A 70,034-nucleotide genomic window follows, 5' to 3' on the forward strand; every position below is an offset into this window, starting at 1 on the left:
ATAACCAAAGCACTGGGGGGGCACCGGCCCAATTCTCACTTGGGCGACGGAAAGCCACCGTGTAAGGGTGGGGGCGGAGGTTCGGGGGTTTTCTCGGCCGGGTGAGAAGGTCTTTCTTCTTATTTGTAATGCTGCGGGGGCAGTCTTAACCCCCCGGTCGAGTTTTTTTTTTGAATTGATACAACACATAAATAAACAAATAAAATCAACAAAGGAAATTGATCAGTGAATATTCAAAATTATTGCCTGCACGCCACACTGGCAAGATTATGAAACTTGTATGTTTTTTCCAAGAGAATATTTCAGTTCACTTGGTCCCAATTCTGTCTAATTAAATGGTACTACCACCGGTGTATAATAGATGATTGACGTAGAGCATAAGTTTGACCAGTAATACCTTACTATACATAGTTACTTAGATACGTTACAAAAAAAGATTGTAACAGAAAGTACCAAGAAACTGCAATGACACCGTAATTTATCTTTAATCTTCCGTATTCTAAACAATAAGTAAACTACACCAGAGGTATAATAGAAAAGTGACTTTGCAACAGGGTGCCAGACAGGCTTTTGTTTATTTGTGCAAAGCTATGGGAAATTTCATGCAGAAAAGTGTTAAAGCACCGGGACATTCTCTTTGACTTTGTGTTCAAACAGAGTAGGTCAAAATCTCTTCTTTGGCAAACTGTTTAAGATCACCTTTAACCATTCACATTTCTTCAGGAAATCAACCACAAAAGATATTTCAATGCAGAAGGGTGGGTCATGCATGAGCACTCAACTTGATCTGGGATGCAACTTTTACTGTTCTTGGCTGTTTGGAATTCTCCAAATTTCCAAGCTACGAGTTAGCATAATAACTGCTAACAGTGTGACCAGAAAAGATGAAGGTGTTCCTGTAACAAAAGAGGTTAAACTTGCCAAAGACAGTGCAAATCATTCATACACGATCAAGAACACTTCAGAGTTCAGATATATCTCCCCCCAATGTTACAAGTCCTAGTAACAATGGAACTGAACAAGGGGCTACAAGCGCTCAAACCAATCAGTCTAGATTCAGAATTGGAGGACCAAAGTTGACATATTGACTTTGTTTGATTACCATTGAAAGAAGCTAAATTTTTAAGAGTAAATTGTACGGAGTAGAATAACATTCATAGAGAAAAACAAAAGATAACATGAAACTTGCACAATGAGTTAACTACACACCTCACCCCCACAATTACTTGCATACTATATTATGATTATGACAGGATGCTAACCAGCACTGTGTATCTGAACCACTATACAGATGCTAGTTTTAGTGACCGTTAGACCTCTAGGAACAGAACCAATGAATTACCAAACTGATAAAGTGGAGATGTTCACAGAAAACTGATTAGGGCAATAGGCAACGGGAATACTACGAGTCTTCTGAAATATTCAACCTATATATGTTTAGCAAATCGTATCATACGAGCCTATCAGGATTGACTGTCTTAGATGAAATCTCATTTAGCCACATCGTCAAGTGATATTTTAGGCTATAGCAATGGATAATATGACGGGCAGTAATTCTACAAAAAAAAAGTACAACTCACCGGTGCATGCCTTTTGTGACAACCAACTTGTAGTTGTAGGCAAAAGCAACCAAAGCAAGCACGCAGGTGAACATCGTCGTGCCACCTCAAATCCCAACTCCTCCACTCGCTTGACAGCTTCCTCGAGAATGTCCGGCTTCAAGTTCAAGGTGAATCGGCCGATTGGAGTACACAGTATGGCTGTATGGGTGCCAACAATCTCAGAAATGCTCACGTTGCATCGCCGGAGCAAGGGCAGTTGGGCATGTCAACCTTGTCGAGACTCGAGACCCAGGTTGAGAAGGCCGAAGGAGCACGACCTAAGAACCAAACATGCCGAGGGTGCTCTCGGTGAAGGCGAGCACGGCGTCGGGCTTGGAGCGGGCCCGGAGGTCGGGAGGTGGGAGAGATTCGCGGCGGCGTTGGGCGGCGCCAGCGCCTGGGTTCGGCGGCGAGCCAGAACCCAGAAGAGGACGCGGCGGAGGCATAAGAGGTGAGGAGGCGGTGGAGGGAGACGAGGGGAGGGGCGTGCGAGGCAGCGCGGGAGCGGAGACCGCAGCCGCATAGCTTTCCGGCGGCGGCGGAACCACCGAAGGGTAAACGGCGGAGGAAGCGGAAGGCCCGCTCATGCAAAATGACGGACCTGACTAGTGCAAATTCGAAGGCCCAGAAGAATACGGCCCAAGTATATAAAAAAGGAAGAATACGGCCCATACCAGGCTCAATTAGGATCCAGTTTTTTTTTTGACATATTTTTATTTATTTTCAAATTTATCCAGGGATTCCGGATTTAAATTAAGGAAAGTAGAATAAATAAACTACATTAAATATTATTATATCTACAACCTAGGACTAGAAAAACTACATTAAATTAAATGTTATATGTCACCCAAGGTGCAAAATCTCGCGAATTTCGGTAATTTTGAGGGTGTTGAAAGAAAAATTCAAAATTTTATATTACACTAATACATGTGTTTTATTGTAAATATATACATCTATGCCCATATTTTTTCTATTGCTTATGTTGTATATTCTTTTACTCAACAGACCTATAGTCATAAAATACGTTAATATTTTGTTTAGATCTATTTTTTTCAAAAATTATACTTAATTTTTAAGTCTCTAAAAAAATTTCGATGAAATTTCATGTGGATTTTGATAATTTCAGGTGTCCGAAAAAATTCTAATACCGAAATTGAAAACGCTTGGTTTAGCCTGAGTAGGTTGTGACATTTTAGGTCTGCCGTGACAAAGTAACTTGCACCAAGTCATCAAAAGTGGCAAAAGGTAACTTGAATGGAAATTCGAAGATCATGACCGGTTCCCGCTAACATGCCGGCTAATGGTTTGCCATCCAATGATTGAAAACGTGGTTCACAACACTTGAGTGTTTGGTTGAGGAAGGAAGGGATGGAGCGGTTCTATTCTTACGGGTGCTTGGTTTAGGAATGAGTGCAGGTACTTGATGCGAATTTTTGTTCCTGGGCCTATTTTTGGTTGATGACATACATGAGCCAAATGAAAATTTGGCAATGCCAAATCCAAGCAAGCCCCAATAAAGGGCAAAATTAGGAGCTGTGCCAAAATCTAGAGAGCAAAAATACATTTGGACTGCTACCATAAGAAATCTCATGAAAAATGTGAGTATGACATGTAGGTACAAATGTCACAATTATTTCGTATCAAAATATATCCAATATGGATCTTTGTTTTGTTGAAAAAAAACATGATAAATATTACGGTACAAATTATTTGGAAATCGGATAAACAACTTAAGAGATATTTTTGTTTAGAGTTGGTGAATCAAGAAACGCTGAGGTGCGTGCAACGAATACCCTCCTACAGTCCTACGGTCCTATCACATCATCTATATCACTGCATTCGGCCATGACAAATAGCTCTGCCACAGCTTCGCTGTTTGTTGTAGTTTGGCATGCCAAAATGTGTTTGGTCATGCCAATTTCTAGCCTTCAACCATATGGATGCAAAATGTGTTTGGAGGCATGTTGTCTATTACCATGCACGTGGAGTATTTCAATTGACAATATGCATAAATAAAGGCAGGATGTTACATATGTCAGGCTGAGATGCTGGTGATGGACATTGCCGTTGCAGCATTGGATCGAGGCAATGGAATGAATGCCAGCGTGGCATGGCATGTTAGTGTTATGAGGAGGGGATGACAAAGGCAACACCTGCTGGTGAATAGCAGGAAGGAGGAGGCCCGGTGTGGCCACCAGCGAGGTCACCAATAGTGAGGTGCTCAAATTGCTCAAAGAACAACAGTGAGGAGGCCAAACTGTGGAGGCAGCGCAGCTGGAAGAAACCTTCTTGCTAGGATTAAATCCCTCACTTTAAGAGACCTAGGTAGACTAGGGCGCACTCACACAGCACTATCCCTCTTCTCGGTCCGCATTAAATTATCGATTAAATTCTCTGATAAATTAGGGGAGGGAAAATTGTGCAGATGGATGAATATGGCAATGGCGGCAACATTGGTCGTGTTGTCGTATTGGATTTTCTCTTGGTGAGTAGCTTGGGTTGCCATCGGTGAATTCAGCGGCTGTGCAGCGAGAGGGGACACAGAAAGAGTGTCGCATATCATTCTTCTTATCCTCTAAAACCATCTTTTTTGGCGCTGTGTGAACCACTAGAAAGTTCCACCATATTCTGATTTGTAACAACATCATGCACTAAATGGGATGTGCATGGAAGTGTGTCAGGAAAGATTTAGTCTATGTATGCCATGCCATTTCACCTGGCCTGGACGTCACGTAGGTATGGACTCTACTCATCTGTATGCATGCACAATGTGTGATGAAAACATATGGATCAGAACGCAGCTTTACTCAATTATAGTTCCTTAGAAATTAAGGAATTGAAAAGGAAAATATCCCCTACATGCATGCATAAATCAAGCGGTCGCCACCGCCTGTCCCTTGGCTGCCTCAGTAACAGGCTAACTGACCATGGTTTCTAAGGATAGCATGCTCGGACACACACTTGTCTGTTTGGCACCGATCTATGCATGTTTTTTGCGTGATAATGGGCACAGGCTATACACATCATATCGTCAAGCAGATACATCAAGGTGTCTACATACATACACAGCCACAGATAGCACACCGCGTCGGCACAACGCAGGGCGCGTGCTTTTTTCCATGCACCTAAAACTAATCGAGCTGTGAACAACACGACGCTCCAGCGCCGCAATGATCGGCACTAGATCACGACGACCCGTCACTTGCCTGCCTGTCCCAGATGGATGCCTACGGCTACAGCAGGCCCTGCACTGCATTCGAGGCAATGTGGACCCCGCGCCGATCAGCCTGTCCAAACTTTCTATCACGAAGGCCTTGCGGTAGACCTCGGCCACTGACGCGCGTGCATCTCGACGAGGGCGCCGCCAGCCGCGGCAGCCCTCTTCTTCATGCAGATGAGGCATCGCCGGCCGGTGTAGGCCTGCATGCATGAACGGCCACCGTTACAGAACAGACTTTAGAACGATGTTTCAATTTAGCATTAGTCTCGGTATTTTTTGTCCTCAGGACTAAAGGTTCCTTTAGGTTCCTGTCTAATGGTCGTCCGCGGGGCAGGGATCTTTAGTCCCGGTTGGTATTACCAACCGGGACTAAAGCTTTTAGTCCCGGTTTGAATGATGCCCCGGGAATAAAGATTAATCTTTAGTCCCGGTTTGACTCCCTAACCGGAACTAATTATCCCGGCCTATAGACCAGCTCATTTTTTCCTCCCGAGCCCGAGCCATTCCATTCAAACTCACTGCCACTACTACAGGATGTCCTTGTTGTCCCGGGCGGTAACGGCCTTTAGTCCCGGTTACCGCGCCGGGACAACGATCCCGGGACTCAAGGTGGAACCTTCAGTCCCGGGTCATCGAGCCGGGACTAAAGAGGGACCTTTAGTTCCGGTTGGTGTTACCAATCGGGACTAAAGGCCCTCCAGCCGAGCAAACGTGGCCGCACCCTTTAGTCCCGGTTGGTAATCCCAACCGAGACTAAAGGTTCCTTTTCTTTTTCTTTTTTTTTTGTTTAATTTGTTTTCAGTTCAGTTACACATATTTGTTTAATATATAATATGTTTTTATATACGTATTCTACGCTGCTAATAAAAATACACGCACGCATATAATTACATCTAATTCTCATCTCGAGCATTATTATATTCGAATAAAGTATGAAACTATATATATCATAGATATATATGTATATATACAACACTTTCATAATCTTGTTCTCGAAAATAACGATATCAATAAACATTTAATTTACATCATTTATTCCTTAGGATCAAAGTAGAACTCGCCGTTGGGATTTAGCACTTTTTTTAGAAGAAATCCTGCTATTGACTCTTGAACTGCTTTCAGATGGTCTTTTTGCATGACCCTTTGTTTCAACCATTCAGTCTTGCATTTGAAATAAAACAAAAAGTATTAATATATATATATATATATATATTCATTTAAAAATAAATAAAAAATTAATATATACGTACTCTGAGGACATCTTTAGGAGTTCTTCTTATGTGCGTAGTGATAAATTCACAAACGTAGTATCCATACAAGTTATTACCTGGTTGCTGCCGCAAACACCACTGTACGAGAAGAAGATTATTCTCATCATCTCACACGTAAATTGAAGTACGATATAGTAATTAAACACGTTGGGAAGTATATATAGTACAACTTACTGGTATTTCAACTACATTAAGTGGTGCCTTGCAATCCTTACGGTGTTGCCGAATAAACTATTTCCAAACCCTGTGCGACCAATAATGTACGATCGTTAATAAATTATGGCAAAGTCTATTCAATAATAGTTGTGCGCGAGAGATCGAAATTATCCCTGGATAATGTCTATCATATCTTGGTATAGTGTCCGCTCTTTTCTCAACGAGTCCAAGATTACTAACCGACTTGAGTTTAACTCAATGACAATGAGTATCTAGTGAAACATGCATTGGTTTATACACACACATACATGCATATAAGTTGTATTGATATTACATAAAATGTGTAGACTACATTATTATTAACACTTACTCAAAGTTGTACGGGAAAAGTATTGTTGTCTTGTCGTGCTGCTTCACGAAGAACATCATGATATTCTCATGTGCTTCAGATACCCACCGCTCCTTGACAATAATACCGGTTTTGAATACGATATAAGGATCAATGAAGCCAACACTGGTGTCTTGTATTCTTTGGAGCTCTGACATCTGAAATCTGTATATAAATATAAGTTATATGTGAGGATAATTATATACACGTACGTATGGAAGTGAGTTTATTAAATAAAAGTAAGAATCACTTACAAACAAAAGGAGCTAATGATTGATTTGTCCAGAGCGTCCATGTGGTATAGTTGATGCAATTCTTCGAAACTAATATGTAAGATGTCATCGCCACGGAAGTAATGATGGTCTCTAAATCTGACAAAGATCCACTCCTCACCCCTGCCACATGCCTGCATGTACCACTTGTTGAGCAAGTACATTTGCGTACCCAATTCATTCAGAGCCGCAGGGTTGTACAGACTTTTGCCAAATTTATAAGTCTTCCAGGTATCAACTTCTAGGTTATGGATTGGAGCTTTGCCCGTCAATTGATCTAAGGTTAAACCAGTATCTTTAAAAAAAGCATTAAGGTCTTGAACCGATACTTCTCCAGAGTTGTCTAGTCGATAGACTTCTATGTTGGAACCATATTCATTAGCAACAACAAGATTTTGCATTGGTTGCTTCTGTTGTCCGAGCTGTGGGACATCCTTCCCTGATGCTCTTTTCCTTTTCTTATCTGCATCATGTGACTTCACGAGGGAGCGGTCATAGTCTGATAGTGGCGGAGGCTTACGAAGTTCAAGCATCTTTTTCTTGTGATCTTCGACCTTCTGCCTCAGCAGATCTCGTGGTATGTAAAAGTACGGCTTCTCCTTAAGCTTCGCTTGTCTCTGCTTTTTTATATCTATAAAAAAATCTTTCACTTTTTTGTCTTCTTCAGCTGCTATTTGCTCATCAGTCTTTTCAGGAAGTATTTCTTGAGAAATAACTCTTTTTTTCGGGGTCTTCTTTGCCGCCGGGACCTTAGACGTCTCTGTAGTGCGTCGCTGTGGAGGGGGTGGGGGCGGTGTTGGAGACCGGCGTGGAGGCGATGAGGCCGGTGTTGGAGACCAGCGTGGAGGCATTGGAGATCGTTGTGGAGGCGATGGGGCCGGTGTAGGAGTTAGAGATCATTGTGGAGGCGATGGGGCCAGTGTAGGAGTTGGAGATCACCTTGGGGATGAAGTCGTCTCGCCCCCCGCGACGCTGTGATGAGTTGGGGAATGAATGATTAAGCTAGGCTAGGGGGAGACCCTGCTACAAAAACAAGTTGTGAGTTAATTATTTTTGAAGCCAATAGAAAATTAATGGAAAATAATATTTCATTCACTTTCATTCGTACCTAGGGTGAGGTAGGGGAAGCAGTGGCGCCCCAGGAATGATGATGAAGCGTTTGCGCCATTGAATAAATGTCTTCTCTGCTTCTCCTAGTGTCTTCTCCCCATCACCGCCTTCAATGTCAAGAGGAACATTGCTGTAACCTTTGAGCACTCTATCGACCGAGACGCTAGCATATCCAGGTTGAATAACTGACCCATGGATTCTTGGTGTCTTCGTTCGGTCTATTGGAGATACAACCCCGACAGCCACCATGATTGATGCATTATTACCATCTGGAATGTGCAGCTCACATGTTGTTAGAGGCTCGGTAATGTCATCAACAGGGAAGCGCAACCCAGCATCATCTTGAATAACTGGCAGCTCTGTGGAAGCACAACTGCTTTCATCTGACCAACGGGGCTAATGGTGACTCCCGGCGTTGATTGTGATTGCATTTGACTCATTGCTAGCTGCACTTGCCTCTTGATCTCCTCCTGCATTCTTGCCTCAAGAGATTTTTCTCGTTCACGTGATTCAAGCAATGCTTGTCGTGACTCATTAACAAATTGCTCCAATACACGAATTCGGTCTGCCTCCTCATCCTTCTTTCTCTGGCGGCTTCTGTAGGTATCCTTGTCTGCTGGGAATGCTTGTAGCCACGAAACCGCCCCATAGCCTCTTGTTCGACCACCGTGTTCGGGATTCTCTAGGGCATATGTCAATTCATCCTTCTCTCTGTTGGGCTTGAAAACACCACTATCAGCTTCTTCCCTAGCACGAGCTAGTCTCTGTGTTGCTCTCTCAATTCCACGGAGCTGCCAGTTATTCAAGATGACGTTGGGTTGTGCTTCCCTATTGATGACATTACCGAGCCTCTAACAACATGTGAGTTGCACATTCCAGATGGTAATAATGCATCAATCATGGTGGATGTCGGGGTTGTATCTCCAATAGATCGAACGAAGACACCAAGAATCCATAGGTCAGTTATTCAACCTGGATATGCTAGCGTCTCGATCGATAGAGTGCTCAAAGGTTACAACAATGTTCCTCTTGACATTGAAGGCGGTGATGGGGAGAAGACACTAGGAGAAGCAGAGAAGACATTTATTCAATGGCGCAAACGCTTCATCATCATTCCTGGGGCACCACCGCTTCCCCTACCTCACCCTAGGTACGAATGAAAGTGAATGAAATATTATTTTCCATTAATTTTCTATTGGCTTCAAAAATAATTGACACACAACTTGTTTTTGTAGCAGGGTCTCCCCCCAGCCTAGCCCAATCATTCATTCCCCATCTCATCACAGCGTCGCAGGGGGCGAGACTACTTCATCCCCACGGCGATCGCCAACTCCTACACTGGCCCCATCGCCTCCACAACGATCTCCAACTCCTACACCGGCCCCACCGCCTCCACAACGATCTCCAACGCCTCCACGCCGGTCTCCACCAACACCGGCCTCATCGCCTCCACGCCGGTCTCCAACACCGCCCCCACCCCCTCCACAGCGACGCACTACAAAGACGTCTAAGGTCCCGGCGGCAAAGAAGACTCCGAGAAAAAGAGTTATTTCTCAAGAAATACTTCCTGAAAAGACTGATGAGCAAATAGCAGCTGAAGAAGACAAAAAAGTAAAAGATTTTTTTATAGATATCAAAAACAAGAGTCAAGCGAAGCTTAAGGAGAAGCCGTACTTTTACATACCACGAGATGTGCTGAGGCAGAAGGTCGATGCTCACAAGAAAAAGATGATTGAACTTCGTAAGCCTTCGCCACTATCAGACTATGACCGCTCCCTCATGAAGTCACATGATGCAGATAAGAAAAGGAAAAGAGCATCAGGGAAGGATGTCCCACAGCTCGGACAACAGAAGCAACCAATGCAAAATCTTGTTGTTGCTAATGAATATGGTTCCAACATAGAAGTCTATCGACCAGACAACTCTGGAGAAGTGTCGGTTCAAGCCCTTAATGCTTTTTTTGAAGATACTGGTTTAACCTTAGATCAATCGACGGGCAAAGCTCCAATCTAGAACCTGGAAGTTGATACCTGGAAGACTTATAAATATGGCAAAAGTCTGTGCAACCCTGCGGCTCCGAATGAATTGGGTACGCAAATGTACTTGCTCAACAAGTGGTACATGCAGGTATGTGGCAGGGGTGAGCAGTGGATCTTTGTCAGATTTAGAGACCATCATTACTTCCGTGGCGATGACATCTTACATATTAGTTTCGAAGAATTGCATCAACTATACCACATGGACGCTCTGGACAAATCAATCATTAGCTCCTTTTGTTTGTAAGTGATTCTTACTTTTATTTAATAAACTCACTTCCATGCGTACGTGTATATAATTATCCTCACATGTAACTTATATTTATATACAGATTTCAGATGTCAGAGCTCCAAAGAATACAAGACACCAGTGTTGGCTTCATTGATCCTTATATCGTATTCAAAACCGGTATTATTGTCAAAGAGCGGTGGGTATCTGAAGCACATGAGAATATCATGATGTTCTTCGTGAAGCAGCACGACAAGACAACAATACTTTTCCCGTACAACTTTGAGTAAGTGTTAATAATAATGTAGTCTACACATTTTATGTAATATCAATACAACTTATATGCATGTACGTGTGTGTATAAACCAATGCAGGTTTCACTGGATACTCATTGTCATTGAGTTAAACTCAAGTCGGTTAGTAATCTTTGACTCATTGAGAAAAGAGCGGGCACTATACCAAGATATGATAGACATTATCCAGGGGTAATTTCGATCTCTCGCGCACAACTATTATTGAATAGACTTTGCCATAATTTATTAACGATCGTACATTATTGGTCGCACAGGGTTTGGAAGGAGTTTATTCGGCAACATCGCAAGGATTGCAAGGCACCACTTAATGTAGTTGAAATACCAGTAAGTTGTACTATATATACTTCCCCACGTGTTTAATTACTATATCATACTTCAATTTACGTGTGAGATGATGAGAATAATCTTCTTCTCGTACAGTGGTGTTTGCGGCAGCAACCAGGTAATAACTTGTGTGGATACTACGTTTGTGAATTTATCACTACGCACATAAGAAGAACTCCTAAAGATGTCCTCAGAGTATGTATATATCAATTTTTTATTTATTTTTAAATGAATATATATATATGTATTAATACTTTTCGTTTTATTTCAAATGCAAGACTGAATGGTTGAAACAAAGGGTCATGCAAAAAGACCATCTAAAAGCAGTTCAAGAGTCAATAGCAGGATTTCTTCTAGAAAAAGTGCTAAATCCCAACGGCGAGTTCTACTTTGATCCTAAGGAATAAATGATGTAAATTAAATGTTTATTGATATCGTTATTTTTTAGAACAAGATTATGAAAGTGTTGTATATATACATATATATCTATGATATATATAGTTTCATACTTTATTCGAATATAATAATGCTCGAGATGAGAATTAGATGTAATTATATGCGTGCGTGTATTTATATTAGCAGCGTAGAATACGTACATAAAAACATATTATATATTAAACAAATATGTGTAACTGAACTGAAAACAAATTATACAAAAAAAAGAAAAAGAAAAAGAAAAGGAACCTTTAGTCCCGGTTGGGGTTACCAACCGGGACTAAAGGGTGCGGCCACGTTTGCTCGGCTGGAGGGCCTTTAGTCCCGGTTGGTAACACCAACCGGGACTAAAGGTCCCTCTTTACTCCTGGCTCGATGACCCAGGACTGAAGGTTCCACCTTTAGTCCCGGGATCGTTGTCCCGGTGCGGTAACCAGGACTAAAGGCCGTTACCGCCCGGGACAACAAGGCCATCCTATAGTAGTGGGTGTGTGGACGCATACGTCCACAGGAATCGCAAGCAAATCGGTGGGAGGTCATAGTAGGCTGCACGCCGCATGCAGACAGAGACGGGAAAGCGAGGCCCCGGCTGAGGCCCCAGCGCGAAAGCGAGGCCGGGTGCACGTACGAGGACAAGCACTACATGGTTGGAAAGAACAATAGTCCAATGCCCAGTTGAAAGGTCCTTGTGTAGTTTTGGTAATTGAGTGACAATCTAAATCTAGGTGGACTAATTGTGTTTATGTGAGATACACAGGTTATTAGTTCACAGGTATATGTGTATGAGCAACATATGCCATGAAGGTGGAAATGGATCAAAGATGTTGCAAAGCTCACACATGTGATGATGAAGGAGCTCATTGCACATGAGACATAACATTGAGTCTTGTGATCAAGGTGGAGAAGATCAAGACATAACTTGACTTGATGGACCGATTGCAAGCGTGAAGGACAAGTCGGAGGCTTTGGAGCGATGGACCATGTGGCGATGAAGCTTGAGCAAGACTTGGCGCCGATGGACGAAGGCAATAGTGAAAAGCAAGTGAAGTCAAGATCGATGAACCATTATAATCACATGATGATATGAAGTTGATCATATTATTGTTGATCGTGTTGGTGCATGTGTTGCATCGATATTGGAAGAGATGGAATGGAATGCGCAAGGCAAAGGTATAACCTAGGGCATTTCATTGCACCGGTCATAGGTGTGTAGAGAAGTTGATGACCGGGTTTAGGATAGATGGCCGCACTATCAAGAGGGGCAAACTTGTTTGCATATCAGTTATCTAGTGCCACTCGAGTGATCTAACTTTGCATCGTTGCTAGGATCGAGTGGCGTGGCAAGTTGAGTGGCTAATCCTTTGGAAAATGATTGTGAAAAGCTAACACACATACACATGGTGGTGTACACTTGGTGGTGTTGACACATTTACAAAGGAGATGAAGTTGGAGTTGATGTGGATCAACTCGGTGATGAAACGGAGGCGAGAAGGGTTTGAAACTTCACCGGCGGAGTGTACAGAAAAGACATGGCTTCATTGAGTGCACTGGACGCTGGGGTCCTACGTCCGATCAGTGGCATCAGAGAATGCACAGGCGTCGGTCTTCGATCAGACGCTGGCATTGAAAGTGACCGGACGCTGGCTAGGTGCGTCCGGTCGTGCTGGTGTGGCGGCGCACAGAGGAGACAGTGATTGATCGGATGCTAGGCGAGTCCGGTCAAGGATGACCGGAATCGTCCGGTCACGAGTGGAACCTTACTGAAAGTGACCGGACGCTGGGGTCCTACGTCCGGTCATACACTGTGCTGCATCCAGTCGCAACTTAACCATTGAGTTTAGGCGCTCAATATTTGAAGCCAGGGATGATGTGGGAGCCATCCGTTGATCGGACGCTGGCAGAGTGCGTCCGATCGATCTGACTGGAGCGTCCGGTCACCCCGAGCTGTGCCCAATGAAGGGGTACAACGACTCTATTTTCGTAGGGGCTATAAATAGAAGGTGGTCTCGGCCATGGCTGGAGTTGAGCACCTTGGAGGATTTTGTGTCCATGCTTGAGAGTGCTTAGGAGCCCTCCATCTCACATATGCTTGATAGTGATCATCCGATTGTGTGAGATAGCGATTCTAGTGCAATTGCATCGTGAGGTTGCATTGAGTGGCACTAGGTGATCGAGTTGCAAACTGGTGGTGCTTGTTACTCTTGGAGGCTGCCACCTCCTAGATGGGTTGGTGGTGGTCTCCGTCGAAGCCCGCAAGAAGCTTATGCGGTGCTCCAGAGAAGAGCTTTGTGAGGGGCATTGTGCTCGCCCCGTGGGAGCCACGAAGAGCAACTCTATTTGAGCGTGTCATTGAGCTACCCTCACTTTCGGGGTAGGTTCTTGTGGTGCCCGACGTGCGGGCTTGGCGGGTGATGTCAATTAGCCGCCGAACCACCAAGTGAGCAGTCGACACAACGAGGACTAGCGTGTTGGCAAGCACGTGAACCTTGGTAGAAAAATCATCATGTCAACTTTGTTCTTCCCGTTGGTTTGCAATGCCCTTTCACAAGCTAGTGATTACTTTCATATACATTGTGCTTGTGTAGTTGCTCTTGTAATTAGTTAGCTTGTGTAGCTCACTAGTTACCTTCTTGCTTATGTAGCATAGAAGTAGCTCCCTTGCGTAGCTAATTTGGTTTGTGTAACCTTGTTAGTCACATTACTTAGTTTGTGTAGCTAAGTATTTGCGCTCTCTAATTTGGCATTGGTTGCCTTATTATTGAGCATTGCTAGTGAGTTTAGGTGGCTTTGTGCTTTTTGCTTACTAGTATGTGTAGGAGCTTCCTCGTTGCTTGAAATACTAGTGGCATAGGTTTGTGTGACCTTGCTCCTAGAATTGGATATGTGAGCTCTAGCTAGCCCGACACCTTTGTTGTCTAACTAGGATCTTTATAAGGTGCTTGTGAACTTTAATAGAGGGGTGTAGTCTTAGCTAGACCGAATTATTTTAATTCCGCATTTATTTCGGTTAGCCGACGCGATTAAATTTAGATATGACTATTCACCCCCCTCTAGTCACCATCTCGACCTTACACTAGTAGAAACAGCAACCACCAGAAAAGATGGGAGATGGGCAGAGGCAGGAAGCTTCACGCAGAAAGTGGCTCGTGCGATCACGCCTCCTGCCTATTTAAGCCACGCTGCAATGCCTGGCTCAGTGCACCACAACAACTCATCCTGCATCCGTCTTGGAGAGCGAGCAAGACCTAGACTGACCGATAGGTCAAGAAGAGTTTGTGCATGTATGTATACTTTGTTTTGCCAAAGGGCCTCTAGTCCAACTGGTTAGAGCGTGCCGGCGGCACTCCTCAGGTCCTGGGTTCGACTCCCCGTGGCAGCGAATTTTAGGCTGGGGTTAAAAAAATCCCTTCGTCTGTCCCATGCCAAAGCACAGGTCTAAGGATCAGTCCGTTCTCACAGGGCGACGGTGCCACTGTGTAAAGGTGGGGCAGGGCTTCAGGGGTTTTCTAGGCCTGCGTGAGAAGGTCTTCTTCTTAATGCAATGCATGGGGGTGGTCATACCTTCGTAGGTCCAATTTTTTTGTATACTTTGTTTTTTAGTACTATATGGAGATTGTTCCTTATTGCTTGATATGGTTGTTGGTGCTTCCTAGATCTGATCACAGTTGAGGAGCAAGAGAACCATGGCGGACCAGCAGTAGCCCCAGCAGGAGGAGATGAACGCGGTCCGTGCCGGTGGCCTTGACCTGCCTCCAGGGTTCCAGTTCCACCCGAGTGACTATGAGATTGTTAGCCACTACCTGACAAACAAGGTGCGCAACACGGACTTCACCTACACCGCCTTTGAAGAGGTAGACCTAAACAAGACCGAGCCATGGAACCTCCCGAGTACGTAATAAGCATCCTTGATCTTTACATACATATACGCCTTGTTCTTGTTTGATCTGCATAGTGGATGTGCATGCTGCTATGCTGGTGATCGAGTAACATACGGCGCTTGATTCGCTTGCTGCAGTTAAAGCAAAATGGGGCAAGAAAGAGTGGTACTTCTTCTACCAAAAGGACCACAAGTACTCGATGGGGTTGAGGGCAAACCGAGCCACAAAGGCTGGTTATTGGAAAGCAACAGGCAGAGACAAGGAGGTCTACAATACCATAGAAGGGGTGGTGGTGGTGGTCGGCATGAAGAAGACGCTTGTCTTCTACAAGGGCAGGGCTCCCAGGGGCGATAAAACCAACTGGGTGATGCATGAGTATAGGCTTGACAGCAGCGGCAGGCTCCCTGGCCCCGCATCCGCATCCAACTCAGCCACCAACGGTGCGACAGCCATTAAAGCTTCAGCTTCTGTTTTCAAGGTGCGTGGTAGTGGTGACAACACCGGCATGATGCATGGATCCATATGCTACTTGCTTTATTTGCTTACGCTCATCTGATTTTGCTCCTAGTTTATAAATGAAATTCACGCAGGATGAGTGGGTGGTCTGTCGTGTGTTTGAAAAGACCACTGGGATGAAGAAGACGACTGCACTGACATATCAGGTGGCCATGGATGGTGCTGATATTGATCAGAATCAGAACAACATCCTGGCCATCCCCATGCCACTATAGCTAACGCTACCCGTGCCCATGCCCATGCAATTTCCCATCCTGCCAGACTTCGCCATGGACTCGGTGCCCCCCTACTACCCCAACACCGGTGCGGGGATGCCGCCTATGGCAGGTATCGGTGGCACTGGCGGGCTCTAGATCAACGATGCCCTATTCGGCAATCCGATAGTCGCACCACCGCAGATGAACTTCTACCACCAGATGGGCATGGAGCTGCAGCTGGCCAGATGGGCATGGGGGCAGCAGCTGGCCAGATGGGCATAGGAGCAGCAGTTGCCCAGATGGACATGGGAGCAGTTGGCGCTGGCGGCTTCGATGTTGCTGCACCGGAGAGTAGGCCGTCCTTGATGGTGTCGCAGAAGGATGACCAGGCTAATTGTCACGGAACTGCCCAAATTATAAGAGCACAATTATAAAAACAATCACCGAAGTGATCAAATTATCATACTTGAACCCATATAACTCCGGTAGTCCAACGAAATCACGAGGGATTTCAAACCAACCAACATACAGGCCAAGATTGTAGTGATTCAACATAACAAGTCACATGTTACATCCTTTTCACAAGTAGCTCAACATATATCGGAGGTCAACAGAGTTATTACAACTCAAGTTTAAAAGTAGCGGAAGCAAAGTAATTTGAAACTAACATCACCCATATTTCAAATACATGCCAGTACCAAAGTCAAGTCCAACAAGAGCATCATAGACAAGATAACTGAGAAGAATCATGCCCATGATCTTACTCCGCCACTACGGCAGGAGTCATTCAATTCTTGCAGTAGCCATGACACATCACAACCTGCAACAAAGTGGGAATAAACCCTGAGTACGAGAATGTACTCAACTAGACTTACCCGTCTTAAACGGAAATAAAGTGATACCAAGGAGTATGCAAAGCTTTCTTTTAGGGGGCTAGCTTGATTCATTTGCAAAAAGCATAAGTTATCATGAATAAACCATTTTAAGTACTTTTACGTCATCTTTGTTATAACCTGTTAATCTAGGTAAGCACCTATGCTAAGCAATCACTTGATTAACCATTAACATAAAAGTTACCATCTTAGGTATAGCATTTCCAACATAAACCACCTAACCATCCATGTTCCATCATCATTACTACGATGCCGTAACTCGAGTCAAGTGCTCACTATCCAGGAGCGATGGCGATTCAAATTGATTCCTAACCAGCTGGTGATGTATTCCTCACACAAACCACACTCACTGATCAAGTGAGCTACAGGTCACTGATGACACTATTCCGGTAAACGTCGTGGGACAAACTAGAGCCGCAATACCCAGGGACCGCCCGACTGCCAGGAATCAGGCCTTGCCTGCCCTTGGGCTCACTCTTCGCGCCCCTGTCATACCCCCATCAGCACACTCGTGTAGATCCCGGCCCGAATAGTGCCACTGGCTTTGCGGTCAAAACGACTTATTCGGCCAGCTAAATGCGAGACATGTGTTCAACATGACTTGAGGGACGAGCAATGATCGGTCCTTAACCGACATAGGCGGGAACTATAAGCACCCCAGAACCCTGTCTGGTTGCCCACTAGTTATTCTGCCCGGTCTCCATTTATCCATCAACACTTGGTTATTTCCATGATAGTATCCATAGCTAAGTATCCAGGTAACCGCCTATATCTCGCAGGTGACAGGAAATCACCCGACTTCTATCGGTCTAAGCAGGGCTAAGCATTGACTCGATCCTGACTAATAGGGATTCAAGGTATACTTTCTGGACAAGGAAAGGATAATATGCAACAAGGGTTCCAACCAACTCCTACCACTTAATGCAACAATATATATAGCAACATATATATACTCATTTGCTTTCATAAAGTAGGAGGCTTAGAATGCTCCGGGGCTTGCCTGGGATCCGACACAAGTTAGTTCAGTTAGCTTGCACCGTCTTGGTGACATCTCCGGTTCTAGCACTTGCTTAGTCCTTCCATCTTCAGGATAGATCCACCAAACCCAATCTTCGAGTTCGGCTCCACATCACATCCTTCACGTGGTTCATCTAGCGTACCTAAATGAGATGCAAGATGCATGTGTATGAATGTGATGAATGGTAACACAAGATGCATCACATAAGCATTCAAGACAAACACAAGATTATGCAAGACATAGACACCAATAGCTATTTAACTAACATCACACAACTAACTATAGAGAGCAAGCACATCAAGCATCACACAAGTTTAACAAGGTCACAAGTATCATAACTTGACCATCAACAAGGGCATAAGCCACACTTAGCAACACATGGAGTAAACAACCACAACTAGCATATGTCTATTTCTGGACTGGAAACAACAGCTTCATGTTTGGATCATAACTAGAGTTATACAAATCCAATAGCCATGCAACAAGACATTCTGGAAAGCTTATGAAATTTTCTACAATTCATCTTTAAACATCTTAGCATGATTCTCAAGTTAACTAAGTCAAATATACCAATTTACAGAAACTGGTCCACAATTGACAGAGAGCAGCCATTTCTGAAACCCAACTTTAAACATGCATAACTCACAAACCATAAGTCCAAATACCACCAAATTTTAACAGAAGCTAGATACATGAATTATCTACAACTTTGTTATTAACAAGTTTCCCAGAAAACATCATTATCATGATGTAATCCAAACAGTTCCAAAAACTGTCCCGAAACAACAATTGCAAGAAAATAATTATTAACTCATGTTTCAAACATGCACCTGGGCAAAACAATTGCCACCAACATGTTCCATATATCAAATGAACACCAGAAAACATAGTGTCCACCACCAAATAGATTCTTTCAATACATTTCTTAATTTATCTGAATAATAAGTAGAATTAAAGAACATATAACAAAAGTGTACAGTAAAATCTACAAAAATTACAGTAGCTTCCACGTACTATCAATAGACTACTGTACAAATTTTAGGCCATTTGAACACGTATAGCAACCTCTATGGAAAAATACCAAATGCTAATGCAAGAAATCATGTGAGAGCAAGATAAACTAATAACTCACTAATACAACAACCAATGACCATGAAATTTTTATCACATATCAAACTTCACATAAGTAGCGTGCCATAAAAATTTCACTTCATTTGGAGCCCTACATCTGTAGTTATGAAAAAGGACAAATACAACTAGCATTAAAACCCTATCTGCACAAATCCATTTTTACAGCTAAAACTTTAAACTAAAACATGCCATATTATAGATCTATTGCATAGGAAATTTCACAAGGATTCCAAAAAGTCCCCTTTTGTTATTTTATGATTTTTCTATGATTTTGTACGAATTATCAAAGTTCAGCCAATTTCAAAGCAAACAGGTCCAAAAGGCACTATTCACATGAGTCTGTGGTTCACAGAAAGGCCCCTCCCTATTCTTGAATTCGAAGGCGAGGTCCCTGATCACGATTTTTGAAGGGGCTGCGCAGGAGCTCACCGTTTGTCGGCCGGAGGAGGCTCGCCGTTTGCCGGGGGAAGTGGCCCGAGGTGGAGCGTGGAGCCCAGCCACGTGCGCTGGCGGCCTAGGCCGAGTGGCTCCGCGGTGAGGGCGCGTCAGCGACGAGTGGCTTCAGGCGAGGGGTGCGGGAGTTGCGTAGCGAGGTGAGGGAGGTGGTTCTGTGGTCTATTTGGGTGGAGGGAGGCTGGAGATGAAGGAACAACGGCGGCCATGGAGCTGGCACGACCGGCCATGGCGGCGACGCCTGCACTCTGCGCGGCGAGAGCGAGAGAAGGCAGGCAGGAGGCGAATGGAGAGTGGCGAGTGAGCAGAGGAGGCTCAGGCATCCGCATTTGGGGTGCAGGGGGCCGGGCGGCGCGTGGCGATGGAGAGGGTGCGCGGCGTCCATGCAAGAAGGCCACGTCGGCATATCGTCGAACATGTGTGCGCGTAGAAGTGGGCAGAGCGGGCGTCAGTTCGGGCTGGCTACAGGCCGAATTAGTTACTGGGCCTAAAACAAAGTTTTCTCACCTCGACCCGCTCTACATTTTCTATTAAGGCACTTAGGTCATTAGAGCAATGGATTAGCGGTAAAATAGTTGCCAAGACAGCAGTGCCAACACAACAACGGTGATCACGAAAACTCGCTTTCGAAGGTCAAAACCCGGTCAAACTAAACCCAACTTTTGTATGCTCTTCACCAAGATGTAAACTCCAATTTTCACTTTTGGGTCAACTTGAGATGCTTAACGAATTTCGGAGAATGCGAGATGCCAATGCCGATGTCGATGAATTTCTAGACTTAGAATTCTAAGTGCTGAAATCAGCAACATGTTCCAACTTTGAGCCACTGCTAGACTTGGTTCCGAGCCGATCCATGGTATACTCCAAAAACAAAGTTTGTTGTGCGCGAACCAAGCAACAACTTTCATTAAAGGTTCTTAGACTGGTTCGGCCAGATTAGGAAGACACAAAGCTCCAAACTAGGGTACCCGAACAAAAACGTCAGTTAGGACTTAGGCAAAATCTTGGGCTCCAAAACAGCACTACATTGAATCTTGTGAGCTCTGTTTGACTAGGTTATGGACCAAACTAGCTCTCGACTCTTAACCAAAGTTTCTTCTACATAACATGAGCTTCAACTTTTATTTAATGTCCAACTTCAAAACAGGTACAGAAGCTATAGTTCTACTTTGACCAAAGTAGGATTATGATAAAGCTTAAATTATCCTTTGTGATCCATTGGAGCATTTTCTTGGCATTTGCTCAACATGAACCTTTCATGACTTTTGTTGTAGAGTTCGTCTAGAGTCATTTGGGCAAGGTTGCAAGGTTTGGTTGATGACACATGTTCTCATTCACTTAATAAGGCCATTATTCCAACAAGGATATAACTTATCATTTCAGGTGACTTTTTGATTCCAAACTTCATGAAACTTTTCCAGTGACCCATATAGATGGGTATTGATGTGAGACACATGAAGATATTCCAATAACACCACCCAAGCATATATCTTGAAAAGGGTCTATATGTAAAGCAAGGGTGCAAATTCCAAGTTTAGGTTGGGGCTCATTTCCATAGGTTTGACCTTGACATCTTCATCATCACTTAATCTGTCATGTTTGAGCTCAAACCCACTGCTTAACTGGTGATAAACACCTGGGGTGTTACACTAATGCCGCTAAGATCTCGTCAATGATGTCCATGACCGGCCTAGGGCCCGTGACCACCACCATAGAGATGGACGGCATATGGAAGTACAAGTACTGAAGAGGTGAACATGGATGGTGGAGGCAAAGACATGAATTCACATAAATATGCATGTTATATCTATATCTACATTGCATTTGCATGGTTTGTATATTTCCCTAATAACTAGTTTGTAAGCTATGTGTGTATGCATGTACTAGTATATGCATCCTATCATTGCATACATGGATATATAACATCTGCTTGGTCATGCTGATGGTTGTATTGTAACAAGCAAATTGGAGTTTGGTACAATATTATCGTGAACCTATATATTATATACATGTGAATTATAGTATGTTGTTTAATTATATGAACTTGATTGCCAAATTAAACGTTAAACTGTATGCATTTATGTTGTGATATTTTTGTTAACTCTACTTACTGAATATGAATGTGATAGTTGACAAGCCTGCAGACCTTTGTGGCTATCGCATAGGAAGAAAACAAATCATTTCTTTGTTCGGGGCTGCGCCGTTTCATTTTTTTGTCTTCCTTTGTTTCTCTTTTGTTTTCATTCGAAGGGATGCTGCAGCCAGTGCCAAGCCACAGGTACGCACCAACGATGACCTTGACCACTGGAATCGCCACCCAGGCCATCCATAAGGTGCCTCACATCGCCCTCCCTTTCCTCTGCTCAATTCTTGATAGCATAATTTAACACACATGAGAGAAGGGCCATGATAGAGGGATGCATATGAAGTTGTGCGCAGGAACATGGGCTTGTCTTGCGAAGAATTGGCAGCCCTGACAATAGCGCACTAGGTTTTCTGCATCTGCAACTATTGTAGGCCAGTAATAGCCGGATCCGAAAGCCTTTCTGACTAAGGTTCTAGAGGCGGCGTGATTGCCGCATCATCCTGAATGGATCTCCCCAAGGATTTGCTTGCCGTCCGCGGGTGTAATGCACTTCATGAGTACTCCAAACGATGCGCCTTGTCAGTATAAGACATAGTTCTTGCTCCTCCTAGTGACTTGTTCTGCTTGAACCTTGTCCTCCAACAGCTTGTGGTGTAGGATTGTTGACGATGATTTCATCAACATTTTGGATAGTAAAAAATGTCACAAAAGTGTCACATATGGAAGGATATGAGCTAACCATGAATGATTTTTCTGCAAATAATAAGTTCCACATGTGTACCCTAAGTATTCGACGCATACCTCGGTTGGTGCGCCCGATTAGGGGAGTGATATTTTTGGCTATATATAGCAACAAAAGCAAGCATGCAGTGGAACATGCCCAACTCCTGCACTCGCTTGACCGCGTCCTCGAGAAGATCCGTCTCCGGCTTCTTTGGTGAACAGCCGATTGGAGTACAAAATATGTGTGTCAACAATCGGGCCTATTTGGAACAAGGGAAAATTTTCCTATTCCTGTATTTTTTCTGTGAAATTGAACTGATTCCTGTGAAATTCCTACGTAACTCATGCGTTCCAATTAGAAAGGGCTGTCGAGACCCATATTGAGAAGGACGAGCCCGGGTTCGGCGGTAGACAAAGGAGCCACAAGAGGACGCGGTGGCGGCGTAAGAGGTGAGGAAGCGGTGGAGGGAGATGAAGGGAGGGGCGTGCGAGGCAGCGCGAGAACAGAGACCGCAATCGTATAGTGTTCCAGTGGCGGCGGAACCGCCGAAGGGTAAACGACGACGGAGGAGGGGAAGGTCCGGTCATGCTAACGATGGAGCTGACTAGTACAAATCCGAAGTCCCAGAAGAATACGGCCCATACCAGGCTCAACAGTCAGGATCCAGTTTTTTTCCCCACATATTTTTATTTATTTTCAAATTTATCCAGGCAGCCAGATTTTTAATTAAGGAAAGTAGAACAAACTGCATTAACTGTTATATCTACAACATGATAGAAATAGAAAACCTACACTTAGGGGTCTCGCAAATTTTGGTAATTTCGAGGGTGGTTGAAAGAAAAATCCAAAATTTATATTACACTAATATATATGTGCTTTATTGTAAATATATATGCGTCCAGGCTCATATTTCTCTATTGTTTATGTTGCATATTATTCTATTCTACTCAATAGACGTTAGTCATAAATCATGCTGATACTTTGTTTATGTCTAAAAAAAATTAGAAACTTATACTTTATTTTTAAGTCTCTAAAATAAATTCGATGAAATTTCGAGTGATTTTTTTAATTTCGATAATTTCGGGGGTGTCCGAAAAAGTTCTAATACTGAAATTGAAAACCCATTGGTTTCTCCCTGAGTTGAGTGTGGTCCCCTTCATCGAACTTGTTAGGTTGATTGTAATGCATCAAATAATGACATTACCCTAGTTTATTACTATATCCATAATTCATAACATTGTGCCTGTCGTGACAGAGCAACATGAACCAAGTGACGGTAACTTCGATGGAAATCCGAAGATCGACCAGGTGCATTTATCCGCTCCCACTAACATGCCGCCTAATGGTTTGGAGCAGTTCTATTCTTATTGATGTTTGGTTGAGGAACCAAAGGATGGAGCGGTTCTATTCTTACTGGTGTTTGGTTGAAGAACGAGAATTGATACTTGATACGAAATTTTGTTCCGAGCCTATTTGGTTCATGACATACATGAGCCAAATCAAAATTTGGCAATGCCAAATCAAGGTAAGGCCCAATAAAGGGCAAAATTAGGAGCAGCGCCAAAATCTGGAGAGCGAAATACATTTGGACTGCTACCATAAGAAATCTCATGAATACTTTTAGTATGGCATGTGGGGTACAAATGTCAATTATTTCGTATCAAAATATATCCAACATGGACCTTTGTTTTGTTGAAAAAACATTATAAATATTATGGTTCAAATTATTAAGGAAATCGGATAGAGGGCAGCCCCACTGCACGTAGCTCCCGCTTGTGCAGGGTCCGGGGACGGGTCCGACCACTTGTGTCTTTTGTACGCAGCCTTTCCCTGCATTTCTATAAGAGGCTGTTTCTAGGACTTGAACGCGTGCCACCAATGCCCTCCTACAGTCCTACGGTCCTAAAACATGTCCACCTCATCCATATCACTGCATTCGGTCATGACAAATAGATAGCTCTTCGCTGTTTACTGTAGTTTGGCATGGCAAAAATTAGTTTGGTCATGCCAATTTCTAGCCTTCAACTAGATGGATGCAAGATTTTCTGGTCAGACCAAACTGTCTTGGCCACCTGCAGAAAACCAAAAATAGACTGTGCGTGAAACATCAGTTAGCCATTGTTGCGAGGACATTGCTAGTGCGTTTCACTTGGTATGTTTCTGATTGCACTCGAAATGTTATGGGCGATGGATTAATTACTGATTTGGGGCCTATTTATACAAGTGAGAGCTCATGTATATCTATTTAGATTTTGGCTTTTTGCCAAACAATAGATAAGCTATAGATGACATGGCACCTAGTCAATTTTGTCATTTAGTTATGAATTTCATTGGATTATATGGTCTATGTAGGAAAGACAGTTTCCACCATGTACAAGAAAAAAAGTGTTGTTTTCTGTTGGAATTCTTTTGATACATGAGGAATGACATATTGACATGCATGATCACTTCACCTTTACACATGTTATAGCCTTAGCCACATCATAAATGTTCCACTTTATAAACATGATGAGTATGTAAAGTTATGACTTGCTCATGTGTATCAAAGCCTTTATCAACAGACTTTGTTGTAGTATTGTAGTCATGGTTAAAGCATGCACAGTAGATAGGTGAGAAGTTATTCAGCGATGAATGAATAAATGCTACAAGATCGAGACTAAATGAAATCTTAGTATGTACAGATGCAGATGCATGCACACACAAATGATTTACAAAATTAGAATGCCTATACATAGCTAAACATGGCAATTGCCACACACTCATTGTGTTCTTGATTACAGTTTACTTTAGCACACTCTGACGACAAGAAATAATTCAACGAAACAAACTTGATGTTCAAAATTTTGGATTGATTTTTAGGAAATATGTCAAAGTTAGGGAAAATTAACTTAGAGAAAAGCTAGAGCATGTAATAAACCATAGTGGAGGGAGTCTATGTTGAACTCTAGCTCTTAATTCAAATAGATGTACATCTAGCTTTTACAAACGTCAAAGTTAACTTGTTTCCATATAGAATGGAGAATGACAAATTTTATGCAACTTTTGTTGTGCTTCCACAAGCTACGATATGAGTCTACCCATCAATATACAGATGAAGAGGGCCATGGCCAACCTCCTGGCTGTCTGAAACATCAGTTAGGGCTCAAAGGCATAGATCCATTCAAGAAGAAAGACAACATTATCATTTATGTAAACCTTCTTAAGCAATGCTGGAAAAACTCAAGGAAAAAAGAGACTAAGATGGGGGGTCATCATTGATTTTTCTATCAAAACTACAAGATACAAACTTGAAGTTCCACAACAACACACTCCTTCATATTCTTTTTTCCAACAACAATGTGCTATGGGTACACATATTTAATTCCTTTGAGTCTACTTGATGAGATTTTGGCTTTCCCTACACATGAATTGAATCTCGTCCCAAAGAAGATCGAGAACATTGGGCTGATAAGCTTAACGCTGGGACCGAGTACCTATTTTGGGCTAAGGAAATCCAATATGGCTAAAAATATTTAAAAAGAATAACTTCTCTATTGACACATAATGGGAGCGAGGGAAAAACTCTTCATGGGTTCCTTTACTATTCCTTTTTATTTACGAAGGAATTAATTGCATGGGTCTATATAATTTGTGTCATGGTGCTCATATAGATGTGATAAGATATTCTCCTTCTATTTTTATATGACATGTGAGTGCAGGATATGTTGGTTCTAGTGTTATGAGCTATGCCTAGTAAACCATCATGTTCGTATTAAACTTCTTAATCATTGTTCTAGATTTAACATTTCAGAAAATGCCCTTTGCCACATGTTACACATAGAAGGAAGTTGCAATCCATTGGACTAGGCTAGGAGTGAGAATGGCACTCCAGGTGGGTTCTCTCTACAAAAGTGTAGGATGGTGGTGGCCGCTTGGTGCTTCAATATCAGGGGTTTACTTTTGGATTTAGATACCCCAAATCTAAATATTATTTTATTGGCTATGGTGTCCATCAGCAAGGATCCTCCCATCTTTGGTAATGCCACCTAGCAGAAAAAATGAGCTAGCGTTTTGAGCAGCCAAGTCCACGCAAGTTTGGTGTCCCTCAACAAAATTTTCTTTAATTTATTCATGGGATAATAATTTAAACTTCATATTCATCATAAATTTTATTAGGCAAGAAGTTTCGTACTTTGTTGTTACCAACTGATTAAATAATCTTGGTGTTGTTAAGTTCACAGGCTCCAAAGACTTCCCTCTATTGTCTACAATACTATGGTGGCCCGCATAATTTGGGTTCTAGTTGAAAACATACACACCAAGTATTTACTAAAAGCAATAATTAAGAGGTAAGACTTTGCGTGAACAACTTTGGACGCACAAGTGGGTTTACTGATGAACTCATTAAATTTTGCTTGGTATATGTGCACCTGATTTGAATGGCTGTTGGTATATGTCTTTAATTACAATTTGATGTTTTCAATTGTATATATGAAGAACACAGTTAAGAAATAGACTCAGATAAATCTCAATCAATGTATTGATTATTCCTGGTAAGTTGCACACGCTGGTATGAGAGCTTTGTTATCAAGTACATCTCATATGTAATCTAGAAGATGGCACCTCCAGCGATGGGTTGCTGCCATGGCAAGGCAGTGTTCATCAAAGATATCTGGTTGAATGGCAACAATTGTTGTTGCTGGAGGAAGGCGGCAGCCAATGGGTTAGCAACTGCCAGTGGGTTAACTGATAGCAACTGCTGCTGTTTCAGGTACGCGGCGGTGTTCGCCACAGGCAGTTGGTTGAATGGAAGCAGCTGTTGCTGTTGCTAGTAGGCAGCAGGGTTTGCCACGGCTAGTCGACTGAGCACGGGTAGGATCTGTTACAGTTGTTGTTGTTGTAGGTATGCAGCGGCGCTGGCCGCAGCCAGTGGGTTGGATGCAAGCAGCTATTGTTGTTGCAGGTAGGAGGCAGGGTTCGCCACTGCTAGTTGACTGAGCACTGACAGGACCTGTTGCAGGTATTGTTGTTGCTGGTATGTAGCAGTGTTCGCCAGGGCCAGTGGGATGGATGCAAGTAGCAGCTGTTGCAAGTAGGCGGCAGGGTTCGCCACAGCTAGTTTACTGAGTGCTGGCATGAACTTTTGCTGCTGCGCTGCGATGGTTTGTGCGGTTAGATGGGCCAAGGATTGCTGTTGCAATTGGGCAATTGGCTATTGTAAGATGCTTGCCGCAAGCGCCTGCCGTGGCCTGTAGGCCTACACAGCTGGGTGTTCGAACCCCATAGGAGTAAGTGGTGGGAGAAACTATGGAATAATAGCATTAGGAGCATGTGAGCACTGCGGAATAATGACCGAAGTTGTGGCGCTCACTGAAAGAGCAAGGAGCGCAAGGAGGCCAAATATCTTGGCAGCCATTGTTGCGAGGACGTTGCTAGTTTGTTTCAATTGGTATGTTTCTGATTGCTCTCAATGTTATGGGTGATGGATTAACTACTGATTTGGGGCCTATTTATACAAGCGAGAGCTCATGTATATCTGTTTAGATTTTGGCTTTTGCCAAACAATAGATAAGCTATAGATGATAGGGCACCTAGTCGATTTTGACATTTAGTTATCAATTTCATTGGATTATATGGTTTGTGTAGGAAAGACAATTTCCACTACATACAAGGAAAATGTGTCATCTTATATTGGATTTTTTTGATACATGAGGAGTGACATGTATGATCACTTCACCTTTACACATGTTACAGCCTTAGCCACATCATAAATGTTCCACTTTATAAACATGACGAGTATGTCAAGTTATGACTTGCTCATGTGTATCAAAGCCTTTATCAATGGACTTTGTTGTAGTATTGTAGTCATGGTTAAAGCAAGCACGGTAGTTTGATGAGATGTTATTCAGCAATGAATGAATAAATGCCACAAGATCGAGACTAAATAAAATCCCAGTATGTATAGATGCAGATGCATGCACACACAAATGATTTACAAAATTAGAATGCTTATAGCTAAACATGGCAATTGCCACACACTCCTTGTGTTCTTGAGTACAGTTTACTTTAGTACAGTCTAAAACCAATCTTGTATAACATTGACAAAGTTTCAAATAAACTTTGGCAACAAAAAAGCACTACTAATACATATGTCATAAATAATTCAATGAAACAAACTTGATGTTCAAAATTTTGGATTGATTTTCTAGGAAGTATGTCAAAGTTAGGGAAAATTAACTTAGAGAAAAGCTAGAGCATGTAATAAACCATAGTGGAGGGAATATATGTTGAACTCTAGCTCTTGATTCAAATAGATGTACATCTAGCTTTTACAAACGTCAAAGTTAACTTGTTTCCATATATAATGGAGAATGACAAATTTTATTCAACTTTTGTTGTGCTTCCACAAGCTACGATATGAGTCTACCCATCAATATATAGATGAAGAGAGCCATGGCCAACCTCCTGGCTGTCTGAAACATCAGTTAGGGCTCAAAGGCATAGATCGATTCAAGAAGAAAGACAACATTATCATTTATGTAAACCTTCTTAAGCAATGCTGGAAAAACTCAGGGAAAAAAGAGACTAAGATGGGGGTCATCATTGATTTTTCTATCAAAACTACAAGATCCAAACTTGAAGTTCCACGACAACACACTCCTTCATATTCTTTTTTTCCAACAACAATGTGCCATGGGTACACATATTTAATTCCTTTGAGTCTACTTGATGAGATTTTGGCTTTCCGTACACATGAATTGAATCTCGTCCCAACGAAGATCGAGAATATTGGGCTGATAAGCTTAACGCTGGGACTGGGCACCTATTTTGGGCTAAGGAAATCCAATATGGCTAAAAATATTTAAAAAGAATAACTTCTCTGTTGACACATAATCGGAGCGAGGGAAAAACTCTTCATGGGTTCCTTTACTATTCCTTTTTATTTACGAAGGAATTAATTGCATGGGTCTATATAATTTGTGTCATGGTGCTCATATAGATATGATAAGATATTCCTTTGGTTTTTATATGACATGTGAGTGCAGGCTACGTTGGTTCTAGTGTTATGAGCTATGCCTAGTAAACCGTCATGTTCGTATTAAACTTCTTAATTATTGTTTTAGATTTAACATTTCAGAAAATGCCCTTTGCCACATGCTACACATAGACGGAAGTTGCAATCCATTGGACTAAGCTAGGAGTGAGAATGGCACTCCAGGTGGGTTCTCTCTACAAAAGTGTAGGATGGTGGTGGCCGGTTGGTACTTCAATCTCGGGGGATTACTTTTAGATTTAAATACCCCAAATCTAAATATTATTTTATTGGCTATGGTGTCCATCAGCAAGGATCCTCCCATCTTTGGTAATGCCATCTAGCAGAAAAATGAGCTAGCTTGTTGAGCAGCCAATTCCATGCAAGTTTGGTGTCCCTCAACAAAATTTTCCTTAATTTATTCATGGGATAATAATTTAAACTTCATATTCATCATAAATTTTATTAGGCAAGAAGTTTTGTACTTTGTTGTTGCCAACTGATTTAATAACCTTGGTGTCGTTAAGTTCACGGGCTCCAAGACTTCCCTATATGTCTACCATACTATGGTGTCTCGTATAATTTGGGTTCTAGTTGAAAACATACACACCAAGTATTTACTGAAAACAATAATTAAGAAGTAAGACTTTGCGTGAACAACTTTGGACGCACATGTAGGTTTACTGATGAACTCATTAAGTTTTGCTTGGTATATGTGCACCTGATTTGAATGTCCATTGGTCAAAGCATATGTGCACATCACTTTCTCAAAAAACATACCATAGATGCAAGTACTCATCTACAAGCGCGTACTGTCGCATCAATCTTATAAACACACACGCACACCCAGATGAGAACATTCAAGAGGTTGGGCTTGCACATGTTTGGATTGATGAAGTAATGTGGTATTGCCTATGTATTAACTAGGCATGTGTCTTTAATTGCGATTTCATGTTTTCAATTGTATATACGAGAACACAGTTAAGAAATAGACTTAGATAAATCTCAATCGATGTATTGATTATTCCTGGTAAGTTGCACACGCCGGTATGAGAGCTTTATTATCAAATACATCTCATATGTAATCTAGAAGATGACACCTCCAGCGATGGGTTGCTGCCACGACAAGGCAGGGTTCATCAAAGATATATGGTTGAATGGCAACAATTGTTGTTGCTGGAGGAAGGCGGCAGCCAATGGGTTAGCAACTGCCAGTGGGTTAACTGACAACAACTGCTGATGTTGTAGGTACGCGGCGGTGTTCGCCACAGGCAGTTGGTTGAATGGAAGCAGTTGTTGCTGTTGCAAGTAGGCAGCAGGGTTTGCCATGGCTAGTTGACTAAGCGCGGGTAGGATCTATTGCAGTTGTTGTTGAAAGGATCAAGATGCCCAAGAGGGGGGTGAATTGGGCTAATTCTAAATTTCTTTGCAAGAATTAAATCCTACGGTTAGCCCAATTAACCCCTTGTGCCTAAAAAGGTGTTTCTATTGATCTACCGCACAAAAGTTTAGCAACCTATATTCCAATCCTACTCTAGCATGGCAATTCTAAGAATGTAAATGACAAGAAATGAATTGCTCAAAGTAAATGCTCAAAGTAAAGAGAGAAGAAGGAACGCGGCGATGTTTTGTCGAGGTATCGGAGAGTCGCCACTCCCCACTAGTCCTTGTTGGAGCACCCGCGTAAGGGTGTAGCTCCCCCTTGATCCGTGTAAGGATCAAGTGCTCTCTATGGGTTGATTCTTTGACACTCCATCGCGGTGAATCACCCACAACCGCTCACAACTTGAGTTGGGTCATCCACAAGCTCCGCCGGATGATCACCAAGCTCCCAATCACCACCAAGCCGTCTAGGTGATGGCGATCACCAAGAGTAACAAGCACGAACTCTCACTTGAACAAGACAAGCCTAATGAGAAGGGTGGATGCACACTTTGCTACTCTTGATCTCACTAATGAGGTCTCTCCTTAGGATTCTCAAATCTCAATCACCTCACTAGGACCTTGCTCTTCTTGGCACTCTCAAAGGTATTTCTCAGCTGTTGGAATGAGCTAAAGTCCCTCCACACATGAATGGAGGAAGTATTTATAACACTGGCTGAAAACTAATCATTATGTGCCTCTACGGGGTGACCGGACGCTCCGGTCAGTTCACATGAAGTTCCAGTGTTTAAAGTGTGACCGGACGCTGGCCAGCGTCCGGTCAGCACTGACCGGATGCATATGGTCATGATTTTCCCTCTCTGGAACCTTACTAGACATGACCAGACGCTGGCCAGCTTCCGGTCAGCACCGACCGGACACGTCCGGTCATGATTTCCCCTCTCTAGAACCTTATTGGAAATGACCGAACGCTGGTCCTCAGTGTCCGGTCACATCACCTCTCAGTGTCCGGTCGCACCAGACGAAATCTCCTTGGTCAAATGAACTGACCGGACCCTGAGCCAGCGTCCGGTCAAACCGGAGCCAACATCCGGTCAGTATTTGACCCTCCATTCACTTCCAACTCTCGATCATACGTGAATGAAGTTTGCTCCATTGGATCTAAAGGCTATTTTGGAGCTACCTAGTGCTAGTTTTAGCAAGTGTGCACCACACCTAACTCACTAGACTCACCTAGGTCAAGCTACCCATCCATACCTCCCTTAATAGTACGGCCAATGGAAAAACAAAGTCCTAAACTACTCTAAGTGTCTCTTCAACACCAAACGACACTTAGAACTAGTCCATCCTTAACCTTGTCGTCCATCCTTTAAAAACTGAAATGATTTCCATCGTAGGGGCATGACCACCATGATAGCCCAATCAATCTCCATTACCGTGACCTAACTTAATTGCCTCTACAAAACACACGTTAGTCACAGTAATCATGTATTGTCATTAATCACCGAAACCCAACTAGGGGCCTAGATGCTTTCAATCTCCCCCTTTTTGGTGATTGATGATAATACCACCTCAAGTATGTGAAAGAGATGAGGTTTTTAACCTGCTTAGTTCATATAAGCTTTTGTCAATAAGAACAAAAGTGTTAGGTAAGCTTATATGACCCAAGCCAACATGATGTACTCAAAAGATATGAAATAAGCATGAGTACAAGAAATAAAGCTCATTTGCATCGGAGTAAAACGTGGAAGCAAGGCAAATGAGCATAACACAAGTGATATGACATGTAAATAATTCAAAGTAGAGAGCACACATGTCATATATCACGATCATGTAGATATCACTATCACATAAATATAGTTTGATGCATAAAAGTAAACACACGAATGTATAATAGTGTATCACACATAAACTCCAAATGTAATAGATAAGCTAATAGATAAGCTAAGCTCCCCCTGGATATGACGCTCCCCCTAGGACTAACATACTAGATCCCTCTCCCCCTTTGGCGTCAAACACCAAAACCTAAGGGTTGGTCGGTGGGACTGCAGTGGATGAGTCGGGCGCTGAGGTGCGAGGAGCGAGCTAGAAACATGTGCTATCATCATATGATCCTGAGCTTTGAGCTGTATGACCCTCTGTCGCCGGAAGTGATGCTGAAGCGGTCTGGGTCGGATCAGTAACTGGTGCGGCCTGTGACTCTATATATATGACTGTAGTAGGCGGCTCTGATGATGCAACTAAGGAAGGAAGCGTCTCTGTCGTGCCTATCACTGCAGCAATGGTGGTAGGTATAGGAGCAAGTAGATCTGGCGGTGTAGGGTGCCCTATCAACTCACTGAACGAAGCACCAAGGCTCTTGGAAACTGAAGTCTCTGGCACTGGCAGCGAGGAAGTCTGAGCCGGTGTGGAGCCCATCTGAAGAGGTGTTAATTGCGGGGCTTGCACTAGCGAAGCAAACCACTAGGACACCTGCTCTGTAGGTGAATCAAACTGAGGTGCTGGCTATCCCTGACTCCCAAGCCCACTAGGCTGTATAGATGGAGTCATAGAAGTGGTGGCAGGCTGACCAAGCTGGGGCGAAGGCTGTGGCCGTGGAGCCCCAATTACTGTCACAACATGCTGCATGAACCCAAGTAGCTGCTGCTGCATGAGAAGCTGTTGCTGATGCATGGCCTGCTGCTGCTGCATAGCCAGCTGCTGTCGCTGAAACTCGTCCTGCCTAGACTGAAACTATGCAAATGTAGCAGCGGTCTCCTGAGCCTGGCGAACCTGATCCTGCCTCATTCGCTCAAGTATGGCAAGTAGAGCGGGGTCTGTCTGCGGTGCAGATGGAGCTAAACTGGAGCTACCAGCCTCATCTGAGTATGTCGACGTGGAGGCATCTAAGGAATGTCCCAGTAGTCCTCATCTGAGCTGTCACTAGGGTCGCGCTCGACCATCCCCTCCTGCTGAGCATCTAACTGCTCCTCCTCAGTAGCTGCTATGCCCCTGATAGTCTCATCCTACTAGGCTGTAGTCTCTGGCACCTCTGGATGACATCACAGCTGACTAGGTGCACTCGGTGTACTATGGTGGATCATCTGGCCCAGGTTGTATGTAGGGAACTCGGTAGTGGCACCACTATACTCTGCTAGCATCTCAGGCGGCCTCACTGTAACTGCCCTGTGAATAAGAAACATGATCCAGTGAGCATAGGGCAACTGACGGTGACCTCTAAACCCCTCAGCAATAGTATCCTCCATCTCAGATAGAAGAAGATCCCAAATATCAAACACCATCTGCTGCATCAGAGAGTTCAGAAGCCATAGCTGTAAGCGAGTCAAGCCCTCGTGATACCCCATCCTCGGAATCAGGGTCCTCCTCATAATAGCATGCAGCACTCTAGCTGTAGGAGTGAGATCACTAGGAGTCCTGCTCGATCCCTCGCCAAAAGGCTCCTTAAAGCAGTGGCGGACTAGATCTGTAGGTGGTACCAAACCGCCATAAGGACGTTGGGGAGGCGTTGTCTGTCCATAGCAAACCTCATGCAGCCGGATGGGCTGCTCCTAAAGTCTGAGTATCTCCCTGACCCTAGAACTCGTTAACCTGTAATCTCTGCCTTTAAAAGCAAAGTGAATGTATCTATGCTATGGGTCAATCCATAGTGTAGCATAGAACTGATGGACCCAAGATGGAACATATAAGCCGGTCCATCCGAGTAGATCTATCAGCCCTGGCAAATAAGATAGGTACTGGCGAATATGCTCTCCAGCTGCTGCTACAATGGATTCAATGTTGCATACCCTCTGAGATCTGAATACTATCCCACTGTTAAGATATGCATTATAAAAATCTTCCTACAGTGGTGTATAGAAGCCCTCCGAAGCTCGGTCATCCCTCCTCAGTGGGAACCACTGCTCAAAGTCCACAAATCTGAGCTGTTGCACCTGCTTGGCCATGGCTGCCCTCAAATCTAGATGAGTCACTAGAGGCGGACCCTATGATCTAGGCGGTGGTTGAGAACCCCTCCTCTGTGTCTGTGGCCTCGGTGAAACTGGAGCACGAGTACGACCAGAGCGTCGTAACTGTGGCTGAGGTGCCTGCTCTGTCTCCTCTACCTGCTCTCCCTCCTAAGTCTGCTCTGTCTGCTGTGCCTGTTGCTATGACTCCGCCTGAGACTGATTGTCATTAATAACAACACGACATCCTCCAACCATGGCTGTCCCAGCTGGACCACCATGAAAACGCTCAAACTCCTCGATGGCTATCCTCACTGCAGGAGAAAGATGATCTGCAATATGAACTCCATTCCTGGCACCTCCTCTCTCTACACACTCTACGGCCTCTGCAACTGTGGCTGCTCTCGTTGTATTTGCATCAGGGTACTTGCGCTTCTTCGTCGCTAGTTTCTTCATCGCCTTGCCTTTTGTATCTACAGGCAGGCGAGGCGGGGGCCTCGGATCCTCATCACCGAGACCACCACCGACGTTCTTGACATGAGCCATCTGATGGGTCTGAAAAGAACAACTGCCACTGACAAGAAACAACTGTCCACTATCACTTTCGAGGCTTGGCCTCGATCCGTACTCGCAAGCTTGGCCCCGAGTTGATAGCCATCTGAATTTCCGAGCGCTCCGTGAGCTTGGGACAAAAGGTATGGTGGAAGGATTACCCCAGCTGGATCGAGTTGATGAGTTTTATGATGGATGTGCACTGGGAAAACAGCATTGTCATCCATTCCCACAAGTGACCAACTACCGGGCTGAGAAACCTTTGGACCTGGTACATGCAGATCTATGTGGGAATATCAAACCAAGCACAGTTGGTGGTAAGAACTACTTCCTACTCATTGTTGATGATCACAGTCGATTTATGTGGGTGGAGTTCCTGACTAGTAAAGCTAAGGCATTCAAATGTTTCAAGAAGATTAAAGCTTTGGCAGAGACAGAACAAGAGAGTCGGTTGCGGGCGTTTAGAAGTGATCGAGGAGGTGAGTTCAATTCAATTGAGTTCACTGAGTACTATGATGAACATGGTGTCAAGCACTTCACCACCACACCGTATACACCTCAACAGAATGGTGTGGTGGAACGTCGTAACAGGATAGTCATTGAGATGGCTAGGTGCCTGTTGAAGAGCAAAGGTGTTCCAGGAGAGTTCTGGGGGGAAGCAGTGGCTACAACAGTTCATCTGTTGAATCGAGCACCAACTAGGAGCTTGCAAGGCAAGACTCCATATGAAGCCTGGTACAAGAAGAAGCCCAAGGTACATTACCTACGTACTTTCAGGTGCATAGCTCATGTGAAGAAAGCAGGGCCTAGAATTTCAAAATTGTCTGACAGATCCACTAAAATGGTGTTCGTTGGATATGAGTCAGGGACAAAAGGCTATCGGGTTTATGATCCAGTAGCCAAGAAGCTTCACATATCTCATGATGTGATCTTTGAGGAAAGTCGAGCTTGGGATTGGAATGCAGAAGCTCAGACTAACACAGCTGCCCCGGGGTTTGAAGTTGAACACTACACTATTGCTGGACCGGGAACAGTAACTGAATTCGGTAATGCAGAAGAGATGGCTGAAGGAGAGGACCCATTTGGAGCAGCCTCGGTAGGACCACACTCACCAGGTCAGTGGTCTACAGCACACTCAAACAACTCTCCAAATCAACCAACACCTCAAGGAAGCCCAGCAACACCAGCTACTAAATTTGCAAGCCCACCAGCAGGAGAAACAGTGGATTCAGAAGGGGTACCACTGAGATTTCGGTCTCTGCAGAATATCTTTGACACCACTGATGAAATCCATGGGTTTGAGTACAGTGGGTTGTGCTACTTAGCTGCTGAAGAACCAGGCAGTGTTGATGAGGCCTTGGGAGAACAGTGTTGGAGAGAAGCAATGAAAGCTGAAATGGAGTCGATTCAGTCAAATAAAACATGGGAGCTAGCTGACTTACCTGCTAGACATCGTGCTATTGGCCTGAAATGGGTTTTCAAAGTGAAGAAAGATCCTGAGGGCAATGTGATCAAGCACAAAGCAAGGTTAGTTGCAAAGGGTTATGCTCAGCGTGAGGGGTGGACTTTGAAGAGGTGTTTGCCCCAGTTGCTAGAATTGAGACTGTCAGGCTGTTGATAGCACTAGCAGCTAGAAGTGGTTGGAAAGTACATCACATGGATGTCAAATCGGCATTTCTGAATGGAGACTTGTGTGAGGAGGTGTATGTCCAGCAGCCTCCTGGCTTTGTTGTAGAGAATGGGAGTGGCAAAGTGCTCAAATTAATGAAGGCTTTGTATGGGCTGCGTCAGGCACCCAGAGCTTGGAATGCAAGACTAGATAAGGAGCTGTTGAAACTTGGCTTTGTCAGAAATCCACTTGAGCATGCAATGTACAGGCGTTCTGATAATAATGGAAACTTTCTGGTGGTGGGTGTATATGTCGATGACTTAATCATCACAGGGCCGAGTCAGGACAGTATTGCAGCATTCAAGCGACAAATGATGAAAAGCTTCAGTATGAGTGACCTTGGTCTACTCACATATTACTTGGGAATACAAGTAGTTCAGAAAGAGAGAGAGACAACCTTGTGTCAGAGTTCCTATGCCAAAAGGATTTTAGAGCAGGCTGGAATGAGTGGGTGCAATACCTGTAGTGTTCCAATGGAAAACAAATTGAAGCTGAGCAAGGAAGATAAGTCTTCTCTGGTTGATGCAACGAAGTACAGGAGTGTGATTGGGAGCTTGAGATACTTAGTGAACACAAGACCAGATCTTGCCTACTCTGTGGGAATTGTGAGCAGATACATGGAAACGCCAAGGGCGAGTCATTGGGCAGCAGTCAAACAGATACTTCGGTACATAGCTGGAACTCTGAATTATGGGTGCAGGTACACTAGATCAGGCCTGTCTGAACCCAAACTGCTAGGTTTCAGTGATAGTGATCTGGCTGGTGACATTGACGACAGGAAAAGTACTAGTGGCTCAGTGTTCTTTGTTGGAATGAATCTGGTCACTTGGGTGTCACAAAAGCAAAGGGTAGTCGCTCTATCTTCATGTGAGGCTGAGTACATTGCTAGTGCAAATGCAGCATGTCAAGGCATTTGGCTCAGTCGTCTATTGGGCGAGTTACTTGGAATTCAAGCTCCAAAGGTAAATCTCCTTGTTGATAACAAGTCTGCCATAGCCCTGAGTAAGAATCCGGTTCATCATGAACGGAGCAAGCACATAGACACAAGATATCACTTTGTGAGAGAATGTGTTGATAATGGGAGCATTGACATTGATCATGTGAGTACACAGAACCAGCTAGCAGATATACTGACGAAGGCACTGGGCAAAGTCAGGTTCATCGAGCTGAGGCAGCAGCTAGGTGTGATAGAGGTGCAGCGAGATTAGGGGGTGAAATGTTGTCATAATCTCGTGCACACTTAGTCATCATTCTGTAATTAGGCAGTTGCATTTAGTTGCACGTTTACAATTCCTAAAAGTTAGCTAGCTGCATGTCAGATGAGCGGTGGAGAGGGCCAGAACCATGCTGCGTTCATGGTGCGGCTATGAGTGGTCACCGCCATGCGTGTATGAAACGTTCCCGCGCACAAGGCGGGCACGACGCAGCGTGAGGCGCGCATGGCGGGGGGGATCGTTGGTCATAGACCATGTAAACACCGTGAATAAATAGAAACAAGAAAGACCGAGAAAGCTGCAACGTTTTGGCAGCGCCACTTCTTTCGTATTCAGTTACATTCAGAGCAAGCGAAAGAGCGCAGGCGACGTCGTGCGCGAGCGCGGTCACCGAGCGTTGAGAGATCGCCGTCGGCACAGCCATTCCGGCAGCCGGCGCCAACACTCGGGCCATATCACCGCTCTGGATCTCAGTGGTCTTGGCTTGCACAGCAAAGGAATTGACCCAGTGATCTTCAATCTCACCTCCCTCAGGCTGCTCGACCTGAGCATGAATGATTTTGGTGGCACCAGCTACTATCATCCATCAGATGGTTTCGAGAGGCTTTCATTGCTTACCCATCTCAACCTCTCAAATGCTGGCATCTCAGGTCAGATACCTAAGGACATTAGCAAACTCGATAACCTTGTCTCCTTAGATCTTTCTTGCAGTTTCACTACTATTGATGATGGTGGAAACACTGTCTATATTGAAGCCTGTGAACCCTGGGAGAACTACTTCCAGAACCTTGTGGCAAACCTCAGCAATTTGAGAGTGCTTAAACTCGATGGAGTATTTATTTCAGCTCGTGCAGAAGATTGCTTCAAAGCTCTTGCTAAATCTGTTCCCCATCTAAGGGTTTTTAGCTTGGACAGTTGTGGTCTGCAAGGTCATATTGACCACTCTCTGTCGAGGCTCCACTCTCTGTTCGTGATCAACCTCAGCAACAATTTTGGTATGACCTCTGGTCCATTTCCAGAGTTCTTCATGAATTTTGTCAATCTGAGTGTACTTCGACTAGCTGAAATTAACCTTGAAGGGTGGTTCCCTCCTATAATATTTCAATCAAAAAATCTAAGGGTTCTAGACTTGTCTCACAATCTGAATCTCTCAGGGCACATGCCAAAAGTTTCTAATGCCAATTCTTTGGAGACACTAAAGCTGCATATGACCAATTTTTCCTATGGTAAACCAAATTACTTCAGCAATTCCAAGTCACTGATAGAGTTAGGTCTTGATGGACAAATTATTTCCTTGGATTTCCTCTCTTCATTCGGTATACTTGCGTCCTTGCGTAAAGTGGTCCTAACTCGATTGGATTTACCAAGCGAAATGAACTCAACATTTATATGGATAGAAGGCATGAAGAACCTGATGAGCTTGGAATTCTTCGAATGCGACTTCTCTGTGACAACTCTGTTCATTCGAAATTCCAAAAACTTGAGAAGTTTATTGATATCTGATAGCAATCTCAAAGCACAAACATTATCATCAGTTGCCAATCTGATAAGCTTGAAAACTTGAGAAGTTTATTGGAGAAATTGCCATTCACTATTGGGAATATGAGTAACTTGGAGATATTGGAAATCTTCGATTGTCGTCTTTCTGAGACAATACCAGATGCAGTTGGAGAAATAAGGAAATTGAAATCACTGACACTAGGATACACCGATATTTCTGGCAAAATACCAAGTTCAATTGGTAATTTGACTCAACTGGCTCAACTGTCGATCTATAATAGTCATCTCAGTGGTAAGACTACCTCACTCATAATTACACCAAACTAACCAATTAGACCACACAACTGAGAATTTATGGTTGTTTTCTCATATTTTTGTTACAAATTGTAGTGTTTATAAATTATCACCATTATCAATGTCTTGTTTGTTTTGTAATTCTAAAGTATATTCTCTACTCCCTCTATCCCACAATGACAAAATAGATTTTTGACCCTAAATTTCTCTTATAATATGCTGTCATTTGCTAAAAAATCAATATCATATCAAATGCATTTAAATACAAATCTATTTATGCAAGTTTTGTGTTCTAAAATATTATATCATCTGACTAATTGTTGGTCAAAGTTTGTAATATTTATCTTCTCCCTAACAAAATATGCTTATCATTCTACAACAAGAGAATACTATCAAAGTAGACCAACTTTTAGGCCTCTTAAGTTAGTTCTCTATAAATTGGTCGTATTCAAATATCTACATCTTCTATAAACTGAATATTTAGAGATGATATTGATTGTTTGTCTGCACCCCAATTGTGCATTGCCTAAACATGTCTAGACTACCAAGATGATACGAATCCAATGGTACCAAAACATCTCGGCCACACAGGCTGAGAGTAAAACAATAGTGGGACCGGATATTAAATCCTGATCCCCTGTTGAGGACTACCGCACTCACATCATACAAATACCCAAGATCTTCCGATAGTCCCACAGCCATTCCACATCTCCTCATGCAAACAACAATACCTTGTGCGTTGAGAGTTGGATAGTACTCTAAAATCTACTTATGGCCTAACCCCCACTTGGAATAAGTCTACATATGCACAAATCTCCAATGGGGTGTTGGAAGATTATTCAGGGGTGACACTGACAACTTAAACAAGTGATATCACATCATTATATAGGACCGAGGGTGGTCCTATACATTGGAGAGGCTCTAACTCCATATGTGGCCTTAGGCACCTCTTTACACCTCATCATCATGACTTCATGGCATCACTTCTAGCTTTCACGGTGCTAGCCTAGTCCAATCAAACCATGCTACCATGCTGCTATTTTGGACTACTCCGCTCCACGTTTTTCAGCTATGTTCCTAACTTCACTAGCCAAACAGGGACAACTCCACGAACTCTGCTCTAGAAAAAGGTTAGATGAGGGCCAACTTCAGGTGTTTTTTGTGGAGCTACTCTATGGTGTAGTTAGTGGAGCAGAGCTAGTTCATCAGACGGAGTGAAACAGTCTCAAATAGGCCCTACATGATACCCATTGTGTTTAGGCACTTCGCCTCACCTCCATGCTACATATGGAAGCTGCTAACATGTGTTGTTCGTTGATTCACACTCATTGTTGGGTGCACAAGTGTCAAATCTGATCATGGAGGCCATTGATCTATTGTCACTTGAGGCTCCAATTACCGCATCCACCAAACCTGAGAACTTGGCTAGGGGCGAAGGAGCCGTGGGTGATGATGATTTTGCTAGAGAAGCGGTTCTGGACACTACAGAGTGATAGTCACACACGTCGTGCTCCCCTAACTGGCGCGTCAGCTGTCGCGGGTTTGAAACCGTGGCAAGCATTGGGTTTGTTCATCGGAAGAAGATGTGTGGGTCTCTAGTGGCTCAGACACTCAAAACACGCAAGGGACATGATCGATTTGTCCTAGTTTGGGCTTCTGAGCCCTGCGTCCAGCAGTATAGTGTTCATCATGTTAGGAGTGCCCAATCAGGAGTTTACAACAGAGGAATTTGGAGAGAGTTTGGCATGGGATTGCATGGTGCTATCCTAGGGTTCTTGGTTTCTTCCTCGAGGTCGGTCTCCCAGCCCTTCAGTTCTCTAGGGTTCCTATCAATCAGTCTTTTGATACCCCTTCTAGTGTGCACATCTACTCCAAGGATGCCTCCCCTTATATTCCAAGGAGGGCATGGTGTACAAGTCATTGTCAATTCTATCCTAAGGCTTTCCACCGGGTGCTTACCATTCCTTCATCTTAGCATAGTTTGGTACTTCTTTGTCATGTAAGAGGGAGTCGACAATGTCGCAACCACTCCTTGATGCCGCTGCCATAGTCTGGTGCTTGATCGTTAGGGCCTGCCTGCCACTGTGTCGAGTCCCCGGATGAGCCTTCTTGAGGCTTCCTTGGTGCGTAAGGTGCCTCCCCTTCCCAGAGGGGCTGACGAGCAAGCTCGAAGCCCTCTACCCTTGGAGTTTGGGGAGTCCCTTGTCCTGATGCATCACGCCTATTGTGTGATCCCGCTGAGGGCTGTGCTTGTCATGCTCTAGGAGCCTGACAATTTCCTAAGCTGGCTTTTGGTCATGGCTTAGGACATCAGTTACACCCAGGCCGCTAGTGCGGGGGTCAAGTCTGGGCTCCCATAGTTCGGGAGTCCAGTGCTACGACCGAGCCCCCGAGGCCCGAGCTATGGTTGTAGGGGCACTCAGGCTCATCCTGGTTCTGCCAAATGTACAAGTGAGAGTACCCGATGGGTATATCCACTGAGACCTGAGCGATTCATAGAGTCGGTCAGGGGTTCTATCTATCTACTATCTCCTTCTCGAGGACTTAACATACCCATATGTTAGACTCTTGTCACCTTGCTATTGGCACCATTGCTAGCCACAAGGGATTTTAGCGGCCAGGGCTAGAGGCTCTGAGGAAAAATAGAGCGAGAGAAGTGACGGTGGCAGTGGCTAGGTTTCAAAGCGCCACCTGAGTCTCCTACACGAGTCCGATTTAATTCAGCACCCTATAGACTCTAGGTGATTCCATATTGTTGGAGTATATTTGGTAGTTTGAATAGTAATGTGGTATTTCCATATGTATCGAGAGAGGTGTCTTGCCCTCTAAGTCTTTCTACTCTATATATACTGCCCAAGGCGTAATGCAATCCATTCCACACATTATATGCAATCCTTTTGTTTTCAAGGTACCATGAGTTTATTGTTTTCAATACTAAGCCAAGGCTTCTGCTATCTCCGTTGCTCTGCCCCGAAGGAAACACCCACCCTCATCAAAAGGGTTTTGGCTGTGGCTACTATTGATCCGCTACCCTAGCCTTGATAAGCAAAAGTAGATAACTAACTATCTGGGCCTTTGTGCTACTGCTATAGTCGATCACCTTACTCCTCCTCTGTATCATCATTCCGACGGGCTCATCCTCTAGCTAGTGTGCACATCTAGATTAATGATCAACTATCGTGCATCTATTCCTACCATTCATGGGGCACCTTCCCTTCCTCCCTAGCGACTGCAAAGGAGGGCCATAGGAGATGCCGAGCTGTCAGGGGAAAGGGGGGCACACTATGTGGGGACACTGTGGGGGTATTAACCCCTATACCCTTATGACTAGGCTTGGGCTGGCCCGGACTAGGGGGTCTGGCCCACTAGAAGACTACGCGCGGCCCGGCCAATCTGTTCGAAGTCCCGCGCAAGGAATCAAGGCAGATTTGGAGATCAAGCAAGATCCTAGTCGGTTAGAATAGGAATTCTTATCCAGCCACCTATGGCAATTGTAACTGGTTAGGATTAGTTTCCAGATCTGTAACCCTGCCCCCCAGACTATATAAGGCGGGCAGGGGACCCCTCTCAAAAACATTTCTCATTGACATACAACAATACAATCAGACGTAGGACGTAGGTATTACGCCTTCACGGCGGCCGAACCTGGATAAAACCTCGTGTCTGTCTTGCGTCACCATCTTGTTTGTAGCTTGCGCATCTGTCTGTTGATAATCTACTACCTTGGGCATACCCCTAGGTAGACTGCCGACCATATTTCGTCGACAGTGGCACGCCAGGTAGGGGGTGTGCGTACTGCTCTCCAGACGAACAAGATGGTCAATATCCCCGGTTCCATGGCTACGCCGAATGGCCTCACGTTCACCATCGGCCAGATCACCTGGACCACTGGCTCTGACAACTTCATCGCCATGACCACGGAGGAGGCGCGGATTCAATCTGCGTCGACCACTGCTTCATCTGCATCAGCTACGGCTCCGACCATGGTGGATCTGGCTCTGGCCACGCCAGCATCGTCTTCAGCCATGTCGACAACCCGTCGTCCGCTTCCTCGCTACAAAGGGAGGCAGATCGACAACATCGACCTGCTCGACTCCATCGATCGGGTCGGCACCAAACTTGCTGAAACCCTATCTCTGGTAAGTTCAATTCAAAGTCAACCTAATGAGTAGGTAACCACTACCCATAATAGATCTACCTGACCAGCTCGGGCCAGTCGTCCTGCATGACTTGGTACGGATCTCGTGGTCACATCTACTCCTGAAGGGTGCTCCGTTCGTCGCCGGCCAGCCCCCACGGCGGGTCTCCGGCTCTCCAAGTATGAAGCCTCGATGGAGAACTACCAGGCTCAGCCCTACGGCCTGCGCAACTTCGTCAACATGGTCCGGATTGAGGAGTATCAAGAAGGATTGGTCCACACAGTTCAAGACGATGGCTCAAGCTCCCCGTCCGGCATCGCATCTAATGCCTCCGTCCACACCGAGCTCCAGCATCATGACAATGAAGGCGTTGAATATGATCTAGATATCCCAGACCACGCCCTGGGGTTCCCACGATTCCCATCCTTCCCACCAAGGTGAGGAGACTTGATCAATGTTGTCAGTAATGATGAACCACCGGCAGTTGGCGAAACAGAACAAGAAAGGCTGGCACACGAAGCACGCAATATTGATCGGTTTAATCGCCGACAAGTCAAAGCCGAGGCAGAAGAGGAGGCACGACGCATACGGGTCCAGCCATGCGACCTTAACAATGCCTTTGACAGGGTGGGGGACAAGCAGGTCTTTAGGACTCCAAGCGCCAACGTAGTTGTTGCTATGGCGACAATGCAACAACTACCCAATACCCCAGAAATCCAGGCAGTTCGTGATGATATACAAGCTTACCTGATGGCTGCTATGGCCCAGACCGTAGAGATTGTAAATCAAGCCCGGGCCCCATCCGTCTTAGTTGAATCAAGCCACAGCCGCCAGTACTCAAGTCGCTCATAGCCACCCAACCAACGTGGCTCGCGCAACAACGACCCATCAGACAACCGTCAAGGCGGAAACGGTGGTCATGATGGTGGTCGGGACGACAACCGCTGCAACTATCGGGATGACAACCGCCGAGACAACCGCGACAATCGCCGTGATAACCATGGTCGCAGGGTTAACTAGGGTGGCAATCGGGGTCACCATGATGGCAATAACAATCTCCGCCATTCCCTCGCAGAACGCGATCTGCGCGATCGCATTAACCAAAGAGCCAACGATCGTGCATCCCACGAAAGCTATCGCCATATGGAATATGAAACTACCCACGGCCCTCTGGGTTTGAAGTAGTTTACTCCACACCTTTGCCAAGTCATATGGCCCAAGAACTTCAAGCTCGAAAAACTTCAGAAGTACGACGGCAAGGAGAACCCCGAATTATGGGTCATGCTCTACGAAACCGTGTGCAGATCAGCCATGGCTGACGAGCACATCATGTCTAATTACTTCCCAGTCGTCGTCGGCCATGCAGGCCACCAATGGCTGGTCAGCTTGCCGGTGAACTACTTTGATTCTTGGCAAGAGCTCAAGCAAGCATTCATCGACAACTTCAAATAGGACCTCAACAGCACCGACTCGCTGCACGATAGAATAGATAGGATATACAAATAATTTTAATTATTCATCTAGAGATACGAAACCCTATGAAAGCAAGCAATTAGGTACGAAATTAGAACCGAGGGCTTGCTACCTGATGAACCGGCGAATCAACGAGAAGAGGAACGAATCGGGGAACCATCGGATCGGCAATGCGTGGCTAGGGTTCACGATGCGCTGGATCGGCAGTGGAGATGCAATTGTAGTAAGTACTGTGATGTCGAGCTAGGTCACCGGCGAGGTTGCAATGTGGATGCTAGGGCACAAGCTTGACGTCGTTAGGGCAGGAGATCGATGGCACTGGGGCAGGGGATCAGTGGCTCTAGGTCAGAGGCCCGGGCACTGCGGTGGCGCTATGGTTGAGGCGTGGATTAGAGGCAGCGCGTTGGAGCGGCTGTGCTGCACGGTGGCACGGGGAGGCGCGCGGTCACTACAGAGGATGGCGTGGCGGCACTGTTGTGGGAGCAGCGTGGGGAGGCGCGGCTGTGTGGCGGAGCTAGCAGGGGAGCAGGGCTGCGCTGGCATGGGAGAAGAGCGTCGCAGGCGCAGGCGTGAACGAGGTGCGACGGCAATGGTGAGATGCGTAGCTAGGGCACAGTCTCAGCGATGTCAGCGCGGATGCAGAGCTAGGTCAAGGCGGTGCTGCGATTAAATGGGTCCCCCGACGGAATCGATAAGAAAGCAGAGAAGAAACCGGATCCCGTACATTTTCTACTGACCGGACGCTCCGATGGCAGCGACCGGACGCTGCCACCCAGCGTCCGGTCGATTCCAGAGAGGTCCAAATCCCCTGGAATCGCGACAGGACGCGGCCGATCCCAACTGACCGGACACAGCCAGAGTCTGGTGCAAGCTATCTCCTTCGTCTTTGATCGATCGGACGTTGGGAGAACATAGTTTCAGCGTCCGGTCACTCCTTCTCAGCAGCAGTTCACCTCCTGTGAACTGACCGGACGCTGTACTTCAGAGTCCGGTGCAGCGTCCGGTCACGCTTTTTCCAACAAATCTTCAAAGTCTTTCGTGCTGCCTGTTCCCAATCAAGTCCCAACTCCAATAAGATCCAAATAAACACCAATTGGGACTGATGTGAGTGACCTCTCTCAGACCCTCAAATTTTTTAAAAATATTTTGCCTTAGGCTATAATTCTTTTTAAGAAAATAGGCAATAAGAGGGCAATTGAAGATAAACGACAAACAACAATCATGCATATGCAATGCAATACTTGAAAGTAAATTTAGTTGCTTGTCAAGTTTGATCCAAGGTTAAGCTTTTACACACGCTTTACGGCGGTTATCTTAACCATGTTAGACAAGCCCTATATGTATTGCCAAACATTAAACATGTTGTATATTACAATGCAATGCAGGGGACAACACAAGCTCATTTTTTAGTGAAGTTGCTAAAGTCAAGAACATTGAGCTCATTCCGCAATCTACAAAATGTTGCCTCATCTAGCGATTTAGTGAAGATATCCACCAATTGATCCTCGGTCCTTACATCTTCTAGTGAAATATCATTTTTAGCAACATGATCTCTAAGAAAGTGATGACGGATATCTATGTGCTTGGTGCGAGAGTGTTGAACTAGATTATTTGCAAGTTTTACCGCACTTTCATTGTCGCACAAAAGAGGTACTTTTTCTAGAACTACACCATAGTCTAGCAAAGTTTGTTTCATGTAAAGTATTTGTGCACAACAAGCACCCGTGGCAATGTATTCCGCTTCGGTGGTGGACAAAGCCACACTATTTTGTTTCTTGGAGGACCAAGACACAAGTGATCTACCAAGCAAATGGCACCCTCCGGATGTGCTTTTTCTATCAACTTTGCAACCGGCATAATCCGAATCAGAATAGCCCACTAATTCAAATATAGCTCCTTTGGGATACCAAAGGCCAATGCTTAATGTGTGCTTAAGATATCTAAGGATTCTTTTAACGGCAATCAAATGAGTTTCCTTAGGATTAGCTTGAAATCTAGCACACATACACACACTAAACATGATGTCGGGCCTAGATGTGGTTAAATATAACAAGCTACCAATCATAGAGCGGTAGAGAGTTTGATCAACCGTGTTACCTCCCTCATCTAGGTCGAGATGTCCATTAGATGTCATTGGTGTCTTGATTGGCTTACATTCATCCATCTTGAATCTCTTGAGAAGATCATTTGTATATTTCTCTTGAGAGATAAAAATCCCTTCTCTTATTTGCTTGATTTGAAAACCAAGAAAGAATGTAAGCTCTCCAATCATTGACATCTCAAACTCTTTTGACATCAATTCACCAAACTCTTTGCAAGAATCTTCATTTGATGATCCAAAGATGATATCATCATATACTTGACAAATGAAGATATGTCCATCAAGCTTCTTGGTGAATAGTGTGGTGTCGACCTTCCCAATGGTGAAGCCCTTCTCAATTAGGAAGTCTCGAAGCTGCTCATACCAAGCTCTTGGGGCTTGCTTGAGCCCATATAATGCCTTGGACAACCTATAAACATGATTAGGATATCTAGGGTCTTCAAACCCAGGAGGTTGATCAACATAGACTAGTTCATTAATAAAACCATTTAAAAATGCACTTTTCACATCCATTTGATACAATTTCATTTCATGATGTGATGCATATGCAAGGAGAATACGAATAGCTTCTAGTCTTGCAACCGGTGCAAAGGTCTCTCCAAAATCCAAACCTTCAACTTGAGAGAACCCCTTTGCAACTAGCCTCGCCTTGTTCCTCATAACAACGCCTTGATCATCTTGCTTGTTTCGGAACACCCATTTTGTTCCAATGACTCTTGCACTTTTTGGCCGCTCTTCAAGAGTCCAAACTTCATTACGAGTGAAGTTGTTCAACTCTTCATGCATGGCATTTATCCAATCCGGATCTTGAAGAGCTTCTTCTACCTTAGTAGGCTCAAGGCAAGAGACAAAACAGTGATGAGCAATAAATGAAGCAAGTTTTTGTGAGCGAGTCATTACACCCTTTGATGGACTCCCTATTATGAGATCTTGTGGATGATCTTATAGTAGAGGAGTATTTCTGCTATTGATCACTTGAGGATGAGGTTGTGGAGCATCAACATCTTGTGCTTGTACCACTATTTGATCATGGGAGACATGAGTGTCTTTATTTTCTACTCTCCCATCTTTTTCACCATCTTGTGGCACATTTGATGAAGAAGGTGGATCAATCACTTGTAAATCATCTTCATCATCTTTAGGCTTGATGTCTCCAACAGGAATGTTCTTCATAGCCTCCCTCAATGGTTCATCACCTACATCATCAAGATTCTCATGTGCTCCTTGGGAGCTGTTAGACTTGGGAGATGTTAGATTCATCAAATTCCACATCATATGTTTCTTCAACCAAGCCGGTGGCATGATTAAATATCAATATGCTTTGGACTTTGATGAGTAACCAGTAAGAAAACCAATATCACACCATCTTTGAAACTTCCCTAGGTGTTGCCGTTTCTTGTAGATGTAGCATTTGCAACCAAACACCCTAAAGAAGGAGACGTCCGGCTTCTTCCCATTGAGCAACTCATAAGGTGTCTTGCCAAGAAACTTTTGAAGGAATAGGCGGTTGGATGCATAGCATGCGGTTTTGATAGCTTCTGCCCATAGAGCTTTGGGGGTGTTGTATTCATCAAGCATTGTTCTTGCAAGAGTGATCAATGTTCGGTTCTTCCTTTCAACTACACCATTTTGTTGAGGAGTATATGTTGCGGAGACCTCATGTTTGATTCCAACTTCATCACAATAGGCTTGAATATTTGTGTTATTAAATTCCTTCCCATTGTCACTTCTTATCTTCTTGATCTTCATTTTAAATTTATTTTGTGCTCTCTTGGCAAACTTCTTGAAGCATGATGCAACTTTGGATTTGTCATGAAGAAAGAATACCCATGTGTATCTTGAATAGTCATCAACAATCACAAGACAATAAAGATTTCCTCCCAAACTCTTGTATGTTGTTGGTCCAAATAAATCCATGTGAAGGAGTTCTAGCACTCTTGTGGTTGACATGAAAGCTTTGGTTGGATGAGTAATTGCAACTTGCTTGCCGGCTTGACATGCACTACAAATCTTGTCCTTCTCAAACTTCACGTCCTTCAACCCTCTCACCAAATCATTCTTCATTAGCTTCTTGAGTGAGCTCATCCCTACATGAGCAAGTCTTCTATGCCATAGCCACCTAAGAGTTGTTTTGGTGAATAGGCATGCCTTCAAGTTAGCATCTTCAGAGGTAAAGTCCACTAGATATAGGTTGTTGTATCTAAATCCTTTGAATATCACTTGGTCATCATCTTTCTTAGATACAACAACTTCCTTCTTGATAAACAAGCATTGAAAGCCAAGATCACACAATTGTCCAACGGATAGCAAGTTGAAGCTCAATGAAGCAACATATAGCACATTTGAGATAGAATGATCATTTGATATTGCCACTTTGTCCAATCCTTTAACCTTGCCCTTTGAATTATCTCCAAATGTGATTCTTTCTTGTCCATCTACTTCTTCATCTAGTGAGATGAACATACAAGGATCACCGATCATATGTTGTGTGCAACCACTATCAATTACCCAATGACTACCACCGGCCTTGTAGTTCACCTACACACAAGAGATCAAGCTTTAGGAACCCAAACTTGTTGAGGGCCCTTTACCTTCTCAAAAAGTGATTTTGCTACCCAAATTTTCTTAGGCCTATTCTTGTTGGGAGGTCCTAAGAACATGACTTTCATCTTCCCACTAGAGTCCTTTCTAAGCATGTAATGAGCATTGAAGGCAAAATGTCTAGCATGTTTGGGCAAGGGTTGTGGTGGTGGAGTTTGACACTCATGAGCAAAGTGGCCTTCTTGTCCACACTCAAAACACTTCTTTGGCTTTGGCTTTTGTTGTTGTTGATCTTGAGCCTTCTTCTCTTTGTTTGCCATGTATCCAATGCCACTTCTATCCATCTTCATGACGGTGTTCATTAGTAGCTCACTCTGAAGATATTTGCCTCTAGTGAACTTGCTCAATCCAATCTTGAGATGCTCTTTCTCCAACTTAAGCTTCTTGTTCTCTTCCTTAAGAGCATCATTGTTTTTCTCTTCCTTGAGCTTCTTGTTTTCTTCTTTGAGCTTCTCATTCTCAAGCATCAACTCACCATCTTGATCAAGAGTTTCTAGCACAATAGTGTTGTGGCTTTTGATTTCTTCAAGATCTTTCTTGAGCTTCTCATTGTCATTCTTGAGCTTGACAAACTCATCATAATCATCGGCCTCAACCATTTGCTTGCCCTTGCTACTAGAACTTTGCTCAATGCTCTCAATGATCAAATCATCACATGATGTAGCTATATCAATCTTAACAACGTTGTTAGTAGCATCATGTGGTTCATTATATAATTTTCTTGAGCAATAACAAGATTATCATGATTAATCTTAAGCATAGTATATTCATCTTTTAGCATGTTATGGCTAGTGATGAGCTCATTGTGTATCCTCTCAAATTTATCATGTTTTTCTTTAAGCTCTTTCTTAGAAGATTTAAGCTCCTTGAGTTTGGATAGCATAGCATCATTTGATTCTCTAAGCTCAACATTAGCCTTTTTCGTTACATCACATTTAGCTAAAAGAGAATCATTCTTAGCTTCTAGTTTTTTATTCTTAGCTCTACTCTTTCTAATGATCTTAGTGTATTGATTTAGCAATTTAACAAGATCATCATAGAAAGGTGATTCATATTCATCACCATCACTATCGCTATCATCACTGCTAGCATGTTCATCACCACTACTATCATCATTTGATACCTTGCGATCACCCTTGGCCATAAGGCATAGGTGTGTAGAGGATGATGGCGGTGGTGGTGGTGAAGATGATGAAGAGTCAATAACAATGGCGACCACCTTCTCATTATCACTATCATCATCGGATGAGCCACTAGATGAATCAATGTCCGTGAGCCAATCACCGACGATGTATGCCTTCCCACTTTTCTTCTTGTGAAAGTCTCTCTTCTTGCCATCTTTCTTTTTGTATGACTTGTCTTTCTTCTTCTCATCTTCATCACTTGAGTCATCTTTCTTGCCCTTGTTCTTGTTCTTGAACTTGTCTTTCTTGGGCTTTGTGCATTGGTGAGCTAGATAACCAAGTTCTCCACAATTGTAGCAATCCATCTCGGAGATTGGCTTCCTTCTAGAACTTGTGAAGAACTTCTTCTTCTTCCCATCAAACTTGATGCCACTCTTGTTGAGCTTCTTTAGCATCTTGGTGGTTCTTTTCACCATGAGAACAAGACTTGCATCATCAATTTCGTCATCACTTGAGCTCTCATACTCAAGCCTTGCTTTGCCCTTCTCTTGACTAGCTTTGAATGCTAAGTCCTTGTCTTTCTTCTTGTTAGAAGATGAGCCATCTTGAGGTGTGATGTGCATGTACATCTCATGAGCATTGATCTTTCCCAAGATTTGTGTTGGTGTAGCAGTGGAAAGATCACCTTAATGAAGCACGGTCACAATATGCCCATATTTGTCAATAGGGAGGACACTCAAGATCTTTCTTACAACATCGGATGGTTGCATTTAAGTGAGTCCAAGCCCATTAACTTCCTCTACAAGAATATTCAAGCGTGAGTACATTTCATTTGCACATTCTTTAGGAAGCATTTCAAAAGAGTTAAGCTTTTTCATGACAAGATGATAGCATTCCTCACGCTCACTCTTTGTTCCCTCATGGAGCGCACAAACGTCCGACCATAGTGCATGGGCGTCCTTGTGGTTCCTCACCCGGTTAAATACATCTTTACAAAGGCCTCTAAAGATGGTGTTTTGAGCCTTTGCATTCCATTTCTCATAATTCACCTCATCGCCTTATAGGTGTGTAGCATCCTGAGGTTTTGGGAAGCCATGTGAGGCGGCTCTAAGTATTCCAACATCTAGAGTTTCTAAATACGCCTCCATACGAATTTTCCAATAAGGAAAATCATCCCCCTTAAAGATAGGAGGAGGTCCATCCCCGTGAGACATCTTTCACTAGGCGGTTAAGCCTAAATACGTGAGCATGAGGCTCTGATACCAATTGAAAGGATCAAGATGCCCAAGAGGAGGGGTGAATTGAGCTAATTCTAAATTTCTTTGCAAGAATTAAATCCTATGGTTAGCCCAATTAACCCCTTATACCTAAAAAGGTGTTTCTATTGATCTACCACATAAAAGTTTAGCAACCTATGTTCCAATCCTACTCTAGCATGGCAATTCTAAGAATGTAAATGACAAGAAATGAATTGCTCAAAGTAAATGCTCAAAGTAAAGAGAGAAGAAGGAACGCGGCGATGTTTTGCCGAGGTATCAGAGAGTCATCACTCCCCACTAGTCCTTGTTGGAGCACCCACGCAAGGGTGTAGCTCCCCCTGGATCCGCGCAAGGATCAAGTGCTCTCTACGGGTACATTCTTTGACACTCTATCGTGGTGAATCACCCACAACCGCTCACAACTTGAGTTGGGTCATCCACAAGCTTCGCCGGATGATCACCAAGCTCTCAATCACCACCAAGCCATCTAGGTGATGGCGATCACCAAGAGTAACAAGCATGAACTCTCACTTGACCAAGATAAGCCTAATGAGAAGGGTGGATGGACACTTTGCTACTCTTGATCTCACTAATGAGGTCTCTCCATGGGATTCTCAAATCTCAATCACCTCACTAGGACCTTGCCCTTCTTGGCACTCTCAAAGGTGTTTCTCAGCTATTGGAATGAGCAAAAGTCCCTCCACACACGAATGGAGGAACTATTTATAACACTGGCTGAAAAACTAACCGTTATGTGCCTCTGCGGGGTGATCGGACGCTCCAGACATGTTGACCGGATGCTCCGATCAGTTCACACGAAGTTCCAGTGTTTAAAGTGTGACCGAACGCTGGCCAACGTCCGGTCAGCACTGCCCAGACGCGTCCAGTCGTGATTTTCCCTCTCTGGAACCTTACTGGACAGGCCAGCGTCCGGTCAGCACCGACCGGATGCATCTGGTCGTGATTTTCCCTCTCTGGAACCTTACTGGAAACGATTGGATGCTAGTCCTCAGTGTCCGGTCACTTCACCTCTCCGCGTCCGGTCGCACCAGATGAAATCTCCTTGGTCAAATGAACTAACCGGACCCTGAGCCAGCATCCAGTCAGTATTTGAACCTCCATTCACTTCCAACTCTCAATCATACGTGAATGAAGTTTGCTCCATTGGATATAAAGGCTATTTTGGAGCTATCTAGTGCTAGTTTTAGCAAGTGTGCACCACACCTAACTCACTAGACTCACCTAGGTCAAGCTACCCGCCCATACCCCTCTTAATAGTATGATCAACGGAAAAACAAAGTCCTAAACTACTCTAAGTGTCTCTTCAACACCAAACGACACTTAGAACTAGTCCATCCTAAACCTTGTCGTCCATCCTTTAAAAACCGAAACGATTTCCATCGAAGGGGCATGACCACCATGATAGCCCAATCGATCTCCATTACCATGACCTAACTTAATTACCTCTGCAAAACACACGTTAGTCACAATAATCATGTATTGTCATTAATCACCGAAACCCAACTAGGGGCCTAGATGCTTTTAGTTGTTCTTGCAGGTATGCAGCGGCGTTGGCCGCAGCCAGTGGGTTGGATGCAAGCAGCTGTTGTTGTTGTTGCAGGTAGGCAGCAGGGTTCGCCGCGGCTAGTTGACTGAGTGCTGACAGGACCTGTTGTAGCTGTTGTTGTTGCTGGTATGTAGCAGCGTTCGCCAAGGCCAGCGGGTTGGATGCAGGCAGCTGCTGTTGCAAGTTCGCGGTAGGGTTCGCCATGGCTAGTTGACTGAGTGCTAGCAGGAACTGTTGTTGCTGCTGCTGTGCTACGATGGTTTGTACGGTTAGATGGGCCGAGGATTGCTGTTGCAATTGGGCAATTGGCTGTTGTAAGATGCTTGCCGCAAGCGCCAGCTGTAGCCTGTAGGCCTGCATAGCTGGGTGCTCAAACCCCATAGGAGTAAGTGGTGGGAGGAACTGTGGAATAATAGCATTAGGAGCAAGTGAGCATTGTGGAATAATGACCGCAGTTGTGGCGCTCACGGAAAGAGCAAGGAGCGCAAGGAGGGCCAGTATCTTGGTAGCCATTGTTGCGAGGACGTTGCTAGTTTGTTTCACTTGGTATGTTTCTGATTGCTCTCAATGTTATGGATGATGGATTAACTACTGATTTGGGGCCTATTTATACAAGCGAGAGCTCATGTATATCTGTTTAGATTTTGGCTTTTGCCAAACAACAGATAAGCTATAGATGACATGGCACCTAGTCGATTTTGACATTTAGTTATCAATTTCATTGGATTATATGGTCTGTGTAGGAAAGACAATTTCCACTACATACAAGGAAAAATGTGTCTTCTTATATTGGATATTTTTTGATACATGAGGAAGTGACATGTATGATCACTTCACCTTTACACATGTTACAGCCTTAGCCACATCATAAATGTTCCACTTTATAAACATGACGAGTATGTAAAGTTATGACTTGCTCATGTGTATCAAAGCCTTTATCAATGGACTTTGTTGTAGTATTGTAGTCATGGTTAAAGCATGCACGGTAGTTTAGGTGAGAATGTTATTCAGCAATGAATGAATAAATGCTACAAGATCGACACTAATTGAAATCCCGGTATGTACAGATGCATGCACACACATAGAATGTACAAAATTAGAATGCTTATAGACTAAACATGGCAATTGCCACACAGTCCCTGTGTTCTTGATTACAATTTACTTTAGTATTGTCTAAACCCCATATTGTATCACTTTGACAAAGTTTTAAATCAACTTTGATGACAAAAAAGCACTGTCAAGACATCTATCATAAATAATTCACCGAAACAAACTTGATGTTCAAAATTTTGGATAGATTTTCTAGGAAGTTTGTCAAAGTTAGAGAAAACTAACTTTGGGAAAAGCCAGAGCGTGTAATAAGCCAGAGTGGATGGAGTATATGTTGAACTCTAGCTCTTGATTCAAATAGGTGTACATCTAGCTTTTACAAATGTCAAAGTTAACTTGTTTCCATATAGAATGGAGAATGAAAAATTTTATGCAACTTTTGTTCCTTGCACTAGCTAAATATGAGTCTAACCTTTAATATAGAGACGAAGAGGACACCATGGCCAACCTCCTAGCTATCTAAAACATAAGTTAGGGCTCAAAGGCATAGATCCATTCATGAACAAAGACAACATGATGACTAATGTAAACCTTACTCAGCAATCCTGCAAAAACTCAAGAAAAAAGAGACTAAGATGGGGCTCAGCATTGATTTTTCTATCGAAAAACTACAACATCCAAATTCGAAGTTCCATACAAGACACTCCTTCATATTCTTTTATGCTAGAACAATGTGCCCTAGGTACACATATTTAATTCGTTAGAGTCTACGTAAAGAGATTTTGACTTTGCTTGCACACGAGTTGAATCTAGTCCGAAAGAATCGAAGATCGAGAACATTGGGCTAGTAAGCTTAATCGCTAGGACTGGGCACCCATTTTGGGATATGGAAATCAAATATGGCTAAAAATATTTAAAAAGAATAACTTCAGTTGACACCTAATCGAAATGAGTGGAACAACTCTTGATGATGGCTTCCATTACTGTTCCTTTTTTTATTTACGATGGAATTGCATGAGTCCTGTATAATTTGTGTCATCGGTGCTCATATAGATGTGATAAGATATTCCTTCTGTTTTTATTTGACATGTGAGTGCAGGCTACGTTGGTTCTAGTGTTTTGAGCTACGCCTAGTAAACCATCATGTTAGTAATGAACTTCTTAATTTTTTACATTTAACATTTCAGAGCATGCCCTTTGTCACAAGCTAAACACAGAAGGAAATTGCAATCCATTGGACTAAGCTAGGAGTCAGAATGGCACACTCCATGTGGGTTCTCTCTACAAAATTGTAGGATGGCGGTGGCCGGTTGGTACTTCAATCTTAGGGCTTTACTTTTGGATTTAGATAGCCCAAATCAAAATATTATTTTAGTGGGTGTGGTGCCCATTAGCAAGCATCCCATCTTTGGTAATGCTACCTAGCTGAAAAGTGAGCTAGTGTGTTGAGCTGCAAATTCCACACAAGTTTGGTGTCCCTCCGCAAAATTTTCATTAATTTGTTCATGGGATAATAATTTAATCTTCATATTCCTCATAAATTATTTTTGGCCAAGAAGTTTTGTACATTGTTGCTACCAACATCAAAATTGTTACTGATAGGGTCCAGCTGATTTAATGACATTGGTGTTGTTAAGTTCATGGGCTGCAAAGATACCTTATATGTCTACAGTATTATGGTGGCATGCACAATTTGGGTTCTAGTTAAAAACATATGCACCGAATATTTACTAAAGACAATAATTAAGTGGTAAGACTTTGCGTGAACAACTTCAGAGGCACATATAGGTTTGCTCATGAACTTATATTGTGTTTTCCTTAGTATAGGTGCACCAGATTTGAACGGCCACGGTCAAAGCATATGTGCCCATCACTTTCTCAAAAGAACATATCACAAATGCAAGTACTCAGCTGCAAGCGCGTACAGTCGCATCTATCATATAAACACACACGCACACTCCCGAACGAGAACATTCAAGAGGTCGGGCTGGCACATCTTTGGATTGATGAAGTAATGTCGTATTGTCTACGTATTAACCAAGCATGTGTCTCTAATTATGATTTGATGGTTTCAATTGTATATACGAAGAACACAGTTAAGAAATAGACTCAGATAAATCTCAAACAATATATTGATTATTTCTGGGAAGTTGCACACGCCGATATGAGAGCTTTGTTATCAAGTACAACTCATATGTAATCTAGAAGATGGCACCTCCAACTATGGGTTGCTGCCACGACAAGGCAGGGTTCGTCAAAGATATCTGGTTGAATGGCGATAATTGTTGCTGCTGCAGGAAGGCGGCAGCCAATGGGTTAGCAACTGCCAGTGGGTTAACTGGAAGCATGCTGATGTTGTTGCAGGTATGCAGCGGTGTTCGTCGCAGCCAGCTGGTTGAATGGAAGAAGCTGTTGCTGTTGCAAGTAGGCGGCAGGGTTCACCAGGGCTGGTTGACTGAGCGCTGGTAGGATTTGTTGCAGCTGCTGTTGTTGCAGGTATGCAGCGGCATTGGCCGCAGCCAGTGGGTTGGATGCAAGCAGCTGTTGTTGTTGCAGGTAGGCGGCAGGGTTTGCCACGGCTAGTTGACTGACCGCTGACAGGACCTGTTGCAGTTGTTGTTGTTGCTGGAATGCAGCAGCGTTCGCCAGGAGCCAGTGGGTTGGATGCAAGCAGCTGTTGTTGCCAGTAGGCGGCAGGGTTCGCCACTGGCTAGTTGATCGAGTGCTGGCAGGAACTGTTGCTGCTGCTGCGCTGCGATGGTCTGTATGGTTAGATGGGCTAAGGATTGCTGTTGCAATTGGGCAATTGGTTGTTGTAAGATGCTCGCTGCAAGCGCCTGCTGTAGCCTATAGGCCTGCACAGCTGATTGTTCGAACCCCATAGGAGTAATTGGTGGGAGGAATTGTGGATTAATAGCATTAGGAGCAAGTGAGCACTGTGGAATAATGACCGCAGTTGTAGCGCTCACTGAAAGAGCAAGGAGCGCAAGGAGGGCAAATATCTTGGTAGCCATTGTTGCGAGGACGTTGCTAGTTTGTTTCACTTGGTATGTTTCTGATTGCTCTCAATGTTATGGATGATGGATTAACTACTAATTTGGGGCCTATTTATACAAGCGAGAGCTCATGTATATCTGTTTAGATTTTGGCTTTTGCCTAAACAACAGATAAGCTATAGATGACATGGCACCTAGTCGATTTTGACATTTAGTTATCAATTTCATTGCACTATATGGTCTATGTAGGAAAGACAATTTCCACTATGTACAAGGAAAAATGTGTCTTCTTATATTGGATTTTTTTGATACATGAGGAGTGACATGCATGATCACTTCACCTTTACACATGTTACAACCTTAGCCACATCATAAATGTTCCACTTTATAAACATGACGAGTATGTAAAGTTATGACTTGCTCATGTGTATCAAAGCCATTATCAACAGACTTTGTTGTAGTATTGTAGTCATGGTTAAAGCATGCACGGTAGTTTGGTGAGATGTTATTCAGCAATGAATGAATAAATGCCACAAGATCGAGCCTAAATGAAATCCCAGTATGTACAGATGCAGATGCATGCACACACAAATGATTTACAAAATTAGAATGCTTATAGCTAAACATGGCAATTGCCACACACTCCTTGTGTTCTTGATTACAGTTTACTTTAGTATAGTCTAAAACCAATCTTGTATAACTTTGACAAAGTTTCAAATAAACTTTGACAACAAAAAAGCACTACCAATACATATGTCATAAATAATTCAACGAAACAAACTTGATGTTCAAAATTTTGGATTGATTTTCTAGGAAGTTTGTCAAAGTTAGGGAAAATTAACTTAGAGAAAAGCTAGAGCATGTAATAAACCTTAGTGCAAGGAGTATATGTTGAACTCTAGCTCTTGATTCAAATAGATGTACATCTAGCTTTTACAAACGTCAAAGTTAACTTGTTTCCATATAGATTGGAGAATGACAAATTTTATGCAACTTTTGTTGTGCTTCCACAAGCTACGATATGAGTCTACCTGTCACACTCGGTTTTAAGAACAAAACCAGGCTCGCCATATGTGTGCCTAGGAAGTCCACACATACAACAACAGAAAGGAAAAATATCAGAAACAATGTTATATAGCGGAAACATAGTTACATTAACACTTACATTTGAGTATAGCGGAATGGTGCAAATCTTTTCTTCAGGCTCCATTCATCACAGGGACGATTGACTGGAGTAACATACGCCTAACACTCCTTAGAAAACTCACTAAACCCACCTTCTGTTACCTATCTGGGATTTTTATCCAAATAATGAAAATAAACAAGCGTAAGTACATCTCGTACTCAACAAGAATAACATGGGGTTCATGAGGCTCAAAAGGTAGACACTGGTTTAACTGCAATTAGCTTTTATTGAGTCACAGTTTTATGCAATTGAGTAGCAACAAGTTTCTCATAATCCCATATAAACACATGATCACGTAAACATGAGTAATGAATAGCATAAACAATTAACTATTAATGATCATCTATTCCATAAGGGTCCAAGGCTCCTCGTGACCGTGAGCTTGGCTGTTATAACAGTTTTACACTCTGCAAAGGTTGTACATCTTTACCCGTGAGTCATGATTTACCCTTTCGCCAGAGGTGATCAGCCTCTTAACCCACTTCCAAGGAAGGTCGGTAGGGTTTATTATGAAGTCTTTCAAAGGTTCGTCTAACAAGTTAGGGCCGCTAGGATTCTGTGACCTGCAAATGTAGAGCCCTCCTTCCGTATGGCACAACGACCGCAGCCTATACACATAAGGACAGAAGCCGCACTACACCCAACCCGAGAAACACCCCATTTGCGCATTTCGGTAACCTCTAACAAGCTAGAAAAGGTCATCATACTTGACTAAAGCCAGAGCCACATAGCCCTCATGGTTGTACTGTAAGTCCCGGATGATCGCTTACAGATAAGTACTTAAGGAGAGGAATCTAGAGCATCACAAAAACTATGCTCCAGCCCCCTAGTTCCTTGTTGCTAAAAAGCATCTTTTATTGTTTATTGCATAATCATTATTCAGGTCACAAGATCATGGTCTTTTTCAGAGCACTAGCATCACTACCCAATGCATAAACCCATAGGTGACAAGGAATCCAAGATATCAAATAGCTAGGAAAATTACTACGGTTGCCAAGGTAGACACATGCATATGATTAAGTTATTAAAGGTAAATAGGAAACAAGGATAATCCCATGCTATACTTGCCTTAAACACTGGCTCAACTCTCACACCATCAGTTTTCGGTCATCACCTTATGATCTTCAGCGCTTCGCAAATGGTTCTCGTCTATTCATAGCAAGCACCATTCACAAAGAGACATACAAGCAAACAAAACAATCATAACTAAGAACATTACACCAACCAAAAGGAAAGCTTTAAAAACAACGTTCTAAAAGAGAGGGGTCGTTGCTACGGTTACGAGAACGCAAGAAATGCCAAAAGTAGAGGTACGGTTAAAAGAAATGGACGAAAGGTTTTACATTATAAAAGAAAGAAAAAGGCTATATGCTTGATTCATTTTGAGCAAACTATGTGGAGTATATTAATTCAGATTACATAAAATCACATTTTATTTTAAAAGCCAAGTTAAACTAGTTGTCGGTGTTTCGTACAAGCACCGGCAAGTAAATTTATAGTAATGCGCGTTAGGCTCGGATGGTGTGCTAAAGGACACAAGATTTATACTGGTTCGGGCCGAATGTCCCTACGTCCAGTTTGTTGCTGCTCGTATTATTAGCACCGTGAACGGTTCGTAGTAGGGGGTACAAACGATCGAGAGAGGGACTGGTCCCAAGTCTCTGATGGAAGGGTTGAAAGGAGGTCAAGAGCTTGGTAGCCGCTTGACTGTCTGTGTGTGTGTGTCTTGTGCTGTTCGGTCAGAAGTCTCCTTTTGATGGAGGAAGCGCATCCCCTTTTATAGAGGAAGGGGCTGGCTTTTACAAGGGTGAGGGCTTTAGGATGCGTACTCTACATAGTCTTGTGGCTCACGTCAACCCGGCCTGGTTCTTCATTCCGATGAGTGCGAAGGAAGATAAGCGCCTACAATACTGTCGATGTCTCTGTAGAATGTCAGGTTGGTTATAGAATGCTACCCTGCATAGGGTATGGGCCACAGTACAGTGGTTTTGACTTATGAGCCTCCCCCAGCCTTGCTCCGCACGCCTTCTGGTTCCTATGAGTCTTCGTCGGAGGGACGCGGGGTCGGGGTCTGGAGTAGCGCCGTGGCCAAGGTCTTCTATCTTGGTGGACCTAGGGGGTCGGGAAGCGGGCACCGCTCCCCTGGGTCCATAGCGTGGTGACGGAATACCCGTCATCCATGGAGATAGCAAATCCTTTTCTAGAGCATAGCGATTGTCGTATATCTTCGTCGGGTTCCGTGTCCTAGAGCAGAAGGCGGCACCTACAACTCTACAGGGCGAAGAGCACGCACCTGTAACACTTTTCGGGCTCTGCGGCGCCCGGAAGGGTCTAAAGCACCTGTCACGTCGTTCCCCGGCAGTACTTTTCCTGCCAGGATGCAAGGTATGGTCCTTGGAGCCATGGTTGACCCGAACGTCTTATCTTGCTCTGTACCCATCATTATGAGGGAATGGGTGGAGTTGTCAGGTAAGATGAAACCAGTCTTTAGATATCGAGCAGGGCGAGGCTCATTCCTGGCCGTTAGGTGAAACGGAGGCCAATCCCTATCTCTTGGGCGAGACCGACCCCGTCCCTCCGGGGTCGGGCGAGGCGGAGTCTATCCTTTAGCCCTCGGGCGAGACCGAGCCCGCCCCATAGGCGTCGGGCGAGTCGGAGACTAGCCCTGAGCCCTCGGGCGAGACCGTGCCCGCCCCAAAGGCATCGGGCGAGACAGAGACTAGCCCTGAGCCCTCGGGCGAGGCAGAGCTACCCCAAAGGCGTCGGGCGAGGCGGAACCAAACTCCTGTCGTTCGAGCAAGGAACGCTACGGCGCCCTTATCCGTCCAGAAGTTTTTATCGTTCGGTAGTTATTGGTTCCACCTTCTGGGGTACCCCAGTATTAGGTCCCCGACAGTAGCTCCCGAGCCTCTAGGTGATTCAAATAGAACCGCCTGGACGGTGTTTTTGGACCCTTCGCGGGTAAGGCTGAAGGACTTAGTTTTTCATCAATCGGATATTTTTCGAGGGGGTCATGGTATCCCGTTTGCGGGGATCTCATTCAGGGCTGACCTAGCCAGGGATTGACCGTGGATTGAGACCTCAGTAATGCTTGCGCCCTTGATTTCGGATCGTTTCGCGGACCCGTCCCCAGTTGGGCCAGTCGCTGAGCTTCTGGGCCCTAGGTGGGCCGAAGAGAGAAAGATCTTCGCGACCTGCGTTTCCTAGATGGGTAGAGAGTCCGGATTTGCCTAGGGAAGACGAACCGTCCACCGCAAATTTTGGTGGGAAAGGATAGGGACTACGGGCGCGTGTCCCGCGCCGTGACGCGGCGGTGCGCGTGGCAGGCCCGGAGATCGAGGCAGACGGTTGCCCTTCTCACGTCCGTCGCCCCTATAAAACCACGGGGTTCACCCCCAAGGTTCCGTATTTTGCTCCCTTGCCTTTGCGTCTTGAAACATCCACCACCAATCACCCCAGCCTCCTGTGCCCGCGCTGCCACCGTCAGCCGGCTTGCATCCGTGTTGCAACCGCCGTCAAGCTTGCGCCTGCCCCATAGCCGCCATCGAGCTCGCGCCCACCTTTCTCCCTAATTGCTTTGATGGAGTTGTGGGGCAGATCTAGCATCACCCCACGGCGTTTGGAGGGCCTCGTCCGCCGTGGCCTTCTCTGCCCGCTGTCTGCCGTCCAGGAGTGGCTGCTACCTGGCGACGAGGGTGAGCCGGTGCCACCCGAAGGGTATGTCGTTTCTTTCGCCATCTTCCATGAGCGAGGATTTGTGGTACCCACGCATAGATTCCTTCGGGGGCTGCTGGATTATTATGAGGTGGAGCTGCAGCATCTAACTCCCAACGGGGTTCAACATATGGCGACGTTTGTTGCCCTGTGCGAGGGTTTCCTAGGGATCGATCCCCATTTTGATCTGTGGCGGTATTTCTTTACCATTAGTTTGTCGAAGAGGAAGATTGGAGGGAAAGATGTGAACGCGCCAATGGGATGTGGTTGAGTTCGAGGCCGTCGAATCTGTCCTCCAGCCGTCGGACTTCTTAACAGTATGCCTCCATCTTGGCGTCATGGCAGCTCGACTCCTTCATGACCTAGTTGATGACCAGCTAGGAGTCGCCTCTAACGTCGAGACGTTGGATGCCCAGCTCGATGGCGATTCGTAGGCCGTTGATGAGCGCTTCGTATTTTGCGATATTGTTTGATGAGGGAAAGTGGAGCCGAACCATGTACCTCATGTGGACCCTGAGGGGAGATATGAAGACTATTCTCGCGCCGGCGCCGTTCTTCATCAGTGATCCATCGAAGTACATCGTCCAGTACTCTTGATCGACAATTGTTGGTGGCATCTGGACCTCGGTCCACTCTGCGATGAAGTCAGCCAGCACCTGGGATTTGATCGCTGTTTGGGGGGCATAAGTAATGCCCTGATCCATCAGCTCGAGCGCCCACTTTGCGGTTCTTCCTGTAGCGTCCTTGCTATGGATGACCTCGCCGAGGGGGAAGGACGTCACGACTGTCATAGGGTGTGACTCGAAGTAATGGCGTAGCTTTCTCTTGGTGATGAGGATGGTGTAGAGGAGTTTCTAGATTTGGGGGTAATGGGTATTGGAGTCGGATAGCACCTCGCTGATGAAGTAGACAGAGCATTGTACCTTGAAGGCGCGCCCCTCTTCCTCTCGCTCTACTACTAAGGCGGAGCTGACCACTTGCGTGGTGGCCGATATATATAGCAGGAGGGATTCTCCATTGCACGGAGGGACTAGGACTGGCGGTTTAGTTAGAAATTGTTTAACCATGTCAAGCGCCTCCTGTGCCTCGGCTGTCCACTTGAAGTGGTCAGCTTTCTTTAGGAGTCGATAAAGGGGAAGTCCCCGTTCGCCGAGGCACGAAATGAATCGGCTGAGGGCGGCAAGGCACCCTGTGATTCGTTGAACCCCTTTTATGTTTTGGATCGGACCCATTCTTGTGATGGCTGAGATTTTCTCTGGGTTGGCTTCTATGCCTCGTTCAGAGACAATAAAGCCGAGTAGCATGCCCCTCGGGACCCCAAAAACACATTTTTCGGGATTGAGTTTGATGCCGTTTGCATGGAGTTTCGCAAAGGTTTGTTCGAGGTCGGCGACAAGGTGGTCAGTCCTTTTGGACTTAACTACGATGTCGTCGATGTAGGCCTCAACGGTCCGCCCGATGAGGTCCCTGAAGCAGTTGAGCATACAGCGCTGGTAAGTTGCCCCAGCATTCTTTAGACCGAACGGCATTGAAACGTAGCAGAATGATCCGAAGGGGGTGATGAAAGACGTCGCGAGCTGGTCGGACTCTTTCATCGCGATCTGGTGGTAGCCAGAGTATGCGTCAAGGAAGCAGAGGGTTTCACACCCTGAGGTGGAATCAACTATTTGGTCAATGCGTGGTAAAGGAAACAGGCCCTTTAGGCACGCCTTGTTGAGGCCTGTGTAGTCGACACACATCCTCCATTTCCCACTCTTCTTTCGTACGAGAACGGGATTTGCCAGCCACTTTGGGTGGTTTACTTCCTTAATGAATCCTGCGGCTAATAGTTTGGCTATCTCCTCGCCGATGGCCCTGCGTTTCTCCTCGTCGAAGCGGCGCAGGCGTTGCTTCACTGGCTTGGAGCCCGGGTGGATTTTTAAGGTATGCTCGGCGACCTGCCTCGGGATGCCTGGCATATCCGAGTTTTTCCACACAAAGATATCTTTGTTATCGTGGAGGAAGTCAACGAGCGCGCTTTCCTATTCGGAGGAGAGCGTAGTACCAATGCGTACCCTCTTAGCCTTGGAGCTTCTGGGGTCTACGAGGACCTCCTTGGTGCCCTCGGCTGGTTTGAATGACCCGGTTGTTGTCTTGGCGTCGGGCGTTTTTTCGGCAACCTCCTCCCCGAGGGTGATGAGGTCTTTGGAGTCGACGACCGCAGAGGCATGATCGCAGCATTCGACTTCGCACTCGTAAGCGCGCTGGAAGGAGGTGCCGATGGTGATGACCCCGCGGGGGCCCGGCATCTTCAGCTTAAGGTACGTATAGTTGGGGACGGCCATGAACTTCGCGTAACATGGTCGTCCCAGGATGGCATGAAAAGCTGGAGGGAACCCCACTACGTCGAAGGTGAGGGTCTCATTCCTGTAATTGAACCGATCCCTGAAAGTGACGGGCAGATCGATCTGCCCTAGTGGCATGGCCTGCCTACCAGGTACGACACCATGAAAAGGTGCTCGGACGGGATGGAGGTTCGTTCGGTCGACGCCCATCTCGTCGAGCGTTTTGGCATACATGATGTTGAGGCCACTGCCTCCGTCCATCAGTACCTTTGTGAGCCGCTTTGGGCCGACGATCGGGTTGACGGCGAGCGGGTATCTTCCTGGGTGTGGGACGGCGCCCGGGTGGTCGGCCCGGTCGAAGGTTATGGCGGATTCTGACCATCGGAGGAAGGCAGGTGTGGCCGGTTCGGCCGTATAGACCTCATGGCGCGTGACCTTTTGGCGGCGTTTGGAGTTGTAGGCCGCTGATCCTCCGAAGATCATCAGGGCGCCATTCGGAGTCGGGAAGGTGTCGTCCTTCTCCTCGACGTCGTCTCTACTGGGGGCAGGTTCCTTCCCCTGTTCCCCCTCGTTGAGGCCTCCGGACAAGTATTTGCGCATGAGGCCACATTCTTTGTATAGATGCTTGGCCAGGAAAGCGTGGTTTGGGCATGGCCCCTCGAGCATTTTTTCAAAATGGTTCGGAGTGCCTTCCGCGGGCTTCCGGCCACCTTTACGGTCGGCGACGGCCACGAGCGAGTTGTTGCGCCATTGCTTCTTATTCTTTCTCTTGGCGGGGCGGTCGGAGGTGCCTTCGTCGACGGCCCCGTCCTGCCTTGCCTTGCCGTCGGTGCGGTCGAAGACGGCTCCGACTGCCTCCTCTCCTGAGGTGTGGCTGGTGGCGATGTCCAAGAGTTCCTTGGTGGTCCGCAGGCCCCTGCGTGCCAGCTTGTGGACGAGGGATTTGTAGGTTGTCTCGGATAGGAAGGCCCCTATCACGTCAGCGTCGGCAACATTAGGGAGCTCGTTGCACTGCTGGGAAAAGCACCGAATGTACCCGCGGAGGGTTTCATCGGCCTTCTGGCGGCAGTTCTTGAGGTCCCATGGGTTTCCAGGGCGTTTATACGTGCCCTGGAAGTTACCCACAAAGATCTCCATGAGATCCGCCCAACTCTGAATGGCGTTGGACGGCAGGTGCTCCAACCACGCTCGTGCCGAATCGGCCAAGAATAGCGGGAGATTCCGAATAATGAAATTGTCATCACTCGCACCACCGGCTTGGTAGGCAAGCCGATAGTCTTCGAGCCAAAGCCCGGGGTTTAATTCTCCAGAATATTTTAGGATATTGGTGGGCGGTCGGTACCTCGGGGGGAACGCAGCGTTGAGGATGTGTCGGCCGAAGGCCCGAGGGCCAGGCAGGCTGGGACTCAGGCTCCGGTCCTCGCCGCTGTCGTAGCGTCCGCCACGTTGTGGATGATAGCCACGATGGGCTTCTTCTCTTTTGTCACCGTGGGTGCGCCTACGGGCATCGATGGTGCTGCGCATGTCACGGCTGTGGCTGAGACATTGATGTACCGGGATAGCGGAGCGCTGCCTGTTGCCTGGCGGCGTCTGGTGAACGGACGCGTCCTTGGTGGGACGTACCGAGGGCGTGCGTTGGCTGGTGTTGGACTCACGTCGTCGAGACAACGAGCTTTCCGCCTGCTGCGCCGCCGCACGTTTGAGCAACGTGCGAATTTCTCGATGGGCGCGGCGATCCTCGGACGTCGCGGCCTCTAGAAGGCCGTGTAGCAAGGCTGTTGCTGCGGCGATGTTCTGGCTTGCCCGAGCGAAATGAGGGAGAGTCCCATCATCGGTGAGGATCCTCCGATGCACATCACGGGCCGAGGTGCATGCGTGCCCACCGTCTCTACGACGCTTGATCTCCTCCTCGATGTTTCGGTACTCCCGGACAAGCTGTTGCCCGGCGTCATCGATCTCCAGCTTTCGTGCTCTTAGCTGCTCCATCCTTACGTGAGATGGAGCCACCGTCTCCGCCTTGATCCTGGCGTCGGGGTTGCCTGTTGGGGTTGTCTCTTCTCCGGAGACGTTTTGGACGTGTCCCTCGGGGGTTTGCGTCATGAAGCATTCCCGAGAAGGGTGATGGCTCCCATTGCTAGAGTCAGAGCTAGAGGACGACTCTGGATCCTCCGCGAGGAGCCCGTAGAGTGTCTCTGGATCATGTTCGATTACCCCCACGAACTCGCTGTCCATAGGCGGCTGAACCATGCGTAGTGCCAGAAGGTGGCCGACGGTCGCCGCGGCGTTGCGGAGACCGAATGGAAACGCTGTCGGGGCACTTCGTACGGGGCCTTTCGGAAACAGGGTGATGCTGCGCGGGGGCTCCCTAGATAACTGGGGTCCAAGGGAGTCGCCCCGCGGGCCCTCAAGCCTCAGACGGCTGAGGTTATTGGAAGGCAGAGACTGTGCGGCCGTGTGGGTCAGTGCCAGTTCTCCTCCTAGTGTGATGATGAAATCTAGGTTGCCGAAACGCACATGTGCGCCCGGCACCCAGCTGATTGCGTGGGTGGCCATCCGAGGCCTGATTTGGAACGCGCAAAGTCCCTACTTGGCACGCCAACTGTCGGTGTTTCGTACAAGCACCGGCAAGTAAATTTATAGTAATGCGCGTTAGGCTCAGATGGTGCGCTAAAGGACACAAGATTTATACTGGTTCGGGCCAAATGTCCCTATGTCCAGTTTGTTGCTGCTCGTGTTATTAGCACCGTGAACGGTTCGTAGTAGGGGGTACAAACGATTGAGAGAGGGACTGGTCCCAAGTCTCTGATGGAAGGGTTGAAAGGAGGTCAAGAGCTTGGTAGCCGCTTGACTGTCTGTGTGTGTGTCTTGTGCTATTCGGTCTGAAGTCTCCTTTTGATGGAGGAAGTGCATCCCCTTTTATAGAGGAAGGGGCTGGCTTTTACAAGGGTGAGGGCTTTAGGATGCGTACTCTACTTAGTCTTGTGGCTCACGTCTACTCGGCCTGGTTCTTCATTCTGATGAGTGCGAAGGAAGATAAGTGCCTACAATACTGTCGATGTCTCTGTAGAATGTCAGGTTGGTTATAGAATGCTACCCTGCGCAGGGTATGGGCCGCAGTACAGTGGTTTTGACTTATGAGCCTCCCCCAGCCTTGCTCCGCAGGCCTTCTGGTTCCTATGAGTCTTCGTCGGAGGGACGCGGGGTCGGGGTATGGAGTAGCGCCGTGGCCAAGGTCTTCTATCTTGGTGGACCTGGGGGGTCAGGAAGCGAGCACCGCTCCCCTGGGTCCATAGCGTGGTGACAGAATACCCGTCGTCCGTGGAGATAACAAATCCTTTTCTGGAGCGTAGCGATTGTCGTATATCTTCGTCGGGTTCCGTGTCCCAGAGCTGAAGGCGGCGCCTACAACTCTACAGGGCGAAGAGCACGCACCTGTAACACTTTTCGGGCTCTGCGGCGCCCGAAAGGGTCTAAAGCACCTGTCACGTCGTTCCCCCGGCAGTACTTTTCCTGCCAGGGTGCAGGGTATGGTCCTTGGAGCCATGGTTGACCCGAACATCTTATCTTGCCCTGTACCCATCATTATGAGGGAATGGGTGGAGTTGTCAGGTAAGATGAAACCAGTCTTTAGATATCGAGCAGGGCAAGGATCGTTCCTGGCCGTCGGGTGAAACGGAGGCCAATCCCTATCTCTTGGGCTAGACCGACCCCGCCCCTCCGGGGTCGGGCGAGGCGGAGTCTATCCTTCAGCCCTCGGGCGAGACCGAGCCCGCCCCATAGGCGTCGGGCGAGTCGGAGACTAGCCCTGAGCCCTCGGGCAGACCGTGCCCGCCCCAAAGGCGTCGGGCGAGACGGAGACTAGCCCTGAGCCCTCGGGCGAGGCAGAGCTACCCCAAAGGCATCGGGCGAGGCGGAACCAAACTCCTGTCGTTCGAGCAAGGAACGCTACGGCGCCCTTATCTGTCCAGAAGTTTTTATCGTTCGGTAGTTATTGGTTCCACCTTCTGGGGTACCCCGGTATTAGGTCCCCGACACTAGTCATATTTTATTTATAAACCTGCATGTAGCATTTAATCAAATTAAACTTTAACTTTTATAGAAGAAAAGTGCATGTGAAAGAATCTAAACAGGTTTATCATATATGCAACATGTTTAAACTAAGCAAATTATTGCTAAAAGCATGTTTAAGGTGATATTAATCGAATTGACATTTGACTTGTGAAAACGCCGATGTTAATCTTGGTTTTAATTAGAAAAACAAATATGTTGTGCAACAATATTAGTCATATTAATATTTAAATTAATAAGCTCATACACCACTAACATGTATATTACGGAAACCAAGACATACATGTATGTGTAAACGTGTGGGGCAGATGTGCTATGCACATCACGTGCAGATTTGCATGCTCATCTGCACTTAGGCATGCATCGACCATGCATGATGCTTGCATTGTGACGAGGATGGAGGCGAGGCTGGCTTTGCCGATACTAGACCAGTCAAGGCACGGGACGCTGAGCTTTGATAACAAGGTGAACAACTGCAACAGCTGGGCGACTTACGTGATGGCGAGTTCATTCAGGTAAAGTGACAGGTTGAAAAGAAACGACTACGGTGTCTTATATTATAAAAGAAAAGAAAAGTCTACTTGCTAGATTTATTTTATTTAGACAAAACCATAA

General features: G+C 45.2%; 2 protein-coding genes and 3 pseudogenes across 2 annotated transcripts in view; 2 read left to right on the top strand and 3 right to left on the bottom strand.

Moving 5' to 3' along the window:
- Window positions 1-1,586, top strand: part of LOC136485919 (probable LRR receptor-like serine/threonine-protein kinase At3g47570) — a 5,912-nt gene extending 4,326 nt beyond the window's left edge. Inside the window, exon 3 of the mRNA XM_066482721.1 lies at window positions 1-1,586. This exon is cut by the window's left edge and continues 1,119 nt beyond it. The gene's annotated coding sequence lies outside the window, so the exon portion shown is untranslated.
- Window positions 1,587-15,039: 13,453 nt separating this feature from the next.
- LOC136485920 (NAC domain-containing protein 20-like) lies at window positions 15,040-21,189 on the top strand (annotated as a pseudogene).
- Window positions 21,190-26,840: 5,651 nt separating this feature from the next.
- On the bottom strand, window positions 26,841-27,647 carry LOC136485921 (kafirin PSKR2-like; annotated as a pseudogene).
- A 2,703-nt stretch (window positions 27,648-30,350) lies between these two features.
- On the bottom strand, window positions 30,351-54,594 carry LOC136485922 (kafirin PSKR2-like). Its single transcript, XM_066482722.1, has 3 exons — window positions 54,082-54,594; window positions 53,046-53,060; window positions 30,351-30,620 (listed from the first exon to the last, which is right to left on the bottom strand). The coding sequence occupies exons 1-3, from the start codon at window positions 54,592-54,594 to the stop codon at window positions 30,351-30,353; spliced, it is 798 nt and encodes a 265-aa protein (XP_066338819.1).
- Window positions 54,595-57,332: 2,738 nt separating this feature from the next.
- LOC136485923 (22 kDa alpha-zein 8-like) lies at window positions 57,333-58,145 on the bottom strand (annotated as a pseudogene).
- Between the last annotated feature and the right edge of the window lie 11,889 nt (window positions 58,146-70,034).

This window comes from Miscanthus floridulus, chromosome 10 (genome assembly GCF_019320115.1).
Source record: "Miscanthus floridulus cultivar M001 chromosome 10, ASM1932011v1, whole genome shotgun sequence".
Classification (NCBI taxonomy): Eukaryota; Viridiplantae; Streptophyta; class Magnoliopsida; order Poales; family Poaceae; genus Miscanthus; species Miscanthus floridulus.

Excerpts from the sequence above, each read along its gene's own strand:
- LOC136485922 (XM_066482722.1), bottom strand. The coding sequence starts at position 54,594 with ATGGCTACCAAGATACTGGCCCTCCTTGCGCTCCTTGCTCTTTCCGTG.